General features: G+C 31.1%; 6 protein-coding genes and 1 long non-coding RNA gene across 10 annotated transcripts; 3 read left to right on the plus strand and 4 right to left on the minus strand.

The window, feature by feature from the left end:
• Window positions 1-2,143: 2,143 nt before the first annotated feature.
• Window positions 2,144-5,194, plus strand: SKIP4 (SKP1 interacting partner 4). Of its 2 annotated transcripts, none has more exons than XM_028050453.2 (3): window positions 2,144-2,243; window positions 3,337-3,848; window positions 4,449-5,194. In XM_028050453.2, exons 2-3 carry the CDS (start codon window positions 3,358-3,360, stop codon window positions 5,038-5,040), a joined length of 1,083 nt encoding a protein of 360 aa, XP_027906254.1. In that variant the 5' UTR covers window positions 2,144-2,243; window positions 3,337-3,357; the 3' UTR covers window positions 5,041-5,194. The 2 variants fall into 2 exon arrangements, with proteins under 2 accessions (XP_027906254.1, XP_027906255.1); XM_028050454.2 differs by lacking the exon at window positions 2,144-2,243 and adding an exon at window positions 2,252-2,448.
• Window positions 5,195-6,914: 1,720 nt separating this feature from the next.
• LOC114166354 (acyl-CoA hydrolase 2-like) lies at window positions 6,915-14,664 on the minus strand. Its single transcript, XM_028051072.2, has 17 exons — window positions 14,417-14,664; window positions 14,139-14,231; window positions 13,663-13,730; window positions 13,095-13,176; window positions 12,521-12,567; window positions 12,260-12,385; window positions 11,733-11,810; window positions 11,553-11,640; window positions 10,987-11,099; window positions 9,215-9,277; window positions 9,076-9,131; window positions 8,855-8,959; window positions 8,621-8,677; window positions 7,929-8,030; window positions 7,739-7,787; window positions 7,380-7,448; window positions 6,915-7,289 (listed from the first exon to the last, which is right to left on the minus strand). Exons 1-17 carry the CDS (start codon window positions 14,430-14,432, stop codon window positions 7,212-7,214), a joined length of 1,290 nt encoding a protein of 429 aa, XP_027906873.1. The 5' UTR covers window positions 14,433-14,664; the 3' UTR covers window positions 6,915-7,211.
• A 5,424-nt stretch (window positions 14,665-20,088) lies between these two features.
• LOC146883372 (uncharacterized) lies at window positions 20,089-23,938 on the minus strand. The gene is made up of 3 exons (XR_014985323.1): window positions 23,054-23,938; window positions 21,621-22,336; window positions 20,089-21,467 (listed from the first exon to the last, which is right to left on the minus strand). It is a non-coding gene; the product is annotated as an uncharacterized LOC146883372 (long non-coding RNA).
• A 2,611-nt stretch (window positions 23,939-26,549) lies between these two features.
• On the minus strand, window positions 26,550-28,547 carry LOC114165577 (uncharacterized). The gene is made up of 2 exons (XM_028050164.2): window positions 27,198-28,547; window positions 26,550-27,137 (listed from the first exon to the last, which is right to left on the minus strand). Exons 1-2 carry the CDS (start codon window positions 28,545-28,547, stop codon window positions 26,550-26,552), a joined length of 1,938 nt encoding a protein of 645 aa, XP_027905965.2.
• Window positions 28,548-30,671: 2,124 nt separating this feature from the next.
• LOC114166995 (uncharacterized) lies at window positions 30,672-39,660 on the plus strand. Its single transcript, XM_028051882.2, has 5 exons — window positions 30,672-31,885; window positions 32,682-32,740; window positions 35,065-35,193; window positions 36,220-36,355; window positions 39,288-39,660. Exons 1-5 carry the CDS (start codon window positions 31,184-31,186, stop codon window positions 39,603-39,605), a joined length of 1,344 nt encoding a protein of 447 aa, XP_027907683.1. The 5' UTR covers window positions 30,672-31,183; the 3' UTR covers window positions 39,606-39,660.
• A 3,782-nt stretch (window positions 39,661-43,442) lies between these two features.
• LOC114167244 (gibberellin 20-oxidase-like protein) lies at window positions 43,443-45,072 on the plus strand. Its single transcript, XM_028052267.2, has 2 exons — window positions 43,443-43,968; window positions 44,112-45,072. Exons 1-2 carry the CDS (start codon window positions 43,613-43,615, stop codon window positions 44,716-44,718), a joined length of 963 nt encoding a protein of 320 aa, XP_027908068.2. The 5' UTR covers window positions 43,443-43,612; the 3' UTR covers window positions 44,719-45,072.
• Window positions 45,073-48,803: 3,731 nt separating this feature from the next.
• Window positions 48,804-54,070, minus strand: LOC114165112 (transcription factor EGL1-like). Of its 3 annotated transcripts, XM_028049780.2 has the most exons (9): window positions 53,685-54,070; window positions 52,928-53,188; window positions 52,705-52,804; window positions 51,256-51,270; window positions 50,949-51,005; window positions 50,524-50,833; window positions 49,955-50,427; window positions 49,416-49,859; window positions 48,804-49,087 (listed from the first exon to the last, which is right to left on the minus strand). In XM_028049780.2, exons 1-9 carry the CDS (start codon window positions 53,810-53,812, stop codon window positions 49,016-49,018), a joined length of 1,860 nt encoding a protein of 619 aa, XP_027905581.1. In that variant the 5' UTR covers window positions 53,813-54,070; the 3' UTR covers window positions 48,804-49,015. The 3 variants fall into 3 exon arrangements, with proteins under 3 accessions (XP_027905581.1, XP_027905579.1, XP_027905580.1); XM_028049778.2 differs by having other exon boundaries at window positions 49,955-50,833; XM_028049779.2 differs by having other exon boundaries at window positions 49,955-50,833; window positions 52,705-52,801; window positions 53,685-54,068.
• Between the last annotated feature and the right edge of the window lie 9,589 nt (window positions 54,071-63,659).

Genomic DNA, 63,659 nt, shown 5'->3' on the forward strand with positions numbered 1-63,659 from the left:
AATAAGCATGGATCACTAAGGTCTTTCTTGAGTTTGTAACTTGGCTAGGCTATGAACACTATCATGACACTAAATTGAGAGAAAGTGAAAATTTCCACAAGTAAAAATTTTCATATGAAAATATGTGTTATCAACATTTTCCTTTCTTTTCGGGTTATGTTATCCAATAGAGGATGAAGCTGACGGAGAATAATGTGAAACTATTCTAGAGCTTTGAGAGAGTCTCACGAGTGTGTGAATCCAATTTGTAGCATAAATTAGTTTCTGTATGTTATGAGGAGTATCAAGCTCTGTTTTCTTTTCTTGCTACATTGATGATAATGCTTGAACTTGTGACTTTTATGTTAATTGCTCAAATATGACATTTGTACTAATACTATTATGTTATATAATGATGTAGAGTGTACTTGTTGTATATGTTATATTAAGCGAATTTGAATTTTCTGTTGCTTTTTTGTTGTTTCTCTATTGTGTCTACAAAATATCTTGATAACCATTGATTTTGAAATTTTAAAATATATTAAAAATAATTTTAAAATACTAACATAATATATTCTCGGTGTTCATCAAAGGACATCAACAAAAGCTCAATCGAGAATGTGAACTCATATTAAGCTCAAAAGTTTTGTTCTTCAAAATTTCTCACTTGACTTTTCAATTTTGAAGCTAACAAATTTGTTAGTAAATCAAGTTTGATTTGTATTTGCATCATGTTATCAAACTCATGATGTTTAAAATATGAATATTTAAAGCAAATAAATCATGTGAATTATATAGATAGAGTGATAGCCCTTCTCCAGATATATCTGAAATCTTAATTATGAGTCTTATGGATTGTAATTAATTTTAATTATGTAATTAGTCAAACTCCAAAATCCGTTTAATGTAATAAAAAAATATTCAAGTTATTTTTTATTCTATTATATTTTATTCTTTTACCCATTTTTCATTAAAACTTATTTTAATTATTAACCTCCAATTTCGTAATAAATAAAAGGAGTTAAATAAGTATATAATTTACTTAAGTTTAAAATAAAATTGGATTTTTTTGTTTATTTTAAAGTTTAAAATATTTGGGTCTTAAATTTAAAAAATAAAGAGATATAGTTCTCTTCACCTAAAGTGAATTCTTTTATCTGTTAAACTCTTGAACGACATTTCATATTGATTTCCGAAGAGGAACATGTGAAATAATATAAATAATTCAAACGCTAATCAAAAATATTAAAAATATTATTAGACACATAATTTTTTTTTACCATAAATAGGTTAAGAGTATTGTATGTATTATTTTTTAATGTTTAAAATTTAAATTGTATTAAAAATTGAAAATATAAATGAATTTTAATTTTATATAAAAATTTAGAGGCTAAAACTATATTTAATGAAAAATAAAAATAAAAGTAACACAAAAACATCTTAATAAATTAAGCGAACCCAATAAATTTATAATTATTATATTAACAAAATTAGTCATAATTTTGAGTACAGGACTAAAGAGAAAAAAAAGGTATAATTACTGGTTTGGTATCCTAATTTTTTGATTTAGTTCAATTTGGTCCTCGTATTTTTGATTGATTCAATTTAGTACCCAATTATTTAAAATGGTTCAATTAGGTGTAGTGATTTGATGTATAAATTTAAAACAATAATTTTAATATGTATATATAAGTTATAATTAAACTTATCTACTAATTTGGTCTTATATTTGAAAGGACAAAATTAGATCGTTTTAAAGAATTGATACTAAATTTAACAAAAATATTTAATAGAAAACTAAATTAAAAACAAGTTTTACTACTATCACGTGTCATGATTGTAAACTGACATGTGACACAGTAGTAACTTCGTACGTGACATATTATAATATTTTAGAAAAAAAGTAGAAAAAAAAATTAAAAAATTAAAAAAATTTACTGCTACATGTCCTGTATGATTACGATGTTAATTCTAACCTAACGAAAATAACCAAATTGAATTCTTTTAAATAATTGAGTTCTAAATTGAAAAAAATAATATAAGTACCAAATTAAACTAAATAAAAAAATTAAAAGACAAAATTAGTAATTATAAAAAAAAGGACTAATGTTTTAATTATTGAGTATTAATTTTTTGATTAAAATAATAAAAAGTGAAGTTCTGTATTACAAGATGGTCATCAACAACACGATAAAGATCTCTGGGACTGATTTTTTTCTCTCGTTTTGCCGCACTTCTTAGTCGAATCCTTTTGTTGGTGACAGGTGACTTTCTTTCTCCGTTCCTCCTATCACAACAATAACCCAAAAAAAAAAAAAAAATTGAATTACCTTTCTTATTATATCGATCTTCGATTTATATCTCTCTTTGCCATTTACTTTCAAATTTGAAATCTTTGGAATGATGAGAGTTTTTGTGTGCCTCTTTTGCTTTTAGATCTGGAATTGCAATGATTGCGGGAAGGGTCATGTAAAGAAGTTATCTTTTGCATTTATTCTTAAATGGGTTGCTTGTGGTTTTGCATTTGGTCTAGCTCTGGTCTGAGAAAATGAAATGCACTGGGTTTATACTAGGAGTATATTTGGATTCTTTTTTTGGGACTGTGATGCTGAGAATGATTATGAAGCTTGTGATTGTAGTTTGATAGCGTCTCCATTTATGCTTGATCTGTGGGCAGTTGGGAAACCCTGCTTGTGTTTTGCTTATGCGATTTTTACGTGATTTGGGCATTGATTTTCCTTGCCTCAATATTATGCGTGAAGTTAAAAAATTGTATATTCTTTCATATAATTTGACAGCAGAAGTTTGTTTCTCCTTTTTGGTAGTCTGGTTGTGGTCTTTTGATAACTAATGCCTGCAAAATGGAATGGACTTATTTGTAAATTGTTTTCGTAAAGGTGATGGTATTTCACATCTTGGTTAAGCTACACATGTTCATGTTCAGTAGGGTATATAAAAATTATCGGTATATGTAAGTAGAAGGAGAATTTTTTTAATAACTAGAAAGTATAAGCATTTTTTGAAGTTGACATTTCATTGAGTCTGCAGCTTGGTTAGTGAGGGTTGTAATCTGTTTAAAGTGTCCGCAGTCTGTTCATGTTTAAGTAAAGTTTAAATCACATGATTTGTGCACCTTCTCCATGTCAACGTTAAGCTTTAAAAGTTGTACAGTGCTGGTCTCACAAAGCTTGATCTTGTTTGTGTCTTGACACAGCCTTTTGAGGTTTATATCTGCCATGATGTTACTTTCGGCTTGGGATCATATTGGCTAGATGTTTCTTGTTCTGTGTAAGCACAAAGAGCAAGTGCAACTATGATCTGATAAGAGTTTCACCAACATTTATCCTATCTTTTCAGGTCTTCTGTTTGTACTATCCCATGGAGAATGTAGATGATGGAAAAGAATCATCAAATAGTGTGAATAAAGTAGAAGACAGCAATTCTGTACTTATCTGTGGCCTTCCAGATGATATATCTCTAATGTGTCTGGCAAGAGTTCCTAGAAAATATCATCCAGTCCTGAAGTGTGTCTCAAAGAGATGGAGGGACTTAATTTGCAACGAAGAGTGGTGCACTTACCGTCGGAAGCACAAACTGGAAGAGACCTGGATTTATGCTCTGTGCAGGGACAAATTGAATGAGACTTTCTGTTATGTTTTGGATCCAACCGCCTCACTAAGATATTGGAAGCTGGTTGATGGTATTCCTCCTCAGGCCTCAAAAAGAAAAGGCATGGGTTTTGAAGCTTTGGGAAATAAGCTATTCTTGTTGGGTGGTTGTAGCTGGTCAATAGATTGTACTGATGAGGTTTATTCATATGATGCTTGCTCAAACTGTTGGGTTCAAGCTACTTCCATGTCAACTGCTAGGTAAAATGTCCTGATGTTTATTCCTTCAGGAAGCTAAGTTTGTATGTGCTTGGTAAATATCAATCTCCTAAGATTTTTCATCATAGATTTTAGGTAGAGTTGTTGCAGTTACTTGAATTGTTAAGGATTGTTGATACCTGAAAACTTGGGACAGCTACAAACTTAGTATTTTACTTGGAGAGAAAATAGTTTACATGTATATGGCATCCAAATAATTTATTTTCATGATTAATGACTTCTGCACTCTGTTTTATTGGAATTGAAAAGTACCCAAATTTTCTGTTACCCACCAGTACCAGGTACTGATCCGTAATTGGTATTTGTACAACATGATTTTAGGAGTACATATCCTATTAAGAAATAAGGTTTCTTTCCATTCTAAAATCACAGTTATCCTTATGCTGTATAATTTGATCAACAACTGCTTTGACATTATGCTCTCATTACATTGTCAAAGAATCATTAGTGCACATTTTATATGTCAATTTAGGTGTCTATATTTTACTATTGAAGTTGAAATTGCATAGTCTTTGTTAACCTTAGTTTTTCAACCCAACAGCAATGTAGAAATCACTGTTTTCTTCTGCAAAAAACTTGCAGGTGTTTCTTTGCTTGTGAAGTTTTGGATGAAAAACTATATGCTATTGGAGGATTAGCTTCAAATCCAACCTATTCTCATTCTTGGGATACTTTTGACCCTCTGACAAATTGTTGGAGATCTCAGAGAGACATTGCTATTTTTTCTGATGTTGAAGATTCAGTAGTTCTTGGTGGGAAGATATACGTCCGATTTTCCAGATACCCTGTAACTCCTCATGTGTTTGCCATAGTATATGAACCATCAAGTGACACATGGCAGTATGCAGATGCAGACATGGTTTCAGGGTGGACAGGCCCTGCAGTTGTTGTGGATGACACCCTTTATGTCTTGGATCAAACTTTAGGAACTAGGCTAATGATGTGGCACAAAGAGAAACGCCAGTGGATACTGGTTGGAAAACTATCACCACTGCTTACTAGACCACCCTGTCAGCTTGTTGCAGTTGGTAGAAGCATTTTCATTGTTGGGAAAATGCTTAGCACTGTGGTTGTTGATGTTGGTAATTTGGGGAATGAGGTGTTGATGAGTTCTTCCATACCAGGATTGTTATCTGATTTCACTGTAATAAGTTGTAAATGCCTATCAATCTGAGCATTAATGAGTTTGTGTGTATATTCATGTTAAGATACATGTATCAATGTTACATGATTTTTTTCTTTACTTGGTACAATGGTACCAAGGTTTTTAACTTGTGAATTTTTGTAAATTACCTGAATCATACATAATCTGCATATTCCTAGTGGTACTTGCATCTGTGGACTGCACGCTGTTGGAGTCCTTTGTGTTTATTGTTGCATGGTTACCCAAACTATGATTCTTAACAAGTTTTTATAGTGGAGTCAAAATACAGGTTCTCATTTCTGCTATTGTTTAAAATCTACAGAAAATTGTAGAATTGTGAAAGAGGTTGTTCATTAGAAAGGAGTGAGGTTTTCATTTTTCTTTTTTTAATTTTCAGCAAATTTAAATAGGTGTATTGTGGATTCTATTGTATCATTTTTTTTTTAACTATTTAGTTAGTAACTCAAATTAAATTCAATCTAACAAAGGTTGGAGTTGATTTTTGTTTTCCTATTATCTTCATTTTCCACGCACACTCAATCCTCTCCATCATTCTTCCTACCATCTTCTACCCACGCATAAAGGAGAAAGGCTTAGCCACTCCCTCCATCTTTTATTCTTCTTCTTCTTCTTCAAATGTCCAATCTTCTTTCTCTAAACCATAATCACCTTCATCTCCTTCCTAGCCGATCCGTGCAGGACAAGCATAATCTCTCCTTCCATCTTCAATCAGGTTGTGCAGAACAGGCATAACTTGTTAATGTCAATTGTTGTGTTTTTGTAGGTATGAATTGTTTGAAGAATTGAACTAAATTCATGGTCTGAGGCACCAGGCGCAAGAGCTTGTCGTTGGGTGTGAGTTTAATCTTTTCTCAGGGAGGTCTCTTTTTTGGTATCGCTAGGCGTTCTTGGATTAGCGCTGAGCAGTATATACTAAGTAGTTTTATTATTAATGATGGAATATTGTGATGGTATTTGTGATTCATTGTGGACGGTTATATTTGAATGTAGTTTATATGATGATATCAAACAATTTGTGAAATTGGATAGTTGGTGTAAAGAGATGTGTATTTGGTGTGATAAGAAGGAAAACTATTTTTTTTAGTAAATTTAGTATTATTCATTGATTAAGGATAAATGTTGGTGAGAAGTCATTGCAAATTTTACTAGACTTACGACGAATTTGGATTCTTTGTTAATTTTTTTGTGTTGTTCCTCTACTGTGTCTTTATAATACACTGATTACCACTCATTTTGACATTTTAAAATATATTAAAAAGATATTTAAAATATCAGTATAATGTATTTTTAATGCTCAGCAGAGGACAGCACCGAAAAAACCAGTAGAAAATCTGAACTCCTTACATACTCACGTGATGGTGAGAATTAAAAAAAATCTTATAGTGGAGATTGGGGTAGAGAGTATATTGTCCTTTCATATTATTTAATTATCATCATATATAATTTTATAATGTTATAAATATATAAAACAATTACTAATCATTAGTATTGCTCATCAAACCATATCTCACCAGACGCCGTCAAATTTCTAAACCTCAACCAATATTTATAAAAAAAAAAAATTAGAAATTTGAGAGTGTAACAAAATTTAATTTATGTTTTATAGTTCAAATTTGAAATTACCTAATTTTATATAATAAAATGTTTTTCATAATTTTCTATATTTTAAAATTTTGTAAACATCCAACAAATTCTAAATTTTCTATATATAAAAAAAACATCTACCAAAATTTCTCTATCGAAACACACTCAGTATTTATTTCCATTTTATTTTGTACCATCTAATTATACAAAAGTTGTGAAATTTACTTAGAAAACACGCATTAATGCTGAACCAATAATTTTATGTGGTTTAAATCATTTGTCTATTATGAAATTAATAATTATACTATAAATTTTATGAATATATAATTTGAACTCTTTAGAGTAACTTACAATAAGGTTTTTCATTTTTATGACCTGTTATATGGTATAGCTTTCCTAGAGCTCCCTCCCAGAATCTTTTATTACAAAGTCAATCCTTCTATCTCCAAATCCATGGTGTAGTTTATTCGAGAGAAACATTTTTAGAACAAAATATAATTTTACATATATAATTGAATTATTAAGATGTTATTGACACACGGGATTTTTAAAAATAAAACTATAAAATGGATACATGTTAGTCTGTGTATAGCAGCTCACAACTTAGATTTAATGGCTGAATTTCCTTGATTAATTTTCCTGGCTACTCCTTCTTGAACCAATGATACAAGAAGCTGCAAGATTAACAGAGTAGCACATGTAAAAAAATAAAGATAAACAGGGAAAGAGGGAAAATGAATTGATATAATCTGATCATGCTTTACCTCTCCCTCCTGATTGAACATTTGGCCTGTCACAAAGACGCGTGCACTGTGGGCAGTAGGAGTAAAGATCTGTACAGCCAAATGTATTCATAATCAACACAAATAAAAAAATGGAACAAAGTAAAAAAGAAATTCGCATAATTTAGTTGAACTGAAGTTTGATAGAATTAATTTTGAACTGTCAAATGTTAAATTTTATATTGAAACATGTGTCGCAGCTGATTAATGAAAAATAATTTACTGAATTTTGATTTATGTCATTGATCAGAAACTGAATAATTCTATGAAAATTTCTTTTTCTGCAAGTTTCCCCCAAAATTAAAGATGAGAAACAAGAGTGAAACTGATATGAAACTCACCGCAAACAGCACCCAATCATCTGCTTTTACAGATCGGTGAAACCACATACTGAAATAAAATTCCAAAAAATCATTTAGCAAAAAGCAAGAAAGAAAAATTCATACCTTAAAAACTAGTTACACAAAGCCCACTTTTTCTAATGTTAACATATAAACTATTTAGCTCACCAGTAGGATTTTAAATACTTACGAGTGGTCCAGACTAACAGAACGTGTCCTGAAACCCTTCTCACGGTGGGGATTCAAACTTACTTGAAGAAATATTAGATCTGAAGCATATGCTACCACGCACCTGAAAAGTATGAAAAAGAAATGAAATGCAAGAAACCAAATACCACTTCTTGAATTCTTTATTCAATCTTTGGAAAATTTTATCATGCGTTGTTTAAGTATGCTAAAGAGTATCAAATTATCTAGTGATGCAGGTTCAAAATATATTCATTTGGTACAACAGACTTTTGGCAATTTCCGTTTGTTCAAACTCTGTCAACTAATCCTTTATGGGGAGAATTTTTCAGAAGCAAGACATAAATTTAACATGACTCAAACTGCTTAAGTGTGTTTTTGGATTACCGTTATAAAAATTAAGTTTTGTTGAATGAAACTTCATCCAACAGAAAAGCATCAAAGGTATTGTTTTGAATGCAACTACAGTTTAAACCTCTTTAATACTAATTGAAACGCCAAAAAAAAGTTGTCAAACAAGTGGGTATGACTTTTAATGCTCTTCAACTGACTTTTGGGTGCTCAAGCGGTAATCTAAATACACACTAAGTAGCTCCAGAATTTAGCAGGGTAACAACAGATACAAGCGTTGGCTTGGGCAATAATTCAATTATTGAAGAACCAAACACATCTAAAGTAAATATATAAGATATGTACCTATGCAAGGCTTGATCATCTGAAAGTTTACCCTTTGCTCTAAACCAGTATCTCAAACTGCAAACAGTAGTTACACAAGTTTCAATGAAATCTATCATTTAAAAAAGCAGACATTAAGGTTAGATTTGGAAAACAAAAGAGCGTGATGCTCCCTTCCAAATCTTTCTTATTAGTGCATTAAGTAAATGCAAAGTAAAGAAATAAAAAAAATTGCAGACCGAGGATCAGCCTAACCTGGGGGGAGATTTTGTCATATTTGTTGAGAATTCATATTCACATAATCGTATCTCTATGGGCCAGGGGATGAATTGAGATATAGCCACTTTGTTCCGGTAGATTCTATGACCATTTTACAGTAAACAAACACACATATCAACATACAAAAGATAAATAAAAACAAATATAGTCATATAGAACAATATTGCATCAACCATGTTCTTCATAATAAATCTTACACTGGTAAACGAGGGTCAGTAAGTCGTCTCTCCCGTAGCTCTTCCATTGGTAGAAGCTACAAGTAACAGAATAAAAAATATTAATAATCAGAAATCCAAAGTAACAAAAAATCTTAACAGACATAACCTTGTATCTTGCCTTATCTGGAGATGGGACAGATGGTATAGCTACTTTCTGGTGGACCATCCCCGGTTCTTCCTTCTGCAGATTAAGAAAATAACTGATGAATGTGCTATAAATCCAGAACGTAATTCCTTGAGTGGAGCAATAACAACAACCAACATGAAGATGAATTAGCTACACTGTGCTTTGCTGTTATGAAAAAATTAAAAATAGACAAAAAAGAAACTTATCATGGAAAATAAAATTTACATTTTATGTAATTGAACTAATTTCTTTTATGCTTATTTTGACCTTTAAAATAAATTTTATCCAACACAATCTTGAAAACTTGCAGATATTCCAAGATACAACTCATAACAGTTCAGAATGTCATGCCTCTTCTGTGTAAATGATCCCTGCGGCCTGTTTCATGTACTGGATCCATTCTTCATATTTTGCACCATATTTTAAATTGTAGTCATAAATAGCAAAAAACCACATTTATAGTCCTATACTCTATCAATTTAAATATCATTATTTTTACATTCTTGTTCTATGAAAGATGATCTTGGGCCTGTTCCCTTGCAGCCAACCATAAAGGACACAATAAACAGATATTTTATATCTGTTAAGTTAAGATACCATCCTCCTGATGCTAACCTAATTCTATTTCCATGTTTCCTTGTTTATTTAGCTTCTTAGATATTTTGGTCATATAGTTTTCTTAGATAGCTTATCATAATCCGTAAACTCTAAGGATTGATTCACTGTGTGTAGATAGTGTACAAATTGCTAAGCAATATACAAAAGAAATCAATTCTTGGGGTTTACGGATTATGATATCTCAATAGTATCTAAGTTCTAACCATTCAACCTAGTCTATGAGGTCACGAGATGTCCAAAATTCACTTTTGTTCTGTCCGTACTTCTGTAATTTTAAAATAGAATGGGTACTTTACAAATAAATACTAAACAAAAAAATAGTAACAGACAAGTGATAGAGTGGTTTTAGTGCAGGTAACAGATGCATAAGCAATGATGTCCTTTTTCACTGCGTTAGATATAATGATCTATGTGCCATAACCCAATTAAATATAAACGTTTTCATTTCCATAACTCCAGAATGCCCCCGTTCTGCAGCACTTGGTTTAATCATCTAGTCCTAATGTAGTTAACGATAGGAGTCCTATATAGCTGCAACGTCTTAGATATTCTACCGAATGGTATTTTCATCTTTAAAATTCCTAGTCGTAAAGTCTAAAATGTTAAGTTGGAAGATAACTATCCTTTATCTAGATTAGAATAGTTATCTTGAATGAAAATGTTTTTACAACTATTCTTCAACGACAATAATATTAGAAAATTTTCTTAATTAATTTATCTCTGTCAATCTATTATTTTCATCTTTTGTTTCGAAATTGAATTTCAATACTTTTCAAAAGAAATTATTGACAGCTAAAAAAAACTGTGCATCATAATGGAAATTGCTTATCGTTAATTTAAAATATAATTTATATACTCAAAAGTATCTATTTGCTACGAATTTTAATTACAATAATATAATTTTTATATGTTCAAATGCATTTACTTAATATAAATTTTCGTTATATGAAATAAACATTTGTCATATATAAGCAATACACCTGCAGAAATACTAATTTAGTACAAAAAATTGGTTTAATAGATTATGTACCATTAAATATAACAAGTAAAATATAAATATAAGAGAGAACAATAAGGCGAAATTCACTAATAAAATAATTACAAAAAAAAATTATTCATCTAAGTCAAAAATTATATAAGATTACTTGAAATGAAGCCAACAGCGTGAATATGACGGTTCCCTTTTGAATTCCTTCTACTTTCCTTGTAGCAAAGCTCCTCCCATCGCGGATACGATGAACTTTATATGTAATTGGCACTGTAAAGAATTGTTCACACTATGTATAATATGTTTACAAGCTAAAGCATAGAAATAAATTTGCAGTACAAGTATGATAATAATCGTATTTACACATGAAATTTCATAAAATCAATCATAAAGAATATGACATTATTAACTCAAGTTAATCTTAAAAGGGACAAAATATACGATCTAGTCTCTGGTAGAAACTGTGAAGTCACATGAAAACTAGCTTACAAAATATTTTCCCAACTAAGCTCGAGCATATGCAATTCATATGAGAAGAAAGCATGGAGTTCAGCTAATGACCCATATAGAGCTTGAATGATTTATTACAAATTAATGGGCAGGATCAGAAAAAGAAGATATAGCTTTCAAGATTCATAGTTTAAGAGCCTATAATAGGACACGTCTCATATCAGGAAAAAGAAATAGAAAGGGAAATCAAGTCAAGTGATCAAACATGCTTACTTTCTAAATCTCCCGCAAGAATAAAATAGGCATGCAAACTATGAACAACCTTTAGACAGTCAACAGATTTTGATGCTGCGGCCAGTGCCTGCGCATTAAATATTTCAGTAATCAATATATGTATCAAAGATGGCACCACTGACATGAATATCATGCCTTAATTATGACCGATAATCATACCTGTCCAATCATCTGCCCCCCAAACACCTTTCCAAATCTTGGAGCATCTGGAAGGGTAATTCCTCGGAAGATATCTACCTTCCAAAGAGAATAACTAAATACTTTAGGGCTTAATTCCAGGGTATTACTACATAAAAGATAGATCATAAATATGAACGAATATACAAAAATTTACCATCATAGAGAACTAGGATATCCACATCAGTCTATTTTTTCCTACCCTTTTCCAATAGCAATCAAGCTTCTATCCATATTCAACAATATTTAAATTACTGAACCATCTTTCCTTTCCCTACTTTTCTTTTTTATTTTTTATCTTTCACCTGTATGCATGGTAGCATGTCTTTTCTGAAGGTCATGCATAGACTAGTTGTGAAAAGATCTTCAAAATGAGTACTATGCAGGCAGTTACACATACAATTATTTTTCTTGCACAAATAAAATAATCACTCTATAAAATCCTCACTATGTAAACACTTCAACAAGAAGTAATCAATAATCAAATTAATGATATACATTGAGAGCACCTCCATGGGTTCCACATGCAATATATTCTCCACATGTGAGCATGTCTCAGCGCAATTTTCTGCTCTCCAGATAGATTTTGGCTGCAGCAGGGTTGAGTGCTCGTGGGGAAGCACTAAGCATGTCAGCTGCCACATCAAACAAAAAATGTCACTGCAGGAGTGAATAATTTATTTCATTTAAGTGATCTCAGGCGATTGCCTGTACGCTCAAACTGATGTTTTGACATTGGAAAGCAGTGGGACAAGAAACTAAAAGGGTACCTTAGACAAAGCAACAACACCTGCCTGGTGAACTGTGTTTGACAAACCTGAAATTAGCAAGTTCACACCATTCTCATGTCTCTAATTGCAGAAAATAACTCAAAACAAAAGTAAAAGCTTATGTACAAGAATCTTGAACAGGACAATAACTGTAATTAGCAAATGAATATCCAACTAACCCAAAGAGAAAGGTTAATGGATACGAAACATAGCAGTGACACTGGCAAAGTTCTACAAAACTGTGGTATCATGAGATAATATTACAGAGAATGAAGGACTGGAGAAATAATAACAACCAAAAACTAGTCAATCATTTTCCTGCTAACTTTAACCATATGTCTCAAAAAAATCAATACTTTATAAAGTTTTAAACTTGAGTGAGTGTAATTAAGGGTTTAACTTATATACTTTATAGCGCAGCTGAAGAAAGTAATTATGGTTAACCAAATAATGCCAGAGCTGCCAGACAAGTGACAAGTATGTAGCCTATGGGATGAAAGGAAAATACTTATATAATAAAGTGCAATTTGATATAATGAAGTGCAATCTGAGATATAAGAATTAAGTTTTCTACCATAACCAAAGTAGTCATATCTTTTCAACTGGAACTCGGGCCGATTTTCATCATTGGCACTTACGGATCCTACAACCTCAGCCTACAAGCAATACAACAGGATTTTCAGCATAAATTTGTTAAATGAAATGCTACTGGTAAATATAAAGAGCCATTTATGCAGTTTCACTTATAAATTTAAGCTATTATGGTAGTAAAGTTCATGACATGGTATCTAAGCCTCTGTGCCCTTGGTCATGAATTTGATCTTAAAATTATAAAATTGCCACCTTGTTTTCATTATGTAACCTGTTTTTAAAGATTTGCACATAGTTGAAGAGTGAAACAGACAATTAAGGGGATACAACAAATTTAACTTGGGATCTTTAATAAACATTTCAAGAAAATACGAAAAAATCAGTTGGAGAGAAGAGCAATAGACAATTTAACACTCTCTTTGCCATTATCATATTTGCCTCATGACTGGGGCAGAGTCCTATCAAAACTGGCCTACAGAAATCCAAGGCAACCCAATAAAACCTGAGATTTTGCTTCTCTGACATCTAATAACACAAATATATAAGCATACCTCTCCATCCAATATGAAGTACACGCCATCTCCATGTTCACCCTCACGAACAACATACTCTCCCGGTTCTACACAAGAATCCATCAATCAAAAATTGAAAATATTAATCAATGCATCTTCCAATCAATGTTTACAAATAGTGAATATGAAGTACCATAATTTTTTCTAAGAAAAGTAAAGACTTCACTAACTCCATAAGATGAACGGAATAACATCCTGACAAAAAATTTAAGAACTATTCTCCGACCATATTTTAAGATAATTGACGGCATAAATTGGAATTTCACGGTCTTAAATCAGTGTCCACAAGTACAATTATGCTGCATTGCAGCTTTGTAGGTTTCCGCAATCACTATCAATTAGGAAATTACCTAGCCAGTTTACTGCATTTTCATGTATCACTACTGACAATATGATTACTGTGCAGCAGCAATTTACAAACACTAATGCATCCTTGAGAAAACAGAAAAAATTACCGCAGCTTTTGACATCCACAAGTTCAGATATCTTCCTCACAGACGAGCTCGGAAGTCTCTGCAGAAGAGGAACGCGTCCTAGAAACTCAAACGCTGCAAATAAAAAAAAAAAAATCCAAAAGCGTCAAACTCAAACCGAACCAAAAAAATCGCAAACAAAAAAATCAGCCCCGAAAATCGTCATCATCTTCATTATGTTTTGATTGCTCAGAGAAAAAATAATAATAATAATAATAAGAATAAGAAAAAACATTTTATGAATTCTCATTCGAACTCACCTCTCTCGGTCTCCATTTTTTGACGGAGAGATTGAAATTTTCAATTATATTTATTCGACTTTAGCGTTTAGCACGTGGATGGGTGTACAATGACAAATTGTGCTCGGTATATATAGTGCAGAGGTCGGTGTGAGATCCGGTATGCTGCCGTGCGGGCTTAATCATGGATGTGTGGGATTTCAGCCAATAGCATTGCACCGATGGGCGTGGTGAAATTGAAGTGCCAACAGAGCGTTCAATATCTGCGTCAACGTGGAAAAGTGGTCGGCGGATGCATGAGTTTACGGCGTGGTGGCCCACATCAGATATCCACTGATCCAAGAATTTTATTCTTTCTTTCTTTTCTTTTTTTTTCTCACTGTTTTCAATATTCAAATCCAAAAGTCGTGGCAATTTGTCCCGCATTAATTCTATCACGTGTTGATAGGTGCACTATTTGTCCCTTTCTATTCTTTTTTTTTTTTTTCAAAAATTTGATTCCTATATTTTATAAATCCACAATTTTATTCTATAACTTTTTATAGATGTAATCCCTTAATTTTAATTATTATTAATTTTTTATAAATTTAATTCTTTGAACCACCGTTATAACAGGAAAACAAAAACATATATATTATATGTGAAATACTTTGTACCAGGATTAAAGATGATGACTTCTTTAAACAACTTGTGCTACATATCAAAACTATTTATGACAAAGTTATACAAAAAAAAAGTTGTTACCTATTTTTTATTATAGAAATTAAGATATTAGAGTGGAGTAAAAGAATAAAATACAAAAGTTGTGGGAAAAATAAAAGTTGTGAATTTTGTAAAATAAAGATTAAAATTATAATTAAATATTTATTTTATAAACAATGTGTTTTATTTTAGGAATACATCATACTTAGTAAAGATGTATACCTGAAACAAGACTAAAGTTGAGAACATCAATGATGGTAACTATTAGAAATATTTTTAAATATATTAGATATCTTAAATTTTTTACTTTTTTTGTTATTATTATTTATCTTGTATATTGGACTTAGCCCATGTTTCCATAATTATAAATACATTAGCCTACTGTATGTAGTTTTGACCAGTGATCACACGATTTTGATAGTCTTGTCCAGGCGTCCACCATGTCGTTAACGACACCTACCTCAGATCTCCCATGTGCCCTCACGTGCCTCCACAACATCTGAGATCTGCTAGCGTTTTCGTCGCACGTGGCGGTGCATCCAACCTCTACTTTGCAGTGTCAACGTCAAGAATTATGCATCTTGGGTGTCCGATGTTAAACTTTGGCTTGAAATTCAAGAGTATCTTGATCATCTTAGTCTCAAAGTGACTGATATTGCTACTTGTGAACACCAAGAACACGATGACGAACCCAAACACGAGTAGAAACTGGGTTGTTTTAGGTAAACATGAATAGAAACTAGGTTGTTTTGGACTCATGAGTTCAATCGAGTTCACACAATGAGTCTACCGAATTTGCTCCAAAAGCTAGTTTGCTTCCGAGACAACTTGCCTAGGATGAGTGGAAACATAAATTTGGATGAGTTAACGAGTTAACTCGTGAGTTTGATAACCATAATGCTAGTTGAGCACCTTCCCTTCCAAACACACCACCACCTTCCCACCATTAGTCTAGGGCTGATGACTCTTGAACGTTGAAAGGGATGAAGAAGATGAAACCCTTGTAGATGCTTTTGAAGAAGAATAAGGTAATGGAATGCTGCCAATGACGACAACCCAGGTCGGTAAAGGGTCGCGGTGTCAGAGCCATTCAGAGTGGGACGGAAAGGAAGAAGTGGGCAACGAATCTCGTGGTCTCTCGCTACCTAGTGAAGTGGATAAAGAAAGGGATAAAAGATAAATAAACGTAACAAGCTTATGTGTTGATGCAGGCTAACAGGTTAAAATACATGACCCAACCCACCATTTTTCAGTCAAGTTGACAAGTCGGCTCATCAGACTCGACCTGATTAGACACCCTTAAAGCTTTTGGTCTAGGCAAATTGGATGCGGGTTGATTCAGTTGTTTTTCAATACCAGGATGAGTAGTAGAGGAAACAACCATCTCAGTAGATATGTGAATGGCAATGGTGATTACAGTTGATATAGCAACAGTTGTAACGTGTTGAGGGTCGAGTTGGCATCAGTAAGAACAACATGATTTTTTATTTTCTTAACATCAAGGCTTAAATATACATTTGGTCATTCATTATGCTTGTTCAATTGGGTCCTCATCTTCATTTTGCATTCAATTAGGTCATCATTTTTGTCAATTTGGTCCTTTTTTCTAATGGTGTCTAAATAGTTAATGTTTTTGAATAATATATACCACATGTTAGCTCTTGATTTTTTTAATTTTTTTTAATTTTTTTAAAATTTTAAAAATTTTAAAAAAATTGTCCACATGGCAAGTTACAATTGTATCATATGTACCATATGCCATAAATCTTATATTTGATTGTTAAATAGAATACAATTATTTAAAATATTATTAGAATATAATTATTAAATTTTTTTTCTTCTAATAATTATATTCTAAAATACTTACTTTCAAAATTGACATTTAAAAATATTACAATAGAAATATTTTAGAAAAGTATACTAATATTTCTAAAATTAACATTTAAATACAAAACATTTTAGATTTTAATATCTAAAATACAATAAAAATATTAAATGTTTTAGATTTTGTCTCAAATTGGAAAAGACAAAATTACTCCATTTTAAGGGATTTAGTTGAATAAAAATAACGAATATAGGGACTGAATTGGAATAAAATATAAATATAGGAACTAAATTGAACAAAATTAAATAACACAACTACGACTTCTTGACATACGTAGTACTGGTAATGACATGTGACACAATAATAACTTGACACGTAAATAACTTACAAAAAAAAAACTATAACTGACGTGTGACATGCTCTGTTTAAAAACATTAATTATTTAAATATCGTTAATAAAAATAACCAAATTAAAAAATGACAAAAAAAAAATCATTAATAAAGACTAAATATTTATTTAAACCTAAAATCAAATAAATAGTTCCATGTCGACAGATTTTAAATTAAATCTTAAGAAATCATTTAAGATTAACCCAACATCTTCTCTTACAAGGAATTGTCCAATTTTAAAAGTTTTAAAAATATTAAACCGTTTTCATAAATTCTTAAACAAATCAGCTAAAGTAAAAAACCTTGATCTTTATGTAAAAATATTACAGGTAAATTACAAAGAAGAAGAAAAAGATACAAATTGAAATAAATAAGATAACAAAGGAATGCTCTGCAAAACAAACTTGTACGGTTGTGAGATAAGAAAGTAAAGAAAATGACTAATGAAGAAATCCACTATGACTTGAGGCATCTGCAAGAAGATATCCCGTAACACATCCTTTCTTTACATCTAGAAGATATCAAGTAGATAAACTTTTTAAAATTATTTATGATCTTAACTGTCATTAACGAAATCCAAATATTTTTTAACTCAATTCATTTAAATGTTTTTAGCTCAAGATCAATATTCAAAATACAATCTAACATTAATTTATTTGGTTGAATTGATCATTAAACCACTTACAAGAATACTAAATCAACCATGTACATATAAGTTTAATACATATAAAATTATTTTCTAAATATAGCTAAGTTCATATGTATATAATCATTAATCTAACCATATTATTCGATCAAATATTTATTATTAACTTTAACTTTTTTTTTAAAAAAAATAAATATCTAACTTTATTTTTTTTTAAATTTAATTTATTAACAAAATAAATTATTAAATAATAATTTTCGTTCTTTGATCTTCTTTTTCTTTCTTGCGGTTTCCACGGCTTCTATTGCCGCTTCCAACAATTTGTTTCCCACCACTATAAAGAACTTAATCACGAATCCTCTTATCATCTTTCTTACACCATTTAGAAGTTACTGATTTTCTTCTCCCTTTGACAATTTTTTTCTACCACCATCAAAGAACTTAACAAAAAACGAACTTAATCAAATAATTTAATCAAATAATTTAATCACGAATCCTCTTGTCCCTCTTTCTTACACGATTCAGAGGGTCTTGGTTACCTTCTCACTTCACAATTCTTAGATTACACAAATTACGTCATAGAATAATGCGTCTCTCTATAAAAACAAATTATTTCTCCATCAAAAACAAATTACCACTCATCGACGAAATTATACTTTAAAAAAATTTCAAATAAACAAAAAAACTAAAAAATCACTTCTTTGAATGACGTCATTATTCTTGTACACTGTAATAAAGATAATTAAAATAACAAAATTACCCTATTTTTATTTAATTTTTTTATATTAAAATAATGCTTAACCTACCCCTAATTTTACTTTATACAAAATCAATAATACTGAGATATAATTCTGTGTTCAATATGAGATTTCAGTTTGATTATAAGAGAATATGAGGTGAAAGTTTCATGATATGGTTGGTAGGATTATAAAAATGATTTGTGGTGTTTTTCTGTCCTAATTGACACATTACACATTTTCTATCACATTCTTTACATGAAACTGTGACCATTACCAGAAGACATTTTGTGTGCTTGACATCGCACGCATTAAAATTTATTAAATTAGATCAATATATATTATTTCTAAATAATAATTATTAAGAACTTCTAATACTAAAAGCAAATTTGCACCGATATAAATGATATTTATTTACCTCGTTGAAGTCTTTTAGCGATAAGTTTGAATTTATTTATTGACTGTAAAGATCATAGACGTGAATAAAAAATAAAAAAAATAAAATTTATATATCATTATTTAATTGAAATATATATATATATATATATATAATATAATATAATATATTTAATATTAAGACTGTATATAAATTCTTAAAACCTAAAAATTTATATACGGTACTTTTTATTTCAACGTCTCCAAAATAAAGTCTACTATTAGTATTAGTTACATAATCCTTTTATAAGATGAAACGTTGGAGTTGAAATTAAGATGTAACGTTGGCCATAACAACCGTATTAACTGTCTTAATATTTTAATTTCATAATTTGAGTAAATAAGAACTAGCTTATTATTATTATGTAAACATACGTAAATATGTTTAATTAGATACTGTGTAAAGTAAATTAATATAAGTATGTTATTATCATTTAGGACTAACACATGCATTTAAAAATATTACAATAGAAATATTTTAGAAAAGTATATTAATATTTCTAAAATTAACATTTAAATATAAAACATTTTAGATTTTAATATGTAAAACACAATAAAAATATTAAATGTTTTAGCCATGGTCTCAATTTGGGAGGGACAAAATTGCTCCATTTTAACAAGAATTAGGATTGAACAAAAATAATAAATATATAGACTGAATTGGACAAAAATAATGAATATAAAAACTAAATTGAACAAACAAAAATAACACGACTACAAACTCACATGTGGCGCTAGTATTAACATGTGGCACAATTGTGACTTAACACATGGACAATTTTTTTAAAATTCAAAAAATTCAAAAAAACATCAAAAAATTCAAAAAAATCAGGAGCTAACACATGGCATGCAATGTTAAAAAATGTTAACTATTTAAACACCATTAATAAAAAGTACCAAATTGACAAAAAATTGACAAAAATGAGGACCAAATTGAATAAACACAACGAAAATGGGATCAAATGTATATTTAAGCCTTAATTTTAAGAAAATAAAAAAATATGTTGTTCTTTCTGAGGTCAAGTCAACCATTAAACTATTTCTACATCAACCGTAATCACCATTGTCATTCACATATCTACCGAGATGTTTGTATCCTCTACTGCTCATCCTAGTATTGGAAAACAACTAAATCAACCAGCATTTAATTCGCCCAGACCAAGAGCTTGAGCTTTAAGGGTGTCTAATCAGGTCGAGTCCGACAAACCAATCTATCAACCTGACCAAAAAATGGTGGGTTGGGTCATGTATTTTAACCCGTCAGCTTGCATCAACCTGTCAGCATGTTACGTTTATTTTTTTATCCCATTCTTCATCCACTTCCATGGATAGCGAGAGACCACGAGATTCTTCCCCCAATTCGACCTAGAGACCACTTATTCCCTTCCCTTCCACTCTGAACGGCTTTGACACCGCGACCCTCTGCCAACTTGGGTTATCATCACTGGCAACATTCCCTTACTCTTTTCTTCTTCAAAAATAACTACAAGGGTTTCATCTTCTTCATCCCTTTCAACATTCAAGAGCCATCAACCCTATATCAATGGTGGGAAGGCGGTGGTGTGTTTGGAAAGGAATTTCCTCAACTAGTACCATGGCTATCAAACTCGCGAGTTAACTTGTTAACTCGTCCAAATTTACATTTCCACTCATCCTAGCGAGTTGACTCGGAAGCAAACTCGCCTTTGGAGCAAACTTGGTAGACTCGCTGTGTGAACTCGGTTGAACTCATGAGTCTGCAACCGAGGTGGCTAGTCTAGAGGGTTTTTTCTTTATATCCAAAAGAACCCAGTTTCTATTCATGTTTGCCCAAAACAACCCAATTTCTACTCGTGTCTAGGTTCGTCTTCGTGTTCTTGGTGTTCACAAGTAGCAATATCAGTCACTTTGAGAGTAAGATGATCAAGATACCCTTGACTTTCAAGCCAACGTTTAACGTCGAATGCCCAAGTCGCATAATTCTTGTCATCTAACTTATCAATGGGGAAGTGCATATCGACGGTGATCGCAGCTAGAGAAGAGGTTGGATGTGCTGCCACGCGCGATGGAAACGGTGGCAGATATGAGACGTTACAAAGGCGCGTGAGGGTGTGTGGGAGATCCGACGAAGGTGTCGTTGACGGCACGATGGCCGCCTGGACAAGACGATCAAAATCGTGTGGTCGCCGATTGAAACTGGTGCTCCAGCGACGGTGACGGTAGCGGCAACTCCGTCGGCGGCAATGACAGGTGCAGTGGTAGAGGCGTAAATTTTTTTTCTAAAAGAACCTTAGGATCTCGATACCATATTAAATATAGTTAAAATAGGTTTGAGATTAATCTCCCTCTTCTGTAAAACTACACATAGTAGGGTAATGTATTTTTAATTAAGGAGACATGGGTTAAGCCCAATATACAAGATAAATAATAATAACAAAGAAACTAAAGATAGAAAATAAAGATAAAAAATTTAAGATATCTAATATATTTAAGAATATATCTAATAGTTACCATTATCGATGTTCTCAGCTTTAGTCTTGTTTCCAAGATCCTGTTCTTCCTTCTCCATGTTCCACTGCTTAATTATGGCACGTCTCTCCTCATTGCCGCCATATCTAATTGGACTACATGCCTTATATGGTGCTTCCCAATAATTGGTGTCTCAAATCCATGTACACAAAGTAAATCACAAAAATTTAAGTTGTAAATTTTATAGCATGGTTGGATTCAAACTAAATCCAATATCACATTGAAATATTCGCTACCATGATTATAGGCAAAATTTTGCATGTTTAATTCAATGTTCATGATCGAGTCTATAATTAGTTTTAGGCTGAAGCGACTTTAATAGCTTTTGAATTGGACTTTTATACTTAGTTTTTCTACTAATGTGGTTTCAAAATAAAGTGACATCCGAATTTGTGAAGGCTCCTCTAAACACAAGTATCCAACAAACACCACCATCTTTAAGAAAAAAAAAACTAAACACCAAAACCATAGTTCTACCTGTTAATTCTCTTCAAATGCATGAAGTTGCAATAGCCAACTGGTTGCAAGTATTTTCCTCGTATTGCCTGCACCCATGAAAGGTTAAAAGAAGAAGTGGGTGATGAAAAATTACCTAGTCACACAACACCCATGAGCATCCCCATGAGCCAACCGGAGAGACATTTCCATCTGCTCGCAGATAGTTGACCATGACCTCATATCTGTTAATAAGCGGAACCCTAAGTATGGGGCTACATTGTTAGATTGCTTCAACCATATGTGTGAAGTTCTTCATAAACTATTGATTAAACCTTAATAACTTTCAAATAATTATTATTCTATAACACCCAAGCTTAATGCAATGCTCCACTTTTTTTGACTAAATTTTGGTTTAAACTTTTTTATAAAAGAGAAAAAGAAAGAAATGAGTGTTATTTATATATACCCTCGTATCAATATTAAAAGTCATCAAGGAAACGCCCATTTCAAGAGAACATGTAATGACAACTTAATTCTCTGTTTATTTCTATGACCTAAAGTCTACAATTAGAACCACTCAGGTTTCAAAAAGCTTTGACTTTAGAAACATAAAGAAAACCAAAAGGAAAAAAAAATGCACCTAAAGCATGACCACTCTAATTTAATTGGAGTTGTTGCCTGTTCCATCAGACGCCTCAAGGAGTTCTTTTAACAACTTATTGTCTAAGTATTCAAATCAAAGGTTGCAAAACCATTTCCAACCAATCACAAACAAAACCCAACATTAACATTTCATCAACCAATATGCATGCATATGAGAAAGTGTGGAACCCACCCTTCAATCGTTGTTTCCAAAAGGAATGATCAAACAAGCAAACAAAACCATCAAAGAGAATTATACAAACATGTGAAATGGGATAAAACCATCACAGAAAATTATCCAAACAAGTGAAAAGGAAGATGAAACAAACACACACCGGAGATGCAATCAATCTGACGAGAGGCAGTGGCGGTGCACGAGGCGAGTGATGGAAAACTAAAGCTCTACGAGATATACTACCTGCAAGGTCAACATCGGTTGCACAAGGAGAAGTTATGGATTCGTTGAAGCTTCAGATAGAGAGGCAAAATGACTACGTTGAGACTTGGGGCGAAGCGGAAGCACACATCCAGCAAATCAATGGTCAATAGTAGAAACCAATTGGAGCTAACAAGAATGCTTCTGAGAGAGGTTGAGAAGAAGGAATGAAAATTGAATTTGTCCTGCAAGTGGTGTTCAGGATCGATTGTTCCATCATACTTCTCGAAGTTCGTCATCTTCCATCGTTCGAGCAAAGGGTTTTCTAGGATTTCAGGCGTGAACGGGAACATTCCTTCAGTGTTGATCGTCGCACCAGACGGGTTGAAGCCCCTGCAGACTCCTGTAATCTTTTAAACAATGTGAGTTAGCTCCTCCCGAGTTTGCCCGTTCGGTTTCGCTCGTGAAGGTCGAGGTTCCTCTTCCTAGGTTGCTTCGGCTGCTTGAACGAGCCTAGGAGGGTCGGGGTTGATGGTACGAGATCCTTACCAGATCTCTATTGTCTAATGGTGTCATACTTATTTCTCAAAGCCTTGAGCTCTTCCTCATATTCCCTCTGCATCTCATCCATGTGTCCTTGAATCCTCCACAACATCTCCCTTGTGTCAACGTGATCGTCTAAAGCATCCTCCTCATGTGTGTTTGTAAGACCTTCTTCGAGGGAAGGCTACCTCCAAGAAGATTAAAGACAAAATAACTGCAATATTCTTCACTTCCTTTATTCAATGTAATATTCACATACAAATAGCAAGAAAATGGTCTAACGGCATCAGACACGTCACCATTGCTCAGAAAACAAATCTAGCATATATCCTAACAACCCAAGAGAAATAATACCCTACACCCCAACTCACGTGCACCTCCTCCCCACTAATCAGTAGCATAGTCTTCTAGATACTTGGGCCTGACTCTATTACGTTTAGGCTTGACATGTGTAATTGGGTTGTCTATCTCATAGTCCTTTGAATTCACTGGTTCACCATTCTCATTTAGGTTCATAACATACCGTTCCCCTTCCACAATTACCTTGTCCTCAAGGTGTAAACTAGGGAACTCGATGAGCAATTCCTGAATAGACTCCCAAGTTGAGTCTTCTGGATACAATCCTTGCCATTGAATTAAAGCTTGAGTGTTGCCGGAACCTTCTACCTTACGCCAATCCAAAATTGCTAATGGATGAATCTTGGGTTGGTTATTATGCGCCTCTTCCGGTAATGAGAGACTAGGCTCTGTAACATCTCCATGACATGGTTTCAATTTGGAAACATGAAATATTGGATGAATTTTGGATTTCGGGGGTAAGGCTAGCTCGAAAGCCACTTCACCTATTTGTCTAGTAACAGTAAAAGGGCCATAATAACGTTTTTCCAACTTTTGAATTCGCGAACCTCCCACTGATACCTGTCGATAAGGCCTTAATTTAACAAATACTTGGTCACCCACCTTAAAAGAGTGTTGGAGGCGCTTCTTATCAGCATAGAGCTTCATTGAATCTTGAGCTTTACGTAGTTTAGAACGCAACTTTGCTATGAGCATTTCACGGTTGGACATTTCTGTGTCCACAGCTTCATTTTGACTGGTTCTCGCAATATATTAAGGTAAAGTTGGTGCAGGTTTGTTGTAGACCACTTCAAAGGGAGTCATATCGGTGGAACTATGTTTGGCGGTGTTGTAGTGTCATTCTGCCCAGTGTAAGTATTTTCCCCATTGCTTGGGTTGATCATGAACAAAAGCTCGAAGGTATTGTTGCAAAACCTTATTCACGACCTCTGTTTGACCATCACTTTGAGGATGATAAGCCGTGGACATCCGTAATTTAGTGCCGCTGAGCCGAAAAAGTTCTTGCCAAAATTTGCTCATGAAGATGGGGTCACGATCTGATACGATACTCTTAGGCATTCCATGAAGTTTGCACACCAGAACAGCAAATAGTTCCGCAACTATAATTGCAGTGAAGGCGGTGGGAAGCATTCCAAAGTGGGCAGCCTTAGAGAAACGGTCAACTACAACCAAGATAACAATGTAGTTTTGGAAAGAAGGGAGGCCTGTGATAAAGTCCAGAGAGATGTCCTCCCATACTGTCGTGGGTAGGGGTAGGGGTTGCAACAACCCATAAGGCAATTGTGAGGGTGACTTTATTTGTTGACATGTAATACATTTCTTTACGTATTTTGTGACATCGTGTTTCATGCCCATCCAATAAAAGTTTTCACTAAGTCTCCCATAGGTCCGGTGGACTCCCGCATGACCCGCCATAGGTGTAGAATGGAATTCTTCGAGCAACACTTGCTTAAGAGGAGAGTTGGCTGCGATGAAAATTCTACCTTTGTAAAATAAGACTCCTTGGATGATCTTGTACTCCGGATGTTGAGTTGGGCAGCGAAGGACCGCTTGATACTGGTCTTTTAAGATAGGGTTGGAGGAATACTCAGCTTGTATTTTGGACACAAGGTCACATCGAGATACTATAAGTCCTAGCAATTGCGGTTCATCTTCATGCATTCTACTTAGGGCGTCTGCCACACAATTTGCAGCTCCAGGTTTATACACAATCTCATATGAAAAACCCATCAACTTGGATAAATATATTGTTGTTCAGGTGTTTGCACCACTTGAGTCATGAGTTCACAGAGACTTCGTTGATCTGTGTGAATGGTGAATTTTCTGCCCAACAAATATGTCCTCCATTTTTTTACTGCCGCCGTTATAGCATGTAATTCTCTAACATAGGTTGAAGCTGATAAAAGTTTTGGGCAAAACTTCTTTACTAAAATAGCAAATGGGATGACCCTTTTGCAATAACACTGCATCCATACCTTATCCTGATGCATCGGTTTCCAAAACAAAGTCTTCCTGAAAATTTGGAAGGGCTAACACCGGAGCTTGAGACATAACAGTCTTCAATTCGTCAAAAGCTAATTGAGCCTCGTTAGACCAAACAAAGGCATCTTTCTTGAGCAGATTTGTCAGAGGAGCAGCAATAGAGGCATAATGACGAATAAACTTGCGGTAAAAACCAGTCAACCCGAGCAAACCCCGCAACTGGTTTAATGAAGAAGGTGTCAGCCAACCTTGCATTGTCCTAATTTTCTCTGGATCTGGTCCCACCCCATGCCTAGAAATGATGTGCCCAAGATAATTGATGGAATTTGTCCAAACAAACACTTGGACTTCTTGAGAAAGAATTGATTGGAAATCAGACATTGGAAAACAATATCCAAATGCGAAAGATGCTCCTCCAGGGATTTACTGTAGATCAATATGTCGTCAAAGAAGACTATAACAAATCTTCTCAAATGTAGTTGGAACAACATATTCATTGTGGACTGAAATGAAGCAGGGGTGTTGCACAAGCCGAAGGGCATGACCAAGAATTCATAATGCCCTTCGTGAGTTCAGAAAGCAATTTTTGGTATATCAACTGGGCTCATGCGGATTTGGTGGTAACCGAATCTCAAATCCAACTTGGAAAACCATTGAGTTCCATGTAATTCGTCAATCAACTCATCTATTGAAGGGATTGGGAAACGATCTTTTATCGTGATGGCATTTAGGGCTCTATAATCAACGCAAAATCGCAATGTTCCATCTTTTTTGCGTACTAATAATACCGGAGAAGAGAAAGCGCTAGTACTTCTCTGAATAAGGCCTTCATTCATCATATCTCTGATTTGTCTTTCTATCTCATGCTTCTGAAAATAAGGGTACTGATACGGTCTAACATTTACTGGATTGGACCCTTCAAGGAGTGGAATATGATGATCAGTCTCACGAATAGGGGGAAGACCATGTGGTTCAGCAAACAATTGAGGGTATTTGCCATGTAGATCGCAAATATCGGGTATGACTTGAGGACAAGGTTGCTCCATGGGAGAAGGTATCAATTGTAATTGGAACATTTTCGCAATTCCATCAGTGACCATCAAGCGTCTCAATTGATGCGAGGAAGCCTCTTGCGGAACTTCGCGAGTTTGGCCTTCCAACTACACCATTTCGCCATCCTTAATAAACTTCATTGTCAGTTTTTCATAGTCTGTAAGTACCGGCCCCAAGGTAGTAAGCCATTGAACTCCCAATACCAGCTCTGCTCCACTTAATGGCAAAACAAATAGGTCAACTAGAAATTTGTGTGTCCCTAGATGCAAGGGAACTTGCTTGCACACAGATTTACAAGAAAGCTCTTCACCGTTGCCAACAAGGACATGGAACCCTTGCGCTGGAACCGCTTGAAGACCTAAGAACTTAGCCTTTCGATCTTGTATGAAATTGTGAGTGCTGCCACTGTCCACCAAAATCGCAATGGATGAGGACTGGATGTGGCCCAAAACTCTCAGTGTCCGCGGAATGGAATGGCCCAATAAGGCATTGAAACTAATTTGGGCTGCAACATTATCTAGTGGATTGGGTGGGTCGGTTTGATCTTGGGTTTCAGCCTGCAATAAACGGGTCAAATCCCCCTCTGCATCTTCCGATTCAGCAATCAATAACATAAATTGCTTCTTACATTTGTGTCCAGGTTTGTACTTGTCATCACAATAGTAACATAAACCCTTCTCTCTTCTATTTTGTAGTTCAGCGGTCGATAGTCGTTTTATAGGAGGATTATTTGTGTTTGGGCTCGATTGAGGAGGAAAGGAACTGTTTCGGATGGATACTGGTTTTGATGAAGGAAAATCAGTGTTTACTACTGATCTTTGGGCTATTGGTGTGAAACGCTGGGAACGAATAGAGGTTGCAATATCTGCAAATTTGTCCTCTTGCAACTTGGCTAGGCTAATAGCTTGTGACAATGAAATGGGTTGGAAAGCCTGCACCTCTCTTCTAATCTCGGGTTTTAACCCCGAAACAAAACAACTCAAAAAGAATGGAGGAGGTAATCCCACAATTCTATTGGCAAGGGATTCAAACTGAGCCTGATATTCTCTCACGTTGGTCGTTTGGCATAGCTTGAAAAGGGCCCCTTTAGGATCCTCATAGTGCGACGGCACAAACCTGATTTCTAGACAATGGATGAAAGTTGCCCATGAGGTCAATTGATTATTAGCATGCATCCATTGAAACCAATTGAGAGCCTCTCCTTCCATGGAAAATGAAGCTATTTGAAGTCGTTGCTCTTCCGGTATGTTGTGTAAGTCAAAATATTGTGTAATTTGAAAAATCCAGCTCAACGGATTAGATCCATCAAAACGCGGAATGTCTAGCTTTACTGTGGTGCGGGAAAATGGAAGAATCCTGTTGTTAGAGGATTCCGGTCCGTTGTTGTGACGAGAGAGAACCTGTGCTTCGAGATTAGTCATGCGATTGGTCATTTCCTCCTGAAAGATTTGTTGATTCGCCAACAGCTGGTTCATAGTTGCTTCGAGCTTATCCTGATTTTTTGATGATCCTGTCATGGTCGCTAAAAAAGAACTCTCAATGAAAGCACCAGAATGTAAGACCTTCTTCGAGGGAAGGCTACCTCCAAGAAGATAAAAGACAAAATAACTGCAATATTCTTCACTTCCTTTATTCAATGCAATATTCACACACAAATAGCAAGGAAATGGTCTAACAACATCAGGCACGTCATCATTGCTCAGAAAACAAATCTAGCATATATCCTAACAACCCAAGAGAAATAATACCCTGCACCCCAACTCACGTGCACCTCCTCCCCACTAATCAGTAGCATAGTCTTCTAGATACTTGGGCCTGGCTCTATTACGTTTGGGCTTGACATGTGTAATTGGGTTGTCTATCTCACAGTCCTCTGAATTCACTGGTTCACCATTCTCATTTAGGTTCATAACAGTGTTACTTGTCATGTTTCTTGTGGTCACCATATAAGTTTAAGTAGAATGATCATCGCCTTACGGTGGGTGTCAAAATGTTTCGGGTATAAGAATACCATGTCCACTCAAAAATTTCCATGTTCTCCAAAGCTCCATTCTTGTTATCCGTTTGGTGGTCTTGTTCGTCAACCGATCTATGTGTACCTGTCAAAGGTGCTCCAATGTTAGAGTTAACGATTGATCAATCGATTAATGCAATAAATGTTGTAATTAGTGTAAAACAAAAGTTTCAAAAACCATACCTTTGACTTATATTTATAAATTTTCTCATGGGTATGTAATTAGGGTCGGTCTAATTACGGTCCAATCTCTTTTAATCCTGATTTCTGATTTGATTACACTAATAGGAGATTAACATTAACGTCATTCGACACGATGGGTCGAACAACGCAACACCTAATCTGTATAAAAGACTAGGGTGAAGTCCTATAGACAATCCAATTGAGGATACCAAAAATGGCCACTCAACACGGTCGATTGACTACTAATCGCATCTCTGAAATTCTTCTTCGAAGTAATCTCACACGATCAATGTTTAATTATTTGATCACATTTCTAAAAATGTTCTTTAAAATAATCTCATATAACCAATGACCAAATGTTTAATGACATATATAGAAATCTTCTTCAAAATAACCTCACATCACTGTTCAATTAAGATACTAAACCGACCCATACAGTATAGAATGCATGGCAAAGGATAAGTTCCATCTCACCATTTGAATATAGTATTTCTCAGTAAAAGGGAACTTCAATCAATCTTAACTAGAATGCTAACATCATAAAACCACGACAGGTTTTGAAAGATTAAGTTATTATTCAAAATTCGAGAGATAATTTTTCGAATATTTAATTTTCAAAGACAAAACCGTCACGCGCGTGCTGCATGGAGCTATATAATATTATGGATTAAACTTTAATCTCTATTTTAAAAATATTACATGCATATTTAATAGAAATTGGTATTGTCATATCATATCAATTAATAAAATAATATGACCATATGATAAATTTTTATTGAATGCTTTGCCCCACATATTCATTAAATTCTTTTATGATCAGAACAATTTTTCTTCTTCTGTGACATAAGAAGGATTGTTCCAGTTCGGAAGACTATGTTCCCTCTCAAACATTGGTCTTATTTTTCTTTTACATGTTATAAATAAATAATTTTGACAAATCAAACCAATATTAGTCATTGATAATCATAATTTTAAAATATGAAAAATTTGCATTGTAACAAATCAAACCAATATTAGTCATTGATAATCATATTTTTTTTATTAAAGAAATCATACTGAAGTATACTATTTTTATCACTTAAATTTTATGACTACTGAATAGTTAGAATACTCTAATTATTTTTCAGTTTCTATTAGACGTTAGGTTAATACGTTTGATATTTGTTATTAAAAATAAAATTCATCCCAAATTTAAATTAATTTCCAAATTATAATATATGGTTTATTTTTCAACTCCAATGAAGTTAAATTTAACTTAATTTCATCACCGTAACACATTCTTAAATTTCTTAAGAATGAGAAAAAGAATGATTCGAGTGAGCATATTCTCAAAATCCACCCTTCAACGTTTTGACTATGTGGCAGGTATGTTTGTCTTACTCTCACTCTCACCTAAATCCTTTCGCTCTTTCCTTTTTCTTTCGCTGTGTTTCCTTTCATCTGTTTCTCTAATCTTCATTCACTGCTTCAATTTCCACTCCAACCAAATCCATCGAATGCTTTATTTTTCCTCCGAAAACAATTCTTCAGTTTACGCTTTGTGTAAACTCAATCTGAATTTGTTGGATTTTCCCAACTATCCCAAACTGGGTATACTTGAAAACGGTTTATGAACTCTAATTCAACATGAAGTTCACATTTTTAGTTTATTCATGTGCATCTTCAATTTAACTTAGATTTGTCCGTAGCTTCCATCTTTGTTCATCTATGAAGGCATAGTGATAGTCTCACTCAAGCTTTCAGTATTCATTTTAGGGATGATACATAGAGTTGATTCTGTTGATCACTGTCTGATCAAACCCTAGTGGCATAGGTTTTAGTTTCTTGTTTATTTTGATTGTGAGCACTATTGTTTTGCCATTGATGTCATTTATGTGAACTTTCATATTTTTTAGGCGTACGAATTAGTATTTTGCTGTGTAAGTTTTTGTAGACATGCATAAAACATAGGCATTGATGTCATTTTTGTGTGGGCTTCCTGTCCTTGAGTGTGTTTATTGTCTGGCCTGTGCTCGTTGGGCATGGAAAAAATGTCTGTACAGTGCAGGCTATGAGAGTGAAAATTGGGGGCTGGCTACTGCACAAGAATTTGAGCCTGTTCCTCGGATCTGTCGGCTAATCTTAGCCGTCTACGAAGATGATGTTCGTAACCCTCAATGGGCTCCCGAAGGAGGTTATGGCATTAATCCTGATTGGGTTATCTTGCGGAAGGACTACGGCGATAACCAAGGCCGTGTTACACCATACATGATATACCTTGATCATGATCATGCTGAAATCATACTAGCTGTCAGTGGACTCAATTTAGCAAAGGAAAGTGATTATGTTGTTTTGCTTGATAATAAGCTCGGACAAGCTGAATTTCATGGTGGTTATGTTCATAATGGGTTATTGAAGGCAGCTGGATGGGTTTTTGATGCAGAATATGAGGTTCTTAGGAAGCTAGTGGCAGAAAATCCAACTTATATGTTAATATTTACAGGGCATTCTCTAGGGGCTGGGGTGGTGGCATTGTTGACAATGCTAGCAGTTCATAATCGAGACAAATTGGGTATACCGAGAAATAAGATCAGATGCTTTGCAATAGCTTCTCCTCGGTGTATGTCTCTCAACTTGGCTGTAAGATATGCAGATGTGATCAATTCTGTTGTACTCCAGGTTGTACAGTCTCCTTTTGATATGAACTTAGTACAACAACTTGACTGATTTACTTCTTGTAGTCTTGTTTAAAAGTACAAAATTGTTTGTTAATCTTTATCAAGATATCATATGCATGAAATCTGCCGTTTCATTTAGGTTGTGAGTGAAGCCTCTGAATTCTTTTTTGTACACATTATTAAAGGGAGGATCTACTGAAAAAACAAGATGATTTGACAACTCTTAAGTGTGTTAAGTGTGGTGGAAGTAAACATGCTTCTCTTAGTGATGTAATAACATAAGGGTCTACTTGGATTTCTTTCTGGTGTTAAGTGTTGATGGATTTTATAATACATCTATATTTGCATGTCTAACAATTAGTAAATGATTTTCCTGAATTCGTGTTGCGAATTTATTTCATGTTTGGAAGATATATTTGTATAACTATATCCTAGATAATTGATGAGCTTGTATTCCTTGTTAGGATGAACATACTCTGTCAATGTGATATGCTGATTTAGAATGATTAAAGCAGTAACGATTTGCACTGTTGAAATTTAAGAATGAATACTCATACAATTTGTTAAGCAGAATTTGTTTGAGAAAAAGAAAAAAGAAAATTGATGTGCATCCAGAAAAAATATAGTGATTGATGAAAGAATGCTTTGAGAAATTTCAACAATTAGATGAATGTGTGCTCCACAGAATTAATATAATAATTGTTTTTGCGACAGGGATATTTATTCCATTATTATTCTTATTTATCAATTTATCAGTTCTGTGCACTAATTTTCTATGCTTTACTTTGACAAACCAGGATGATTTTTTACCTCGTACAACTGCTGCTTTGGAAGATGTCTTCAAATCACTTTTATGGTAAAAAAATCTTCATATTTTCCTCCTTCCCCTTCCTCCTTACATTGTGTTAGGATAGAGAATTCCACAAGTTCAAGGAAATTAAAATACATTCTTCATTTGTTTAATTTTAATTTTATTTGATTAGAGTATTTTAATTATCACCAAATACAAAATTTTATTCAAATGTTCTTTTATCAATGTTGGTCACAAATGTGACATTGGTCAAAGTTATCTTTTTGTTCTTGTTGGTTGAAGTTATTTGTTGACCATCTTTTTGATTGCTATTGATTGAAAATGGTACTACTTAAGCATAATGCAAAAGTTTCCTCAATCAACATAAGAAAAAATTCTGACCGATTTTGGGCAATAAATAACACTAGTGTCATTGATTAGAAAACAACTCTTGTTGACATCCATTAACTAATAATACCAAAAAATTCAACTAAACAAAACTAGTTGACATCAATTGAAAAACAGTCTCGCCAACATTGGCCGAGAAAATGCTGACCAATGTTGACTGAGAACTAAATTTGTCTTGTGTCATTGGAAAAGTAATCCTAACAATGTCAACAAAAAGTACCCCATCAATTGAAAAACTTTAACTTAGATTGGCAAGAAGATAATCTTCCTGGTTAATGTCAACTATGAGATGTTGATAAACAACTATGACATCCACAGAAAATAACACCAATTAATGTGATGAGAAAATGAATGGAGGGACCATTTTGGTATTTAGTTTGGGATGAATATTGACGTCCCATTCAAGAAAGATAAGAAGGGGAGTGATAAGTCTTAGGGTTGATTTCTGCAAATTTGATTGCTGCAAATTACTTTTATAAGATCAATACTTGGGTTTTTATTAATCATAACTCCATAAAGTTCTCAAAAAGAAACTTAATTTTCTTTCAAAATTGATACATCTCCCATTGCATTACAACACGTTTTTATAGGCTAAATTATGTGTCACTCTTGACAATAATAATAAGGTCTGCTAAATTCCACCTTAATTTCCACTAAGTAGTCTTTATTGTTCATTAGCAATTAACTCCAACTAGTGTTGTCTTTAATTCCACTATATGTGTCATTATTTCCTACCATGAGAAAATGATGGTTTACCTTCTCTTGTGGTTTTTAGTCTTCCATTGTGACAATTAAGCCTAATTAAAAAACATAATAAAAATTACAAAGAATACTCAATTATATTGACCTCCTCTAGATCGCATCATAACATTAGTGAAAAAAATTGTTTGACACTTGTCAAAACGCACTGCCAATGTGGACCAAGAAAATACTAGTTAACATCATCTAAGAAATAACATTAGCTTACATTGGTGAAAAAATAACTTTGGCAATGTCATCTGAAAAATGATCCCGATCAATATCTGTCTTAAGGAAACCGACTAGACATCTGCCATAAAATCGAGGTGGAGTTGAGTATGCATTGAGTGAGTGAACAACATTCTAGTTGAGGACAAGCTGACTATGCCCCAACCTCAAATGGGGCCGAGTTTGTTAGAATTATAGGACTGAGATCAAGAGGGGTATGTGGATTGAACTATCACCAATTTTTGAAGAGAAAGATCAAATGCTTTATCAAATTTATTGAACAAGAAAGCAGCAGACAATAATTAATGTATAAAGATGATTGATTGCAAAAGAACAAGAAAATTTACAATTATCAAGTATAGAAGATAGAGAGAGAAAAGAAAAACAAGATTTATACTTATTCACACGATAATCATAGCTACATCCAATTGTTCAGCCACTCCAGCCAAACTTATCCTCTAAACTTTCTAGTTTTGCGAGCACTCTAAAAACAAGAAAGAAACCCCAAGAACTATTGTCTTGAACTCTACAAGACTTTATAGTTCATCCTCTTGTGACACCCTATCACAAGAACAACATGGAAACCCTATCCAAGTTCGCACCCTTACCAGAAAAACAATTCAATATCACCTAAAAAAGTTTAAGCACAGAAGAAAAACTACAAAGTCAGGTGATTACTTAAATGTTCTTCTTTGCCAAGGTCTTTATCACCAAATTCAAGCAAGATGTCTCCAAGAAGAATTGTATTACTCAAGTCTCAGTCTGTCTCAGTAGACAAAGTGTTTTCAGAAAGAATGCAACTGATTTCGTGTAATTTGATTTTCAAATGAGGGAGATATAAAGATTTCAGAACCTGATAGTTTTAATTGATTAAAACACAGCTTAGAAGCCTATCAGGCTTTTAATATGTTAAAATAGGATAAGTTTTTCAAATTTTCATGCATATGCATTGGATTAGTACAATGAAGCTCTTGCTGTTAAAACGGGTTACAGTGGTTGTTATCCTTTATTGGCAGTTGGCCCTGTTTGTTGTGTATAATGTGCTTAAAGGATACCTGCACATTGGAGGAGAAGAAGCTCAGAGATCCAAGGCGTCTATATGCACCTGGTCGGCTCTATCACATTGTGGAGCGAAAACCATTTAGGTAAAGTATGATACTCTCAAATTTTACTTTTTTATTTATCTCATAGCTGTGGCATCTTATTGAGCTCCCTCTAATTAAAGGAAGACTTCTCACTGGCCTTACTATAGTCGCTATGCAATCATGCATTTAATAAAAATGTATCCAATACTCTTCATTTTGAACATTATCCAACACAGTAGTGAGTGAACTAATTTTGGAGGACTATAGTGATTGTAGTCAAGGTAATTGGTTTTATCCTTTAAATTCTATCGATGCATATTGTAATTGGAAAAAAGAAAAACTGAATAACATTCTTCTGTATTATTCTTTAAGAAAGATACAAGAGTTTATATATAGTAAAATAAAAACTAAACAGACTATATCTGCATAATTGAATGCCTTATTATTACCTAATAGGTAATAAGGCATTCAGTTAACAGTCCATATGCATGGGGTTTTCCCTGAAAGATTTTACACAGCTGCAAGCAAATTTACCTTATTTTTATTTTGTTCACCTATTAACCATGTGACTTTTGTGCAAATTGTTCACCCTAAACCCTAAATGCATGTATTCCCTCTGATTTAGTTGAGAAGCAGGCCTTTATGCATTAAACCTTTTCTCATCCTACTTTCCCTTTGATTTTTTCTCATTCCTAGAGAGTTGAACATAAAAATCTTGCAACTTTGTGTAAGGTTGTGCATGTGTGTAAGACAAAGAAAGTTGCACTTTATAATTTTCAACGGTAGATAAATTTTCAATAGAATATTGTAAATGTCCTGTCAGTACTCAAGATTCAACAGTTTTTCTGTGTGCACATGTGAGTGTGCCCGCTTATGCTATTATCTAATGTTTCTGGAATAGGATTTATTGAGTTTGACATTTGAGTCTTCCGAAGTATGACCCATGGTTTCATATCTGCATTTACGTTTGAAAGGTTCTTTTAATCTACTTTTATGTATGCTTAAAGGATAAAGTGATCAAATTAGAAGAGCAGAATGTTATCTATATGCAGTAATAATTAGGATTATAGTCTCTTCTGGTTGCAGGTTGGGAAGATTTCCACCTGTTGTTAGGACAGCAGTACCTGTTGATGGGAGGTTTGAGCATTTAGTTCTTTCTTGCAATGCAACTTCTGACCATGCCATCATTTGGATAGAGAGAGAATCCCGACGGGCACTCAGTGTAAGCAATAAGATTTATTCAATAATAACAGAGTTGTCTACCAAAACAGTATATATAAAGTAACTACTTCTCTGCAATTTGTGCTTTAATGATATTCCAAAACCTGGCTTATATTCAATGATTCATTATAGCAGTGCAACTTTTTCTTAAAAGGTGATTCCAGTCCTACTTGTACTGCTTAAGCACTCATGATATTGGGTGAGTTTGTTTGTGATTTTTTATTTAAAAAGTTTTTTTTAATAAAATAAGCAGATTTCTGCTTCTTTTTTTTGTGTTTGTCTAATCTAATTTTTTAAACAGTAGTTTTTTTTTTTTTGGAGAAGCAAATATTTTCTTCTTAAATTAGTGATTTTTTAAAAAATTCATATTTTGAAAAACTTATTTTATATTTAACCGAACTGGCCCATTTTTAATTTCTGCTCCTACCGTTACTTTTAAAGATAAAATATTATCCCAGGTCTTTCTTACATATACTCTCTTAATTTTTGTGTGCAATAATCTTCACTTTCTTCTTTCCTATACTTTCCCTTTTCACCAGAGTTTAAATTCCATAGTTTTTTATTTGTTAACTTTTCCCATAACCCCACATGATGTATCATGATGTCCACCACCTCTAAAGACTTGTGAAAGTACCAATATTCTGCATATCAAACTTAATTGCTCACTCTTGGACAGTTGGACTAACTTATTTACCCAATCCAGTTATAGATATATTTTCTTTAATCAAAGGATTGAATGTTATTGCATCACCTTACAGGCTGCAATCCAAACCAAGTTAGCACAATAACATGTAACAATCATGTGCAGTATTCTTAGTACAATTAAAAAAAATACAAAAATGGGAAATCAAACCAAAACCCACTAAGAAAATATCTAATGTGGGAGACCAAATCTACGAAAAAAAGGGACAATAGGAGGTACTCCATCCCACCCAGTAAAAGCTAAAGTTCTAAGACCATAAACAACTAAACCATCCCCACACCTATTTCCGTCCCTATAAGTGTGTGAAAATCTAAACTGTATACCATTTAATAGAATTCAAAACATTATTCCATCTATTCCATAATTTCCTAGAAACTAAACTATCAACAAAGCTTTCACAGTGAGCAAGGAATCCATCTCCAACCGCAGTGCTCTCCAACCTTTTTGAATAGTGATATCAATAGCCTGAATAACATCCGGGAGTTCAGCTTCAAAAACTGAATTTTCTTGTATAAATTTTTCCCAAAACCCATGATCTCTCTGCTCTTGAAGCCTAAAATCCCACCACCGGACACACACACACCCCTCTAGAGCATGAAAAGAAACCATTCAGCCTGGAATTGATCAGCACAGATAATTTAGCAAAATTTAAAAGTAAAAGAATCCAATTACAAAAAAATGTCATGGTAACCATAGGCTTTTAGAACAACTATTTAGATGTTCCAATCAATGGTGTCAAAAGCTTTTCCAATATTAATCTTGAGAGCAATGTTTCCAGAAGAGCACTTCCTGTCTATAAATTTATGGACTCTGAAACTGTGCCTATGCAGTCAGTGATACTCTTCCTGGAACGGACCTCTTTGTTAGGGAGAGATGAGGTTCCCTACAACCAAAGCTAATCTATCAGAAAGAATTTAGAAAAAAATCTTATATTTGAAATTAGCCAAACCTATTGGTCTTAAAATTCCAATTACATTTGCACCGGGTTCTTTAGGAATTAGGATAATGTGGTTGGAATTATAATTAGTAAGAATTCATCAGTTCCTGAGAAACTTGTTAGGATAAGCAGACATGTAACCTCTTCTTCCTGAGCATTGGCCTGAATGTAGTATTAAAGAAGAAGAGCGGTAGATAATATTGATATATGTATGAATGTTGATGTTGAGCATCATGCATATTTCAATATTATTGTCGCCCTTGCTTTGATATTACATTCAGGCGCCAAAGCAGTGACACTCTATCTTATTGGTCGTTGTACTCAAGCCATGTATATCAACGCATAATTTGTCACGAGTGATCCATGTATTCAGCAAGCCTTACATCAATTTTTTAGGGCCTAGCACAACCCTCCTACTTTACCTGAGCTTGGTATGAATTGTGGGATGAGGTTAAAAGTCCTAATTTAATCTATAACTTTTTATTCCTTTTAATAAACCCTATTGCTTAATTTGACTTTGATTTCCAATTTAAATTTTTAATCTTGATAAACTATATTAAATTGAAGATATCTTTCTTTTTTTAGATAAATTGAATTTTATTATTATTATTTTCTTATTCTAGCTAATTTTATTTTGATTTTAAACATTATATATATATATATATATATAATATTAAAAAAGATTAATTGTCTTATTGGAATACTTTATTTCTATGATTTATTCCTCTCTTTTAATAATTTTATCTATTTAATTTATCCTGTCTAATAAAATTGAATATTCAATATTACCAATGTAAACACTTAATCCCATCTCTTTAATTTGGTTTTATTTATAAATTTTGCATTAATCAAATAGTTTCCATACACTTCAAGAACACGGCTAGTTATATTTGTAATTGTTTACTTTCACTAGTAGAGATATTATGATACTGTCAAGCACTTGGTCACATTTTCTACTTATGTTCTTATGATACCATTGACGAATAGCCATTGATTAAGAAAATTTAGAAAACCACATGGTAAATGTTTCAGTGCAGTCATTCCTGAAGTATCTATCACATCTCGATCTTTCCCCAACCTTAGTAGACATTAGTAAGCATTTTCCCTCTTGTTAGTGTGTTAAGTGTGTTTCTACAGATACTGGTGGTGACTGTCTTCTGTAGATTTTTGTAAGTTGAACTCTTTGTACACTAACTGGGTTTTTGGAATGTAATTGTTTTTATTTTTCAGCTTTCTGAAGGAACTTAAGAAAAAATATTCTATTATTTGATATATGGTATTTTCTGTGATCAGTTAATGCGAGACAGAGACGATCATATGGAGATTCCAGCAAAACAGAGGATGGAGAGGCATGAATCCATAGCTCGAGAACACAGTGAAGAGTACCATGCAGCCCTTCAGAGAGCAGTTGCTTTGGATATTCCACAAGCATACTCTCCTTCATCCTATGGAACATTTCATGAAATTGATGTTGGAGAGGATTCTGGAAGATCAAGTGAAGGTTCCTCCTTCTTTCATAAGAAAAGAACACAAAGTTGGAATGAATTTGTTGGACGTTTGTTTGATGTGGATGATTCAGGTCATATGGTGTTCAAAAAGACACCTCCATGAAATATTTCTCCCTATCTAAGCTTAATAAAGCACTATTTGTTTCTTCTTTGCTTCATTTTGGACTATTTCTTCCTCAATCTCAATAATAGCAGTTTATACTCTTTTTTTTTTAAGTTTTGGATTAGTCAATTTGAAATACAAAACCTTCATTATAAATTAATCTTTTTGAACACCTTTTCTAAATTTTGGATTAACAGGTACGAAGGTTCCACCTTTCCATTTTACTTTTCCTTAACAAAAGAGGATGTAAGATTATTCAATAATGGTATCTGAAAAACATTTTCAACAAGTCTTTCTAAGAAAGAAAATTAATAAGAAAATAATAAATAAATTTTTCATCAGCCAGTTTAGAAATAAAAAGTAAAAATTTGGAGAATTTATTAGATATTTAAAAAAAAATTATCTAAATAAACTATAACTTTATTCCAAAAATGAATAGAGTGAATCAACACAATTATCATGGCACACTCTAACTAAATATAATAAAAACTATGAGTGACACTCCTTAACTAAGATGGATGATTTTGTTGTTTTTTATGGTTTTTAATAAATATTAATCAATAACAAAGCATGGATTTAGATAAATAGTTTAATTAAATACTCATTAAACAAGTGTTTAATTAAGTTGTTTACCTAAATCCACCTTAGAGACCAATAAGTATAAATTGATTTGATAGTTGATATAGGTATAAATGGTGACAAATAGTAAGTGACCAACTATTTAATGATAACTCTACAAATTTACTTTTATTTTGATACATAATGATGCCCACTCCAGATCACTGAACAGTATAGTTAGCTAAGATGTTCAGATATGATACGTGTATCGGATATGATACGTATCTAATACGTCGATATGTTTATTTTTAAAATAATAAAATACGATACATAATAGATACGTGATATATGAATATTGAAAATGTGTACAATAATTTTTACAAACATAATAAATATATGATTGTTAATGATTCTTGTGTGTGAAAAAAAAATTTCTTTTACTGATTTTTTTTTTAAACAACTTAAAATGTTTCATACTTTTTCTGAAATTTATGATACTTAAATTATTGTTATAAAAGATATAGTCAAGTATGTGGAAACTTATGATTTTTTTTTATTTTGTAAAATATTAAATACTATTGTCGTGGTATGTCCAATAATCTCGTATCAATTGAAAGTTAATTAAAAAAATAATTTAAATATATCTTCTTTCTTTTATCTTTGTTTTGTCCTTTAACGATAAAATCGAGCTTTAATCGACTCTGATGTTATATCAATAAACTTGAAATCTGAATAACTATTATATTCACCATTTAGTTAATATTTTAATTTCAAATTTTTTTATCACATTTCCTTTAATGAAGCTAGATGTTTATGAAGCATTCCATCTACATACTTCACATTTGTGCAAATGTTTGTTAACGTGTATATTCAAACGCAAATATATTAATATTTTAAGCACATACAACACAAGTTTTATATAATCAAAAATATTTAAAAAATATGTAAGTTGTTTTCCCAAACAATCCTTAAACATTGATTTACTATTACTAAATTTTTTATTCTCATCAAACCCAGTAACTAAAGATTTTCGTTAACCATTTTTAATAAGAAAATGACAACATCTTATAATATTCTCTATTAATGGTGTATGCATAACATTAAATCTTCATCAAAAGTTTTGTGTACTTTTTTCCCACCACAAAGATTTCCCACTTTGTTGTTTAATCCACGAGGGGCTGCTGGAAGCATTAAATTGGAACCAAAAGTGACAAATACAAATAGCAAGAAAGCACGTTAGTGCTAAGTGCAAATCAAAAAGCACCTTTTTGGATATGAATGATGAAATGCAATCATATTAAATCCACTGAAATCTAGTGCAAAGATTCTCTATATCTTAAAACTTGTTTGAATACCATGATGATTCAACAACCATTTTTCTTCCCAAGTCAATCCTTCCAAGTCCTAGAAATCACTTTCTTCCATTACTTGTTTTCTGGTTTTGGAAGTCATAGAATGTCTTCATGCATCAATCTTCATGGTTGGGATAATCTACAATTTTAAAGCAAAAGAAAGAAAGAAGAAAAAAATAACCACCTTCACATATTTCAGACAAACTATAATATATGATTCTTCAAAAAAGTGCATACACACCACATTCCTTATTATAATGTTACAATACACATGTTGGTGTCCATTTTTCCAATACACAAGTTTGAAACACATTAAAACATCAACAACAACAAAAAAGTCATCTCTTGAAACATGAACTATAATACTATAATACCATTCCTTAAAAAGATACAAAACTTCAGACTTTATGCATCATTTTTTATGGATCTTTAGTGGGATACAATACTAATAAAACACAAATGTAATTTTGTTGGAAGTCTCACATCGACTAGAGATAAGGCCAATTCATAATATATAAGTGAGATGCAAACCTCACCTTACAAGTCAGTTTTGTGGAGTTGAGTTAGGCTTAAAACTCACTTCTAACATGGTATCAAAGTCAGGTTAGAGTCTATCCTAGCAAAATCTCTTGAACATGGTGTTCCACCAACTATTAGGCCGCTAACGGACCACCCACTAATTTCGGTTTTGTGGGATTGAGTTAGGCAGAAAGCCCACTTCTAATAAATGTACCACTTTAAGACGATCTTATTTATGTGGTATTCAGCTTTTTCATGTTTACTCAATGTAAAACTTAGACTCGTACTTAAATTTCCAACAATTCTATGAGAGTTCGTCCTTTCATGTATATTCAGAATATGAGCATGGAATCAATGCACTAAACCTCATGCATATCTATTCTGATACATTAACTCCCTCTGTACACATTTCATAGACATTTTAAGACAATCTTTTTTTTCACATGTGAACAGAGTATTGTATTCATATCTGAATTTTGACAAATGCAGAGCCTCTAAAAGCGTGTGTATGGTTTGTACTTTGTTGATATATTTGGCTTTTTTCTTTTTCTTAAGCATCTAGATGAACATTTTGACTAAGTATTTAGTCAAATCTTTTCACAGAAGAAATAGAGTTCCATGCATAACGGAATATACAAACTAATTGTGGTTGAGATGCTTGCTTCACAGCCTGTCTTTTTGACTCTGAAGGCATATTATAAAAGTGGGAACTAAACAAATGAAAAAAAAAAAGTATCTTCATTCTTCAACATCTTCATCTTGCATCACTCTCTCTGCTACCCTTTTCTTGTTTTTTTCCTTCATCACTTTCTCTATCTCATACATATCCGAATTATACCAACTTTATCTCTGTTAACTGTTTGAAATAAGGATTTCCACAAGAGGGTGAGAAAAAGTGTATGCACTTTTAACGACAGAATTGTTATATCTTTATTCTACCTTCGTAGCCTTCTGTTTATAGCCTTTTCAACAGGTCAAGTTCATAGACACATTGTTAGCATATTATCATTCAGTTTTGGCCAATCATTAGCTTCCCACAACCACAGTACAAAAAAATTACACTGTTATCAATTTAGAATCTTATAATGACTATGACTTTTAAAGTACTTCCTGTAAAAATCAGTTCAGATTCTCTGCTGAGTTGAGTTTTTTTGTTCTATCCAGTATTAAATATACACCGATATTGGTTTATTATAACTCTTTTTAATATATTTTAAAAATCAAAATCAATGTATATATAATATTTTGAAGACATAACAGATAAACAGATAAACAGTAGAGAATTCAAATTTGGGCAGATATCAGATAAAATCACAATATTAAACTTTGGATGATGACGGTACACATACTTTTTTTGTCTCTTATATATCCTAATTCCTTTTGACTCTAAGAAGAACACCAAGAAGTTAGTTTTGCTTTATGCTCTATATCTTTGTTGGCACTTCTCCACTTGATGGATAAAAATAATGGACTTGTCTTATCTATACTCTGTCTTATACCTGTCTTCTGATTTAAAGGTTCTGACCAAACTTCTATATATTAAATTTCTGAGGACTTTGGTGGTGGCAGCATACCATAATGTCTAAGTCTGAATATGTTGTTGAGCTTCCTATTTTAGACATTTCTCAGCCATTACACCCTTCTTCTCTAACCTCTCTCTCTAAAGCCTGCAAAGATTGGGGATTTTTCCACATAATCAATCATGGGATCTCCAAAGATCTTTGCAGCCAGATCCATTATTTATCTAAATACCTCTTCAGCCTCCCTTCTGAGGCAAAACTTAAACTTGGTCCTTTCTCCTCTATAAAGTCCTACACCCCTCACTTCATTGCCTCTCCATTCTTTGAGAGCCTCAGAATCAATGGACCAAACTTCTATGTTTCTGCTAAGAGCTCTGAAGAAATCCTCTTTGACAAACACAACTCCAGATTCAGGTAATGTACAACAATCACATTGCTAATGTTTCATTCTTTTGTGTTTCAAATAAGGTCATGTTAGGCATCACTATGAACTTTGACATAGATATCTCAGCTATGCTGACTGACACTGCAAAACTTATCGATTTGTTTTGAAACAGTGAGACACTGCAAGAGTATTGCAGTAAGATGGCTGATTTGTCAGAGAAAATTCTGAAGCTTGTGTTGATGAGCTTGGAGGATGGGTTTGACACCCTCTTCTATGATTCTGAATTCAACAAGTGTCATGGTTACTTGAGGATAAACAACTACTCTGCTCCAGAAAGATTGGAGGAGGATCAAGTTGAGGGGCTTGGAATGCACACTGATATGAGTTGCATCACAATCTTGTACCAAGATGAAATAGGAGGGCTTCAGGTGAAGTCACATGAAGGAAAGTGGATAGACATAAACCCTTCTGAAGGGACCCTAGTGGTGAACATAGGAGACATGATGCAAGCATGGAGCAATGATAAACTAAGATCTTCTGAACATAGAGTTGTTTTGAAGCAACCTTTGAACAGGTTTTCATTGGCTTTCTTCTGGTGCTTTGAGGATGAGAAGGTTGTGATGGCACCAGATGAAGTTATTGGAGAAGGAAACAAAAGGGTGTATAATCCATTTGTGTGCTCAGAATACTTGAAATTCAGAGAGAACAATCAGAGAGGAAGATTTGAAAAGGTGGGGTATACAGTTAAGGATTTTGCAGGAATCAGGTCTCAACTGTGAAGTAAAAATTTGGATTTTCTTTGTTATTTCTCTGCTGTATCTTTAAAATACACTGATGGACACTTATTTTGATGTATTTTTAAAATATCAACATTAGTGTATTTTAGATACTCAGCAGAAAACAACACCAAAGAACCGGTATGAATCTGGACTCGTAAAAATGGTTATAAAAGTTGAAAATGAGTTCATCAGATAGAGCAATTTGTGCTTGCTGTGACTTGTTCCAATATTGATGGTGCTCTTGGTATATAAAATAAATAGACAGAAAAACTTTGCTGGTCTTCAAATAATTTTGTTGTGTTCTTGCTGTTCTTTGGCTGGTTGTACATAGCATTTATTGAGCAAACAATAATATTTGTCAACCAGCAAATACGTGTACCATTGTTATTCATAAAAACCCTTCCTTTGCATGCATTGAAAAACTGTCATTTTATCCAACTAAATTGGGTCTACACATGTTCCTTCTCAAAAACTATGGTTGAGAGAACTAAAATTTCAAACACTATGGTTGAGTTATCTAAAATGTATAGTAAAAAAAAGAAAAATAGAATATGCATATTAAATATTTGTTTAAAAAGTAATATTTAGCAAATTATAAGAAAAGAAGCACCAATCCATGTGAAACTTAGATTTAGAAAGAAAAAAAAATCTATCATTAAAGAAATGATTTCACATAATAATAGAATATGCATATTAAGTATAAAAAAGGTTAATTATATAATTCAAATATAAAAGCATAATGTTGTGAAAAAAATTATTGTTAAAGCATAATGACGTGACAAACTGATTTTAAAAAAAAAAAAGATGAATTTACGTAATAGTATTAATTATAAATACTCAAGGATATAACAAAAATAATGGTTTATAAGGTAATTATAAACCATCATCTTGGCATAAAAAAATATATCTAACTGTTACATTAATTCCAGAAACATTCGAAAATAGTTTCGAATTTTTTCCATAGTTTGGTATAAATCTCTAAATTTAAAAATTTATTATTTTAGTTTCTTTTACTGTAACAGCACTGTATTTTCATAATTAATAATATCACTTTAAGCTATATATATATATATATATATATATATATATATATATATATATATATATATATATTGTTGTGAATTAATATATACAAATTAAACTTTAAATTTTTTTAAAAAAGTTATATTAATGTAATAACATTGTGTTTTCATAAATTTATAATGGTGACTCATTCATAATTTTTTTCTTTCAAATATCAAAAACACATTTTTATAGACTAAAGTTAACTTACATACAAGTGATTTCAAAAACTGTATAAAATAAGCATTATACATTAATTTATATATAAATTATTTTTAAAATACTATACATAAGAAAAGTGTCTATAACAAAAAACAAAACATATACATTTTTCACTCTCTTTAATGACATCACCTTAATTATGTAAAAGTAAAGTCTTTATAATGATTACCAAGTTCATAGTGCACCATCTTGAATAACTTTTCCTTTTGTGATATATATATATATATATATATATATATATATATATATATATATATATATATATATATATATATATATATATATATACATTTGGAATGCTTATAAGACTAAGAGTGCATTAATCTTGATTTGTATTGTAATTAACTGCTAATTAACCATATCACATGCTTCACGACACACTCATTCATCATCATATAATAGTGTTTTTATACTAATCTCATTCTCTTTCTTCACCAGCACACTATATTAATTATGATTAAACCTAAAATATTTTATTTCCTTCTTTTCAACAATTCTTTCTTTAATTTTGATGGCAAGTGTGATCACAATGATTAATTCATTATTTTGGCAGTTGGTCACATTACGCAATTCCAAACAAACAAGTTCAACCAAGAACTGTTATGATTTTGCTGAATTTAATAAAAAAATGTTAGATTTTACTTATCTTTTGATCATATGTAGTTGAATACAAATTTTTAAAACACTAGTGAACAACGTTTATAAATAAAAAAATAATTATATGAAATACATCAGTAATTAGTAGTCAATACGTTCATCATTCATAAAAATCTTAGATGTGAGTTTATGATTAATCAATGTACTTCCCAAAAGATTGGTCCTGTCATCATTAAGTATATTATTTTTTGTGGTTGAAAAAATAGAATAAGATCATATGGTTATAGTAAAAGGATCCTAAAATATCAATAGGATGAGACTTGAAAACAAAATATAGTTAATCATTAAGGTATATATGTACATATGTATAAACTATAACATTCAAAATATGTATCATATATTAATAAATTGTTAGTCTAATCAAAGTAAAATAAATTAGACTCGGTAATAATGAAAACTTTTGGATAATTTTTTGTGTTTGCCCTTGTAAGTTAATTCTGGTTTCATAAGTTGAAAATTCCCCACCACCACAACCATTTTAAGGTTATTGCTTCTTGTAATTCTACAATTACTAACTGCATCCTATAATAATAATAATAATAATAAATATCTAAACATTTTTTTATTATTGCATCACACCATCGCTGTTGCTTTTTGCTGATGAAGAGAAAGAAGAGACAAAATACGAAAAAATAATTCATTTAAAAAAAATCTTTTTAGGACATATTTGATGTGTTCCGTAAAGCTTTTTCCAAAATACAGTTTATGTAGGGGTGTTATAGAAAACTCATTTAAAATGTATTATATATTATATATATTAAGAAATTGTGTTCGTAATTTTTTGTTCAAAAAATCTAAAGAGATTGTTCCAAAAAGTTTTCAAAATATATGATTTAGAGGTCCTTTTTCAGAGAATAAAAAGGTCATTTTGAAAATTTGAGGAGTGTGGACAAAAAAATTGTGGGCTGGAGGAAACAAAAGCCCCATTTTGAAAGTACTTAAATATTAACTAGCATAACACAGGTGCTATCGCGTACGTGTGTATGCATTTTTTAAATATACGTGATATTATATTAGTAAGTGATAATATTATTATGTTATTAAGTTAATATATATTAAAATTATATTTATTAAAAATAAAGTGAAATATATCAGAACAGATAAAAGAATAATCATTGATAAATAAAGAAGAAGAGACGAAGTAGAAACATCTGATTTTATAAAAAGTTTGTAAAAGTAACGGTCAATTTTTAAAAATTTAATAAATTATTATATTTTAAAGGGTAAAATCGATATTTTGAAAAGTGGACACAAAAAATAGAATCCCCTTTATATATTCTTATAGATTAAGAGTTCAAATACATCTAATATAACTCAATCTTTCATTAATCATATTTTTCATAATTTATTATTGGTCAGATTAGATCAAATTTATTTATTCATTGTTTAAATATTAATTTTATAAAATTAATGTGATGATATTCAATTAAAAATTTATAAGTTTGATTTAATCTATTTAATTCAAAGAACTAAGTTACATCAATACGATTATTTTTTGATAATTTTGTTTTGCAATTTGATCTGTCTAGTTGCTATCGGGCTAGATTGAACTAGTTTTGATAGATCTAAGTACATTTTATTCAAAAATTTTAAAAAAACTCTTAGGTTTGAAAAAGAAAAATGTAAAAAAATTAGTCAATTTTTAACAGAAATTAATTACCGATCAAACACACTAATTCTTCCCATTAAGAAAATTGCACAACATTGGCTCGGTTAGGTTGTCATCATCAATGATTAAGAAATTTCAAAAAAATTATATAACTATAATTAGCACACAAAATAATATATATTATAGATGGCTAAGGATTGCACCCTGAAATTGAGCAAGATATCATAAATAAACAAGTTGATTCCACGACTAAGAATTATAAAGTAACAAATCTCAATGAGAAAGCAACAAACGATAATTTTGTTTATTTTTATGTGTTCATCCCTCTAGAAAGATGTTCATTTATTATTATTTTATTATTATTATTATTATTATAAGTATTATAAAATAATATTTTATAATACACATTCCATGGGAAAACATATCACAAGGATGTAACTGAAATCTATAGAAAGATTTTGAAACAGGGTCTTGATCAAACTGAAAGATTGCATTAACAAAATAATGCAAATGTATGCTACCAGAGTGGTTGAAGTGATACAAAAATAACAGAAAGTTAAATTACAAAATGGGAAAATGGTAACAAGAAATCAGTATTTTAAAGCACAAAAACAAAAATCAAGGTTCATACCACAGGACAAACATATTCTGTTAGCAAGCAAATAAATGTTCTAGAGCTACAACGTTGTTTAATCATACAAGTATTTACTGTTACTAACACCATCATCAGAAATCCTAACAGGCATATCAAACATTTCCATATGCTTTCCAGAGAGCTTCTTTGATCATCCTCAGTGGTGCTGTTGCTGCTCCTCGAAACTGGAAAAAGAAAAGTTCTGAAAGTGTTCAAACTTCTACAATGGTTAAAAAAGTACTAAGAAACAAAGATGCAAGGTCCTGCTCAAAATAACTTACTCTTCTCCCTTCCTTTCTACAAATCAAAGAAATACAAAAAGAAAGGGATTATGTATTATTGAGTATGTAAAAATTATTACAAGAAGTGTATTAATACACAAACTAACCCTAAAAGTCATTAAAAGTCACAGGTAAATGGACCTAAAACATGAGCTTATACTTACACTTTGAAGGTATATTATGGAACAAATGTTTGAATCATAAACACTGATGAAAAAGTGAGATGACAAACCTTAGATTTAAGTGTCAATGAGAGAACACCATCACTTGTTGATGATTCAACTGTGTGAGCATCTAAATGTAGGTTGTTAATGGTATCCATGATATCGTAGAGAATGTATTCCCTGTAAGGACATTTCATCTCAATCAGAACCTCCTGCTCCTTTACCTTCACTTTCACATCCAATGCCTTTGCTTCTTCACAAACAATTCTTTCTAGTTCTGTGTCCATTTCATCAAAACCACTGGCCTTCCTCTTGTTCATCCAAGGTTTCACTCCCATGCAAATCTTTCTGGTGCCATAGTTATCAGACATCTGTTCCAGAACATCAGGGCATTTTCTCCTTGTTCTTGCTTCAGTATCTGCAACTTCCATGTAAGATTCTAGCTCTTCCACTCTAGTCTCAAGCCTTTTCAAGTACTTAATTGTGTCACCAAGAATTGATATCTTCTCCTCCTGCATCACAATATTCACTAAGTGACCTCATTGAAACATAGTATTCACTATCCTATGGTAACATTAGTTTTGGCAGATGACAAGCAAATAAATACCTCACTTATAGAAGATGGAGCCAAAGATTTGACAACCTGAAAGTTTTTAATTTCTCTTTTCTTATCAGATAATGTTTTTCCCATGAAACCATCACCAGCATTTTCCAATTTACTAGTCCATTCCATTCTGTCACTCTCTTTCTGTGACTTGCGGGAAAAGTAACTTCTGTGCATGAAGGGGACCTTAAACAAAGTCTTCTTTAACATGCTTTGGTGAAACTTTGACCTCTTCCTTTCAGAAACTCTCCCTTTCTTCCATTTTGCAAAACTAGATTTGCAATTCGAGTTACCGGCATAAGGGTTTGCTTTGAATGTTGACGAGTTCCCCAAAATAGCGCAAAGGGTTCTGATGTAGCACAAGTCTTCATCAGCTCCAGCATCCAAGAATCCTCTCTTTGGTCTGTAGCAATCTTGAAGTTCCAAAAGTTGAGTCTGGCCTTCATTCTTGGAATCCTTGCCTTGGTTCTCAGAAGCTTCCGACATGCAGTCACAAGAACTCAGGGAATCAGGAGCACCAATGACTAAGGCATCATTCACAAAATGAACTTGAGAGGGCACACCATTCATACCATCAATCATGGATTCCATAGGGTAATGGTGCTCACAACCATCAGGAAAATCCATGTTAGAATCTTCATTGTTATCACCTTCTAACCCATTGACAGGATCATGATTATCAAATTTGATTTTCTTTTCAAGGGAACATGGATTCTCCAGAGCCATTACATCAAACACCCTGTGGTCACTTTTGGTACATGTTGGATATTTGTCATCATGAGGCTTATCAAGCACAGAGGAAGATTTATCAGAACACGTAGGCTTTGAGATTTCTAAGAAGCAAGCCTTCACATGTTGGATCAGATTAGGGTCCTCGATAACCTACGAAAAATGAACAGTAACAGTGTTTACAAACATCACAAGTAAGTGCTACCTATTTTCATATAGATTCAACATTGAAATGATAATGAATCTTCATATAGAACACAAATGTTACCAGTTCAGTTGAACCTATCTCAATAACGCCTTTCTGGTAGGGAAAACACACCACGGTCTGTGGAAAACAGGTTTAACACACAACATCAACGTTAATATCTATGTTTCAGTTATACAAGATTATAACATAGTAAGATTTTACTTAATTTGGTTCCAAGTTTCATAGTACTTGCATTCAAGAGAACTTAGTTTTCATATCTTCTACAAATTACAAATATATTTTCAACTTTGTTTGCATGGTTTTCAGATAATAAAATATAGTCTTCAGATAATGAAAAAAATTTGAATCTCAAGAGAGAGTCTCATACCTGAATTGACGCACTCTGGATACATCAATTGATGTCAATGTCCACATGAAAAAGTTGTTGAAAATAAAGAAAAAATTAGTACTCTCTCAATGTCTCTACAAAATAAAGTATTAAGCTATATATAATATGATACGATGAATTAATAAAATGATTTATGTATACCCTCTGTTTTGTTTAATCCATAATTTATTTTAAAATAAAGATAATGGGTTTCCTGTTTAAGAAAAATCTATAATTTTATCAAATTCTTAATTTTGTTAGTTTTAATTGATTCGATTTTTTTACGACATTTCAAATGAATAAGTAGAACTAAGATTCAATGAAACAAAAAAAAAACACAAATTTAAAATTAAATTATTTTTAAAATTAAATTAAAATTTATAGAAGATTAAATTAAATTTTTCATTTTTTATTACCGCATTTTGCTTTTATGTATGTTCGCGTATTATCTCCGTCCGATGTGGGGCCTCTGTCAATTCACTCTCTTCCAACCAAACTTTTGTGTCATATTTGTACACATTAATGTTTGAAATTACTTTGTTTGTAACCAAAACAAAACAAAAGAAATAACAAGAAATCATTTGGATGTAACAAATTAAAATGAATACTGATTTTATGTGAACTCACAGAGTTAAAACATTAAAGGTAAATCATTTTACTTTAAAACTAATTTTATAATTTGTAAATATTTTGAGGGAGCTATATATTAAAATGGGACCCAAATATTCATGATGGATTTTTAAATGATAAAAAAAATAGAGGCAAATGGGTTTTCAAATACAGCTATGATAAGGACCAATTGCACATGTGGTCAGGGTTCCATGGTGTCATAAAAGCAACTGCAGGGTCTTGCAGGGACAATCCAATGCCCTAAAACTTTTAGTTACACTTTTATGCAAACTTTTTTTTTTTTTTGGATGGCTAAGATTTTATTCTGTGATTGAAGAATCCTGTTCTGCTGGGATACACTACAGAAAAAATCCTCTGCAGTTTCTTTAATACTCTGCACAAAATGTTCATTCTTTAATTACTTTAAAATTTAATGAATGTCAATATATAAAGTAAATATATGATGCAGTGGTACTCTCATGAATTTGGATGAAATGATTTCAGATGACACACAAAAAGGCCCAACATGCACCACTTTCAGTACAGTATATATCCACTCACAAAATCAATTCAGAATTAAGGGTTATGCTCATCATCCTATGCCAGTAGAGTCATCAGCAAAAAGCAAAAAGAAAAGTGGTGCAAAGTTGCAAACTCTTATTATTATCAGACTCAGTTTTTTTCTTTTTAATCAAAAGAATCACTGAATGATAGATAAATAAATTCAATTCAATGACTTTTTTTAAGTTTTAGTAAACTTTAAAAACCAGTAATAAAAATACATATGAAGAACAGTAAGTCACTGTGTTGATTGAATCAAATTCAGAAGTAAAATCCAACCTTTGCTAGCAAAGAACGAGAGAAAATTTTACTATCTGCATGTTGAGCATCGCATAACCAGATTGTGTCACCAATTTCCAGTGTTCTCCCCGGCAAACTACTTGACAAGGGAAGGAAAAATCTTCCATGGTGAGACAACAAAACCAGATCCAAAGAAAAAAACCACAAAAAATTGCACAGGAAGGGTTTGTACTAACGAAGAAGGAACTAAGAATGTTGGTACCTTTGATTGTGACCGAAAACAAAGGACATGCAAACCAAGTAATACCACTCCAAATCTGAGAGATCCTCTGGAGCTAATGCAGCAGAAGGCCTTTTGGTTTGTGGATCAGCTTCACCTGCAAGAAGAAACTTGTATAGTTCCTTCAATTGCTCACTCCTCTGCAGACCTATTTTATCAGCTTTCATTTCCAATTCCATGGCTTGAACAGTTTTTCTTGTCTTGATGTCTCCATTGTAGTACCCTTCTCTCCATTCCAGCACCCTTTCACACATAAACATAAGTTAAAGTCATGTTCCAATCAGATTAAAACATCATAGATACCAAGTTTTCTTTGTTTTTCCTCAGAATACTTAATGCAGCTGTATACATGGATAAATTTTCAAAACAAAGTGTTTGGTTAAACTGAAACAAGTTAATGATGTTTGATAGACTCTACTCTCTATAAATAGTAACTAAAGTTTTTCCTTTTAAAGTGCTTAACTCAGCTGTATACACTGAATTTAGACCCAAACAAGTTAAAAACCTGGAAAAAATTTGTGTCAGTTCATCCTCACCACACCCTTTTGACTAAACTTTCATACCATTCACATCTTTCTCTTGCACACTTCCATGTCAGTTTTTCACCAATCAAAATTTGGGATTCAAGACTTAACCAAGAGGAAGTGAAGCTTGCAGAAAAGAGACATGTTGGTAGCATATGACAAAACAAAACAAAACAAAAACAGCAAGATGTGTGTGTCTGTGTGTGTGTTTGTACCTTTCTTCAGTGGTTGAAGGTGCCCAGAAGATCCCATAACTCCATTGAATGCTTCTCACTGCAACAGCAAGTTGTGTGCAAAGGTTTTTCTGCATCTTCTCATGCATTGGACTTCCCTTGTTGGCCATTGTAGTTCCTCTGAAATGTCATCAAAATGCAGGACTATCACTTCCACTAAGTGTTACTATCACTTTCTTCTTTTGCTCACAAAAGAAAACAACACACGTTTTTGTTCTTTGGTTTCAACCCTGCTCACTCAGTTAATGGTTAGTGTTGGTGAGAGAGGGTGTTCATCCCCTTTCTCCTCACAGATCAAAAATGAATTTAATTTTCAAAGTTTGGTGGATCATATTTCGTGTCCTCTTTCTGCTGTATTATATTAAAAATGGAACTTTTTATTTTGATGGAGATAACATAAATTCTTTTTGCTGAATTTATCTGCAATGGACTTTATATATATATTGTTTCTCAATCATTGTTACTGTGTATATCTGGTGAAGTTAGGTGCTTTTTTTAGTTAAAAGTTAAAAGATTAATTCTTCAGATATCGAAACCTATTTAAAAACAATAAAAAGTATTAAAATAAACAAATCCATGAGTTTATCTACTTTGAATTAAATTTATACTTATATTGTTTATTTTAAAATATGTTGAATATCTTAACTTTTTTATTTTTCTTAAATTTTAAATTTTTATGTTAAAATTGATTTATTATCAAATTTCAATGGAATTAAATTTATTTTTAAACAAGTTACACATTACAAGAATTTCAAAAATTAAGGTAGGAGTTTAACTGTACGTATTATTAGTATTAAATATTTACACCATGAATCACAGTGACTTTTTCAAAAGTACATTTTTTCTTTTAATATCACAAAACAATAATCTTCAATAAATAATAAATTTTTTTAATAAATTTTAAAAAATTATAACATTATGCTAATTATGCTAAACAATATATTTAATTTTATAAGATATAATTACTCATTTAGTTTCCTAATTTTTTGATTTGGTTCAATTTAATCTTTTATGATTTGATGGTTCAATTTAGTCCTCCAATTATTTTAAAAGGTTCAATATAGTATTTTTCGTTAAGTTGAAGTTAACACTGTGTTCAGTCAAATTATGAAATTTTTAATTTTTTTTCTAAAAATTTATAAATTGTCACATATCATGTTATCGTCGTGCCAAGTGATGTGACAATTTACCATGATGACACGTGACAATGGTAGTAATCGTTTTCAATATATGCTCTGTTTAAATTTTTTGTTCAATATAATGTCCCTATTTTTTACATTTTTACCCTTGTAATTTTTTACACTTTAAATCTTGTACACTTGTAAAAAATAAAATAATTTGAATATTTAGGTGTAGTGATTTGATGTATAAATTCAAAAAAAAAAATTAACATGTATATATAAGTTGTAATTAAGCTTATTTACTACCTTGATCTTAAATTGAAGAGAACAAAATTGGATCATTTTAAAAATATGGTACTAAATTGAACCAAAAAAAAAAAAAAATTTCACACCTTGACATGTATCATGTACGGACACGGTGTTAACTCTAACTTAGGAGAAGTACCAAATTGAACATTTTTAAATAATTGGATAACTAAATTGAACTAATAAATAAAAAAAGACCAAATTGAATCAAACCAAGAAATTAGGAGACTAAATCAGTAATTATATCATTTCATAAAATTGGTTTATAAAGTGATGTTTGTATTAATTATAATCTTATAAAATCGTTTATGAAGTGATGTTAGTATTAATTATAAATTTTTCTATTATCTGTGGAAGTGATAAGTCTCTTATAACACTATTTATCACGATACAACTATTTTTATTAAAGTAAAGAATTTGGATTTTGGAGGATTAAATTTGTAATGTATAATTGTAATAGTGCATGAGTGTATTGAAAAAATTTATCAGAATTCGATTTTTTTTTTCACACCTACTTTGCTTTTTTCTTTAATCTAAGGTCATGTAAGATTGTTAGTTGAACATTGATTTCTTACTAGATAAATAAATAGTCTATGTCGGTGCATATTTCTACATAACGTTTATTGTTAAATAATTATATATTTTCTGATAACTTCATAATTCTACTAACTAAAACAAAGACAATCTTTATTTATGTGTATTTAATTTTATGAAAAATATTTAAAAAATGAAAAAATAAAGTAAAATTTAAAATATAATTGCAATGGTATCATAAATTATAAAAAGAATGAATTAAAAAATATTGCCACGTGAGGATGAAGGTATTCCGTAAAAAGTGAATATTGCACAGTATTTAATTCTAATATAACAACTTTTCAATGACTTGCTTTTATTTTTAACTTCTCCCTAGGAATCACAATAATATCTTCCCTCAATATAAAATATCCACATTCACTGAAAATATTTTCAAGAAAACATTTTTTAATGAAAATATGTTTAAAAGATTTAAAATCTGAGAATGACAAAGCACACTTGGTTGGGACCAGGCACACAGGAATCTCAGTGTGCAATATTCGTCATCATTGTCTTCATTTTTCACTTTCATCCCTTTCAATAAAGTGACAAAATCAGAAAATGTTCATGTTCGTGTTCGTGTAATAGTTCAAATCTCACCATTTTTTTAACCAATAAAATAAGTACATTTAGTTGACATTAATCATTCCACCATATGTTTGCACGAATGATAAATGAAATGTTTATCAAGTTACTCATCAACTTGTCTCTTAGTTAATTCAACTTAAAGGGAGTTTGAGTTGTTCTAAGTAAAATCCAAACATGTTTTTATGATTCAGAATTTTTGATAGATTCTATATTGGTATGATGGTTTCAGTAAAATTATAAAAGTAGTTTTTGATTTAATAAATTAATTTATATTCAGAAATTATTAAATAAGTCGTAGTTATTTTTTTAAGATTTTACTAGTGTATTTCGATCGCATATCTGTACATATTTTTTAAATATGTGTAATATTATATTAATAGACGGTGATAATATAATATTAGTTAATATATAAAATAAAATCATATTTATTAAAAATAAAGTAAAATATATAAGAAAATACAAAAAAATAATTGTTGATAAATAGAAAAAAAAGTTTATACAAATAACAGTTAATTTTTAAAAATTTAATAAATAATTGTATTTTAATAAATAAAATTGATATTTAAAATGTAAACACAAATTAAAAAATCCTCTAAAAAAAATCGTTGTAGATAATTTTAATTTAATATTGAAACATAATTCTGTTTGTATTTTAAGTTAGAGAAAGATGTTTTATTAAAAATTATAATATTGAAACATAATTCCTTTTATTGAAAAACAAAAAGAATTAAAAAAATTGTATGTATTTCATGATTGCAATGTAATTTGTTTGAAAATATTGGTGAATGTGATGTGATATAGGTGACAAATTTTTCCAATAATTTAGGCAGTTTTGGAATGGGGTTAATTATAACATATTAGTGCAATAATTAAAGTGTCAGAAATTTAGAATACTAAAAACAAATATTATTATGGATTTGAGAGGTTTCCTAACAAAGACAAAAATTTCACTATCTTTCATGTACATGTTTTTTTGTTTTTTTCATAGGAAGCTCGTGTACTATATATGTTCAACAACATGTGTCACATGTGATATTTTTAATTTGCCATGGATTTGGATTTAGTCATCTTTCAAACAAAACAAAACCAAAGTCAAATATGTAATCATTAATATTAAATAAAATATAACTATAGCTCGTGCTAAATCATGCTTACCCTCTTTCTAATTTTGAAAACACTCACCTTTCTTATAGTTTGAAGTATAAAAAGTAAAAGGATAAAGAAAAGATCACAATAAACAATTATGTAAAATTAGAAATGTATTTAAAGAAAATAAATACATAAACTTTAATGTAACTAATATTGTACTTAGGTAGAAAATTAATTAGTAAAAAAGATAAAACTTTTTAGAATTATTTGATCTCTCTCCGTGTTGTTTGACCTTAAGAAATGTTTGAACTTTTTGTCTTTTCACGTATTTCTTATATAAAGGAGACACATTAAAACACCATCCACATTCACCTAAGAAGTCCCTACCCTACTAAAAATTCATTTTTTATTATAATTCTTAAGAAAAACATACTAGTTTCAATAAAATTTAAAATTAATTTCTTTTTAAAACTTTTAATTAATTTAATTATTTATTTTTAAAATGCGTGAATTTAATATTTTTTTTACTAAAGTTTATTAAATTTATCTGACGTATTTAGTATGTGCATGCCATTTTTTCTTTTTTGGTATTTAACCACGAATTAATTCCTTCATTAGAACTAAAGATGGTTGATTCACATCATTTTCAAAGTTTTTGTCATATGATAACGTAGCTATAATATTCATGCTTTATCTAGCTTTAAAATAGATACTTGTTTACAATAAATGTGATTCATATTTCAAATCATATTATATTAGATATTATTATGAATTTTGACATCTTAATTATGTTGACATCTCAAAATTTATCAATTATTTATTAGTATATAAAATTTATTCAAAAATAAATAATATATTTTATAGTTTTTAAATATACATTCATTTTTTTTATAAAGTACTATTTACTTCATTTATTTCATTTAGAAATATCATGATGACTAAAATTTAAATAAAAAGCGATAACAATATAAAAATGAGATAATATTCTTTAAATGAAAAATTTTATTTTTTATAGATTATATATATATATATATATATATATATATATATATATATATATAATTGTCACTTTATTAAAAACATGAAGTGAACATCTTTTATGATAAAAAAACACACAAAAGGGTGTATATTTATTTAAATTTCAGATAGTCATTGTTATTTTATTTAAAATATTAAAAAAATCTGTTTAAACTTGAAAGAGTATAAATGCCACCACATAAGGGAAGTATCAGCCCTCCAATATTGACTCGGCCACTGGGTTTGAATAATGAAAAAACAAAAATCAAATAAATATCTATATGTCCACAGCCAAATCTGGTTGATGTAATATCAGTGCAGTTAGATAATTATTATTTGATAAAAAAAATAGAATTAAATTTTTCATAAAATTTTGCTCGAAAAAAACTAACGATAACAATTTCATATATATATATATATATATATATATATATATATATATATATATATATATATATATATATATATTTTGTAACTATTATTCATAAGTCAATCTAATTCATCAATAATATTTCAAATAACTCTCATTAAATAGGTTTCTTTACAACTCATGCAACTAACTACATATCAAAGAAAAATATAAAATTAGTGAGATTTTTATAAGTCTTAAATATCAATCTTAATAAACTCAACAAACAATACAGATACTAGGGGCCTAGAATTGGACCTACAACCACAAAACTTGATCCTGTTTTATCAAACGTATGGATCTACAGTTCACCTCTGATGATCCATTATGAACGAACATCAAAAGTTACTTTGGGAAGTGATTAGATAGTTGAGTATTTCTCATAAAACATTGGTACAATCATAATTATTTATTTTTCTAGAATATTAGTCATTTATCGGCCCATAAAAGAGATATATACTCACTATCCAACCTTGGGGATGTCGAGTAGATATTAGATAGTCCCAAGTTTGACCTATGAATATCCTATTCCAGCGCGCTATTCTAAACTATCCAAATATTCACGTACTTGGTAAAATTTCCTTAAACCCCACAATGGTCCTGCTTTTCATCCCAATTTGTACCAAATTGTGACTTCCCAAATATAAAAATGGTGACGTTGGTTTGATCTCAACTTATTGAAACCAAACTTAAGTCTTTCTTAAGTGACATACTCTTGGACATTTTCAAATGTCATAAAATGTTATAACTATCAAATTATGTCATTATACAAACTATACACAAAGAATATAAAATAACAATAAAATATACATGTAATTTTTTTTTATCCAAGCTCACTCAATAAAATAATATTTAATTTTACATTATTTTTATATTTTTTGAATTAAAATTAATGATAAAATAAGAATAAAAGCAAGAGTTTTAAATAAATAACTAGATATGGAATAGAATGTTATAAACAAATATAACAACAGAAATATAAATTAAATCGGACCAGTGCATAAGTATATATGTGTGTGTCTATATATATATATATATATATATATATATATATATATATATATATATATATATATATATATATATATTTGTGTGTATAATGAAATAAATAAACATGACCAGTGTGTAACTAGAGATAAGTTAAATGTGATAAATAAAAAGGATCCGTGCATAACTGGAAATAAATTAAATAAAATAAATAAACATGATCTGATTAAATAAAATAAATAAATAGGACCAGTGCATAAATGGAAATAAATTAAAAAAAATAAACAAAATTGATTTGTGCATAATTGTTGTCATTTATTGTTATTTTTATTTTACTTATTCTTAATGTTTCTTAAAAACTACTTAATTTCTTTCTCAATGTTCAAACTATATCTAGATATAATACAAAACATTAGTAAAAACACATAATTTTCTAACTCTAAATTTTAAAAGTAAGGATAAAGTAAATAATACACTATTCAAAGTAGGGATGTTTCACAGTGAAAGGTTTCGACATCAGTTTTCTTCAATTTTATACTTTAGTTCTCTAACTGAAGTGTATTCAAACAAGGTAAAAAAGGGAAAACTTTTGACTTCAGTTCCTAATCGAATCATGTAATTTAAGAATAAATTTTGATGATCTTCATAACTGAAGTCAAAAGTAATTAAAAAAATATTGAAAAAAAATTGAAGTGAAGGATAGGTTTCGATTTTGAAAACAACCAAAGTCTATTCAACTATATGCTTTGGTTCCTTTGGCAACCAAAATCTATTGTTCACTATATGCTTCAGTTGATGCTATAACCGAAACCTATTCTATAATTTTTTTTTAAATATTTATTTTTCTACCTTATCAACCTGGACTGAAATAAAACAACCAGAAATATTCAGACACAAACCAAATATTACAATACACAAATAACAATCTTGAATCAAAACACTTTAAATATCCTACACATACTATTGTACAATTTTACTATGTAGTTGGCACAATAACTAAACATATCAAACATACAAAAAATATATTAAAATCATATAAAAAAATATAAATTTTTAAGAACCTAGGAGCGTAGAAGCTACCCCAACAATGGGGGGAGGACTGCAATAGTGTAAAACACGTTTTGGAAGCAAGGAAACATGTGTTGCACCAATGCCACCTGAATGCAAAACTTGGACATGAATGTCGGCACAAAATGCATGCATTAGGAAGAACATAACGAGTCTTAATGAAACAAAAAAAAATGAGGGAAGAAAGAACAAATTTGACGAGTGAGCCAACAGTGGAAATGAAGCAAGTTGAAAATAGAGAAAGAATGGAGAGAATTGTAGTGGGGCAAAAATGACACCTCAAAAGTGCAACTAGGTACAACGAGCAAAAAGAATACAAAAAATCATTAGGTTAATTAGATTTAGTTGTGTGAGCATTACTAAAAATGAGAGCATATTTAGGAGGCACGAAAAAATCACTCACTAGTTTGACATTGAGTGGTAAAGAGTGGATGTCACAACGTCAATGAACGCAATTGAGTTCGCAGTAGAGGTAGTGGAGATAGAGAGAAAAATGGTTATGACATTTGAAGTGGAGGTTTTCGCGAAACTGCATAAATGAACTTCGCAGTGAAGGCTTTCACGAAAATTAACTCTAGGCATAGTTTTAGAAAAAATCAAAGCGTATAGGCTTTGGTTCCCCAAAAATTGAAGCCTATATCTTTGCGCTAAAATGAAATAGTTAAAAAAAAAAGTAACAATTTTTAAATTTTTCAAACTTATAGGTTTCAGTTCCTTTGCAATCGAAGCATATAGGTGAATAGGCTTAGGTTATGGCAATAATCAAAGCTTATAAGTTCACACAACTTTTAAAATTGTCATTGCATTTTATGTTTTATTTACTTTTAAAATTAAAGCATATCACATGAGTTAAATAGTAAAAACTACACCAGTGTAAAACTAAGGATAAATTTTAAATATCGATCTTTTTAAAATTTTCTATGCATCTTTCCACAAGACATAGAACATAAAAATAAATAATATTTGGAATGTATATTGATCCTAACAATTATATGCATATTGTTTTGTTCATGAAGTTTTGTCTCAATTTTTTTGATATGGTTATGGTCAACAACAACTAACATGAAAAATATATCTTTTTAATAATAATGGTGATTTGAATTATCATGAATTTCATTTATATAATTAAAATTTTTACAATATCAAATATTTATTCTTCTCATCTAAATATTAAAATTATCCTTATACCAATTTATAACAATAAGTATGATAAAATTATAAGATATGGACATGGACATGATAGGAGATATGATAAATCATTTGATTATAATTAAGAAAGATCAAAATTAAATGTCATTATTTTTAATTCATGTAAACTAATAAAATAAAATAAAAAGAAGCAAACTGTAACAAATATTAGCTTTAGATGCGAGAAAACAATTTTTTTAATAGTAGTAAGGTTAGTTAGAATTAAATTTAAAATCACATTTTACAGTTAGAGACTATTAATACTTATTAATACTTTTTAAAAGTGATAGTTAGTTTTTCTGTTCAAAGTGATCCATGACGAACCCAATAATGTTAATCATTAACCATTTTCATTGGACGGTATATAATATGTGGCATATTTAGTATGAATATAAATTCTATACAAAAATAATAAATACTGTGGACTTACATCGTTAATATTAACACCAGGTATTAAAAAAAAAAACTCATTAAATTAATTCCAGAAGTATTTTAATTTTCATATTTTAAAACATTTTATTATAATTATATTTTTTTTTTCTAAAAGTTGATTTTATGAAATTTTAATTTATCATAAATTACTATAACATGTGAATTATCAGAAAAGGAGAGGTTTTAGTTTTAAATATACACTTACATAATATTGATTATAATATAAAAAAATTATTATAATTTATACTTTTTTGAAAACTAAATAGTTTTTTTTAAGAAATCAGTTAGTTGTATATTTACTTTTCTTAATTTTTAAAATAAATATGAATATTTTTTAAATTTCATTATGAATATTTATTTACTTATTTTGTAGATAAAGAAATGATAAAATTTTAATAAATAAATAAATAAATAAAATAGTTAAATTTAATAAAAATAATAAAATAATTATTCTAATTAAAAAAAATAGTTCGATATGTTATTCATGTAACGTAAATTTATATGTCTTACATCAATCTGACCTAAAATAATGTAAAGAACCTAAAATAACAAACATAAAAGATTATAGTTGTGTTAATAAATGAGATTGGAGTAACTATCATTTTATCTCTTTCATTATATTTTATATTCAATAATTATTTTTTTATTTTCCATTATACTAAAAAATTATCTATATAAACTAAAAATATATTTATTATATAAATATACTTATAATTTTTAAATAAAAAATAAATTATTTTATAAAAAATAAAGTAAAAACATATTTATTCTTGAAGAAAATTAGAACCTTATTTCACAACTTTTAGATAAACTATTTAGAAAGTGAAAAAAAAAATCTTTAGGAGCCATTATTACAATGTTCTGTTCTATTTCACAACCAAAAATAGTGTTTAAAGAATTTGGATAAAGACAAATCACTTAACTTTGATACTTTTTTAAGTGAATCATTGAGCATCTCAAACATCGTACAAACAACAAACTAGATTCTTTTACAGTAAATATATTGTCCTTTAATTGACTCCTCCATTAAAACCAACGAACGATGCAAATTAAAAGCTAATATTTCAAATTTTGTAATAACTACATCAATTCAATTATAAAGTTGTCACCATTTTCACGTGTTATTAGAGATGTCAATGGGTGGGTAGGATACGGGTAATAGCTCTTCCGTATCTTACC

The sequence above is a fragment of the Vigna unguiculata genome, chromosome 10, assembly GCF_037176805.1.
Source record: "Vigna unguiculata cultivar grain cowpea cultivar isolate G323 ecotype 2 chromosome 10, ASM3717680v1, whole genome shotgun sequence".
In the NCBI taxonomy this organism is placed as follows: domain Eukaryota; kingdom Viridiplantae; phylum Streptophyta; class Magnoliopsida; order Fabales; family Fabaceae; genus Vigna; species Vigna unguiculata.

Bases quoted from the DNA above. Each gene is read 5' to 3' on its own strand.
- SKIP4 (XM_028050453.2), top strand. From the start codon at position 3,358: ATGGAGAATGTAGATGATGGAAAAGAATCATCAAATAGTGTGAATAAA. The intron at 3,849-4,448 runs GTAAAATGTCCT...AAAAACTTGCAG, and splicing joins ACTTCCATGTCAACTGCTAG to GTGTTTCTTTGCTTGTGAAG.
- LOC114166354 (XM_028051072.2), bottom strand. The intron at 7,449-7,738 runs GTGAGTTTCATA...TTGGCTGTACAG, and splicing joins ATGATTGGGTGCTGTTTGCG to ATCTTTACTCCTACTGCCCA. The intron at 7,290-7,379 runs GTAAAGCATGAT...TTAATCTTGCAG, and splicing joins TGTTCAATCAGGAGGGAGAG to CTTCTTGTATCATTGGTTCA.
- LOC114165577 (XM_028050164.2), bottom strand. From the start codon at position 28,547: ATGACAGGATCATCAAAAAATCAGGATAAGCTCGAAGCAACTATGAAC. The intron at 27,138-27,197 runs GTACTTACAGAC...GAAATGGTGTAG, and splicing joins GGCTTACTACCTTGGGGCCG to TTGGAAGGCCAAACTCGCGA.
- LOC114166995 (XM_028051882.2), top strand. From the start codon at position 31,184: ATGTCATTTTTGTGTGGGCTTCCTGTCCTTGAGTGTGTTTATTGTCTG. The intron at 31,886-32,681 runs GTTGTACAGTCT...TTGACAAACCAG, and splicing joins TCAATTCTGTTGTACTCCAG to GATGATTTTTTACCTCGTAC. The intron at 35,194-36,219 runs GTAAAGTATGAT...TTCTGGTTGCAG, and splicing joins GTGGAGCGAAAACCATTTAG to GTTGGGAAGATTTCCACCTG.
- LOC114167244 (XM_028052267.2), top strand. From the start codon at position 43,613: ATGTCTAAGTCTGAATATGTTGTTGAGCTTCCTATTTTAGACATTTCT. The intron at 43,969-44,111 runs GTAATGTACAAC...GTTTTGAAACAG, and splicing joins AAACACAACTCCAGATTCAG to TGAGACACTGCAAGAGTATT.
- LOC114165112 (XM_028049778.2), bottom strand. From the start codon at position 53,812: ATGGCCAACAAGGGAAGTCCAATGCATGAGAAGATGCAGAAAAACCTT. The intron at 50,834-50,948 runs GTAACATTTGTG...CATTTTTCGTAG, and splicing joins AGATAGGTTCAACTGAACTG to GTTATCGAGGACCCTAATCT. The intron at 49,860-49,954 runs GTATTTATTTGC...ATTGTGATGCAG, and splicing joins CTCCATCTTCTATAAGTGAG to GAGGAGAAGATATCAATTCT.